Source organism: Quercus suber, unplaced genomic scaffold, assembly GCF_002906115.3.
Source record: "Quercus suber isolate HL8 unplaced genomic scaffold, Cork oak 2.0 scaffold_287, whole genome shotgun sequence".
In the NCBI taxonomy this organism is placed as follows: Eukaryota; Viridiplantae; Streptophyta; class Magnoliopsida; order Fagales; family Fagaceae; genus Quercus; species Quercus suber.
This window is the reverse complement of record NW_027069743.1, coordinates 8540-80628: the sequence shown is the minus strand read 5'-3', so window position 1 is coordinate 80628 and position 72089 is coordinate 8540. Positions and strand designations below refer to the sequence as shown.

At 35.5% G+C, this 72089-nt stretch overlaps 3 protein-coding genes, 1 long non-coding RNA gene and 1 pseudogene across 4 annotated transcripts; 1 reads left to right on the top strand and 4 right to left on the bottom strand.

Annotated features, from left to right (window-relative positions):
• Window positions 1–9302: 9302 nt before the first annotated feature.
• Window positions 9303–10876, bottom strand: LOC111997018 (uncharacterized). The gene is made up of 2 exons (XM_024029055.2): window positions 10701–10876; window positions 9303–10054 (listed from the first exon to the last, which is right to left on the bottom strand). Exons 1-2 carry the CDS (start codon window positions 10789–10791, stop codon window positions 9627–9629), a joined length of 519 nt encoding a protein of 172 aa, XP_023884823.2. The 5' UTR covers window positions 10792–10876; the 3' UTR covers window positions 9303–9626.
• Window positions 10877–22260: 11384 nt separating this feature from the next.
• Window positions 22261–29246, bottom strand: LOC111997009 (ribonuclease 3-like protein 2; annotated as a pseudogene).
• An 8467-nt stretch (window positions 29247–37713) lies between these two features.
• On the bottom strand, window positions 37714–38874 carry LOC136071121 (uncharacterized). Its single transcript, XM_065782029.1, has 2 exons — window positions 38398–38874; window positions 37714–38172 (listed from the first exon to the last, which is right to left on the bottom strand). The coding sequence occupies exons 1-2, from the start codon at window positions 38872–38874 to the stop codon at window positions 37714–37716; spliced, it is 936 nt and encodes a 311-aa protein (XP_065638101.1).
• A 19750-nt stretch (window positions 38875–58624) lies between these two features.
• On the top strand, window positions 58625–60452 carry LOC112022773 (F-box protein PP2-B10). The gene is made up of 3 exons (XM_024055400.2): window positions 58625–59077; window positions 59588–59706; window positions 59814–60452. The coding sequence occupies exons 1-3, from the start codon at window positions 58649–58651 to the stop codon at window positions 60259–60261; spliced, it is 996 nt and encodes a 331-aa protein (XP_023911168.2). The 5' UTR covers window positions 58625–58648; the 3' UTR covers window positions 60262–60452.
• A 2204-nt stretch (window positions 60453–62656) lies between these two features.
• LOC136071125 (uncharacterized) lies at window positions 62657–67138 on the bottom strand. The gene is made up of 3 exons (XR_010632435.1): window positions 66893–67138; window positions 64082–64147; window positions 62657–62871 (listed from the first exon to the last, which is right to left on the bottom strand). It is a non-coding gene; the product is annotated as an uncharacterized LOC136071125 (long non-coding RNA).
• Between the last annotated feature and the right edge of the window lie 4951 nt (window positions 67139–72089).

Genomic DNA, 72089 nt, shown 5'->3' with positions numbered 1-72089 from the left:
TATAAGAAGTGTTTTCAAGATTTGTTGGAATGTCAACTCTTTTTGGAATTTCCATTCAACATTTTTTTTTTCAACTCTTCTTCTTCAAACCAATACTCCTTTACATTTCACTTCTCAAAATTTGATTTGAACCCTTTTTATTTACTTCTTTTTGACACTTTTCCCTTTTTTTTTTTTTTTTACTTACTTCAAGTCATCACTTATCTTTTGACGTGAATGCAGGCATTTGTGATGGATGCACCCAGTTACTCAACAAGTCACAAACTTGAAGTGCTTTTGCATACTTATATTTCAAGTTACGGTTTGACGTAAGAGTAAACATTGGTAATGAATACCCCTAGTTACTAAGCAACTCAAAACATTGGAGTAAATGGAACTTTGTATAATTTTTTTCTTCTTTGAATTCTCGCACAAACTACCACATTGAAACAAACTGATCAAATTCCATCTTGAAACACTGTGGACAAGGGCTTTAAGAAAGAAATGCTAATTAAAAGGCTCAATGGGGTGACTAGCGATAATGTATCCAAAGAAAAAAAAAAAAAAACAAATATATGGCTCAAAGTAGACAAAAATGGCCTAATCTCATCTCTCAAAGACTAGTATAGTTCATTCAACATCAATGACTTCAAAAGGTTCAAGTGTGGCATAATCATTTTTTCTTGGCCAAAAGCAAGAACAATGAGACTACAACAAGGGAAATATGATACGCACTTCCAAATGAACTTTAAGATAAGAAAAAAATAAATAACCCTCCAAAAATAATAATTGGCTCAAAACTCACAAGGGTTATAGTCTCCACATTGTTATAATCAAGATTTTCTAATCATTTTTATCCTTCAACAACAAGTTGTGTCTGAGTGGCTATGTGCCTGTGCAATGAATTGAGCATGAAAGCAATGAAATTCTTTAAGCAAGAGTAGTATAATGAACTTAAAACACAAACCTCAAGCTAGGCAAANAAAAAAAAAAAAAGAAAAAAAAGGAGGAAAACGCGTTTACTGAAATGCAAACGCGGAATCCAAACCCCACCTATATATATATAAACCTATCTAACCCTACCCTAATTCGGTAATCCCTCATTTCTTTTTCTTCAGCGCCTCCCTCCCTCTCTCATTTCAGCCTTCCTCTCTCATTTCACTCTCTCACTTCAGTCCGACGCTAAAACTCATTTCTCTCTTAACTCTCAACTCAGCCACCTCTCTCTAGTCTCACCTCACCCTCACTGACTCTCACTCTCACCCTCACATCTCATTTGCCCCTCACCGCCTCACTGACTCTCACTCACATCTCATCCTCACCCTCACTCTCATTCACTTACCGATCCACCCTCACCTCGTGGAGGAGCACGAATCTCGTGGTGGTCGCCATTTTTCATGGAGGAGCACGGATCTTGTGAGGTCAGGCGAAGATTACTAAAACCACCGCTGATGAAGCTACTGTCTGAGTTCTTCATTTTTTTGTTGGTTCATTTTTTTTTTTGGGTTCATTTCCTCTTAATAGTTTTTGTTTTTGGGTATTTGATGTTTGAGGATTCATGTAAGAAATCGGTCCATAAATGGAGTTTTGTTTACTCTATTTTTATGTTTATTTATTATTTATTGTCTAAAAATCTCATTTCGGTAAGACTGATGCTTCAATGTTGATTGATTTGTATTTGTGTTGCTGTTGCTGTTTGTGTTTGTGCTTGTATTTTTTTTTTTTTAATTTAAATTAGTAAGATTAGTCGGATTGGGCCACGGATTAGGCGGTGTAGGCTCAATGTAGGCAAAAATAAATTTGGGCTTAAATTTTTTTTTTTGGTTAGGCCACGAATTGGGCCCAATCCCTAAATGGGGCTTGCGGGGCTTGTGGAGCCCGGCTGGGGCGGGTCCGGGCCCCGGAAAAAAATCCGGTACCCTAAACGGGCCGGGTCTAGGCCACGGATCTTGCCTCGCAGGTCGGGTCCGGGTATGAAAAAACCCTACCCGAACCTGACCCGTTGCCATTCCTAAAATTATTATTATTGATGATGTTGGTGGTTACTAGTTAGTCCACCTGAGATTCATGAGATCCAATAAAAAATTTATTAATTAAACTACTGTAAAAATTTTTGAATATGTAGCGTAATGTAACTGTTGCTCAAGAAAGAATATCACCATAAAGAGAGATAATGATTAGAGATACAAGTTCGTGGATTGGTTACCGATTAGGTAGGTATTGCACCATATGCAAAAGCTTTTAATGACCAAATTTCAATCTCAATCATTGAATAAAAAAAATTTAAAATGTTAAAAATGAATTGCGAAGTAAAAATTTTTGTGATAGAAATGGAAGTAATTGCACGTGGTTGAATACCACCCGAACTTAATCCCAAATTCATTGCTGTTTACAGACAATATGGTCCTGTAAGGCTATAAGCCCGTGTTGATATTGGTTTAAAGTCAAACTTTTGGGACAGTTTTCTATCATTTTGTGACACAATGACGCAAGGAGGGATGTATGCATTGCATGAAGATTAAGTACTGATAAGGATAATCCGAAAAGGATGGTAAACTCATTCATGTAAGATGAAGCCGATGGTCCTAATGAACTCGTCAGCCTTACTTGTACATTCAGAGACATAGATGACACCACCTCAAGGCTGACGACTCCACCTTAAGATCATGACACTTGTATGAGACGACCAGAAAGCCTAGACGGGATAGGAAGCTAACAGAAGGAAGCTGTCAAAGATAAAGAAACCTTTGACGGGTCTGACAAGGCCTTGCTTGGCTTCCACACATGAGTATATAAAGAAACATCTTGCACCCTATGGTTAAGCCTAATCTAGAGGATTCCTACAATGAAAGGATCCTGCAAGATGCACGCATTAATGAGGATATACCCTACAGGGAAAGGCCCTCTTCGCCAAGGAATGGGTGTCAACTCTACGCTACTATAAAAATCCCAAAGCCTTCACAAATCAAGGTACACATAATTTACCCCAGTTTTGGCACTCTAGAGTTGTGAAAGTTTTCTGACTTAACCTTTAGAGGGTATTTGGCCGGTACCACACCGGTACTCTCTGTAAGGTATTCTTCTTCTTTGTTTCTATTTTGCATGTGTTGTCTAGAGCACGTATGGACTGTGCGATTTACTGACAATTTTTGGCATCATCAAGAACCAATTGACCTTGTTTTTTTAAGAGAAAATTAGAAATACAAATTGGCCTAAATATATTATGAGAATTATTAAACTTTGATTCGATTTTGGAAGAAACGAAGAGAAAAAGAAAGGAATTGAAAATCGAAAGGGTCTAGTTTTTAAAAAGATCTTCCTTTAAAATAGTCTCTCTTTCTCCAATGTTGAAAAACCGATGTAACCTACAGATAGCAAAGTAGGAAAAATAGAAGATGATCAACATTTGATGTGACTTTAAAAAAAAAAAAAAAGGCAGAAAATTTTATGTGACTTGAAGTCTTGAAGTAGACATTTGTAGTGGGCATTTTGTTATATTGGGCTGGACTGCCTCTTGCGATACTAGACCTAAGTGTTTTGAGTAAGGGAGTTGAGACCGGCCCAACTGCAACTCAATTTGGTCCGGCTTATGCGCAAACTATACCTCGTTTGCCAAGAGCATGCTTACAGCGGGCAGAGCTGTTTTAGATGAATCGTGGCAGGCATATATGATAATAATAAGACAAAAGAAAGTACTTTGACTTTTTAATCAAAGTGAATAGATAATCCCAAATTAAGAAAAATAACCACAGTTTAATAGCAATTACTTTTTATAAAGAAAGCAAGGGGAATAAGTGAGTAGTATATGGGTTAATTGAAAGAAAGAAATTAGATCAAGTCTGATGCACAGGATCAAAACTAGAGAGAGAAGAACGTTTCTTCTTAACATGAATAATTTCTTGGGGAAATCCTGCTGTGGAAATTAATCAATTTGAGGGAAATAGACCTGAATGGTTGGTGCCAAAGTGAACTTCTTACTTCCGGCAAAGAGCAGGATTTTGAGAGGGAGAGAGAGAATCAACCTATTAGTGCATGCCTGCCGAGCTAACTCTTTGTTTATTTCTTTCTTCCTTTCTTTTTTAATTTTCCTCTTATCTTTCCTTTCTTTTTGCCACACCTGTTTTCTATTTCCTGGTTTTTCCCTAGAGGTTCTTATTACCGTGATTCTGTGTTGTTTTTTGTGCACAGTAAGGGCCTTTTATGATGTTTGCCGTGACCGAATTTTACTATTTTAGCCCTTAACCACCTTTGTCTGGTCTGAGTGTACTTGTTGACCACCACTAGTCCGTCTGTGTGCTACTCTCTATTACCAGACAAGGAAAACTATTTTGTTTGTTAGTTTGCCATGGCACCCTTTCCTGCCTTGGTGTGGGTGCTCTCTCTCCCTATCTCTTATGGCATGCACCTAGTGGTTCTAACTCAGCCTTACTTATTTTGGGTGGTATATCATCTCAGCAGGACGTATCCCCCATAAGAGCTTGAGCAAGAACCTCAGAATAGGTTTTTCCTTCTCCCCATTGCTAAACCATGCTCTCTTACCTCTGACCCATGACCTTACCATGTCTCATATTGGTTGGGTACAGGCTAGTGATGTCTGGCCCTTGCGCGTGCCTCTCTTTCATGTACGACCAAAATCTGTTTACTGCTCATGCGTTCGCCACGGTCTGGAGGCTTGCATGCACAGTCTACGATCTGTCTTTGACCTTTTATGTGAGTTGTTTTTTGATTTCCTGCTCCTTTTAGGAGCTAGGCTTTGTTTGATGTTAGGCTTTGCCTTCTTTTAGTCTACTCCTTGATTGTTATCATTTTCTACCATATCACTCTGTTATTCTTGCTGTGACATTTATTTGACCCAATCCTACTGGACCTCTTTAGGCTTGTCGTTTATTGTTTCTCCAGTGGCTCAGTATGGCCATTGGTTTTTCATTACATTACTTGTGGGCTCCTGTGTCCCATTTGTTTTTTCTTGGGCATCCCTGGCCCATTTGCTTTCTCTTGGGCTTCCTTGGCCTTCTCTCTAACTCTGTATTCCCATGAGGTTTTACTAACTTCATTAGGCTTTCCCGGCCCAATTATCTTATTCTCATCCTTGGGGTTTATGAGCTTGCCATCAACCTCTTACTTTCTTTACTTACATTACTTCGGGCCTGCCGTGGCCCATTCTCATTTTTCTACATCATATACTGCCCATGGGTTTGCTATTTCTCTCTTTACGGGCTCCCTTAAGCCCATTTGCTTCCTCAAGTCCCATTTGTTTATTTCATGGACCTATGATCCATCATTCCTGCCACTTGAGCTTAATAGTTTTTTCCTATCTGTTTACCAACTCCTTTATGCCCGTGTTGCTAGGCTCCTTCTTTCTTTTTGACTTCCAAAATGACCATCAACAACATTTGAGTAATTATTGAGGATCGTTGGGGTTTATACAATTATGGCATTTGTTTATAGCTTTCCTATACATTTGCATGAAATATAAAGTTATATTTCTTACCTATATGAGAAACATTTTTCTTGATTTATAAGATACCAAATTTTTTTTTTACGTGGATACGATGAGTGCAATCACTTCATTCTCTACAAAATGTATACGTAAAAGAATTCTGGTAAATAGTTATCTTTTGAATACCCACTTAAAATCTAAGAAGCATGGATACTATATTTAGGGTGTTGTATCTGTGTTGTACTGATGTTATACTGGTGTCATATTAACAATTTTATGTTATAATTTTTCAGAAATTGCTCTTGTCACTATATCGTACTCATATCCGTGCCTGTACTTGTACCCAAGGAAGTTAATTTCGTACCGTACCAGCCGGTAACGTTGGAATTTGCCGTACCAGTGCTTAGGCCGGTACAAAAATGCTCTTGTTTCGTTTCGGTTTAAATACTGGCTATACCGGAGCCGTTTTAGGCATACCGGGATAAATACCGGGTTTTGGCTGGAAAATAGATATCGGACGAAACGAAAAAAAAATTCAGAAAACCCCCAAATTTCAAGATCCACCTCATCACTCTTACCTCGGTTTTTCCTCCTCTTCTTCGTATTTGTCTCTGCTACACATTTCTTCTTCTTTTCCTTTGTTTCGCCGGCCTCTATTTGTACAGCCCCTTCATCTTCTTCATTTATTTCTCAACGTGTGTCTATCTCTATTTTTAGTTTTGGAACACTCACCTGAAAGTAGAAACAAGAATGAAAAAAAGCAAGTGACAAGACTTCAAAGCAAAACGTGTGGAGGTGAAAAAGAATGAAAAAAAAAAAAAAAAAAACTTATAATGAAAGACTAATGGGCTACAACTGTTAGCAATATGTGTGGAGGTGAAAAAAACGAATGAAAAAAAAAAAAAAAAATCCTAATGAGTTAGGACTTCCAGTAGTTAACTCTATGGGTGTAGGACTTGAAAACTCTAGGCATTTCGAATAATAAAAAAAATTATCGGTTAACGTAAATCATTTCAATTTTTTTAAAGGTTCAAATTTTTTATTTTAGTTATGGCTCTGCTATTGTAACATATATTTTTGTATTTTTGTGTAGTTAAAATAGTTATATAGCTCTTTAGTTTCATTGTAGCTAATGCTCTAACTCCACCAAAAAATACAAAAAGCTGCCAAAGTGATATATTGAGTTATTAGAAATATAACTTTGTATATTGTATAAAATAGTAAAAAAATAGCGGTAAACCCGAAACGGTACACCGATATTGATCGGTATTTGAAATATACTGTACCACTGGCCAAACCGGTACAGCCTCCGGTACAGTATTGACTTCCTTGCTTGTACCCATGTCCGTATCCGTAGTTCTTACCTTAAAGTTCACCTCAAATATGTTAAAAAATTCTATAAAGAAACATGATTCAATGGGTGATAAATTCTAAAACAAAAGAGAAGATTTTATGGGTTATGGATTTAATTATTTATCCCAGAAGGAAGATAAAATTTAATAAAGACATTGTGCATCTAAAACAAAAGAAAAGTAATATGGTTCGATCTATTCTAAATTTATATTTGTCTCACATGGGGAGATTTGCAAATCTTTTTCATTCGAGATTGGATAAAGAGATTTGTTACTGTTCAGCTCATATTTACTACTATTCGTGAGCCTCACTGCACTTTTTGATACTATTCATAGGTTTCACTGTACTATTTTAGATAACATTTACCTTTATTTACAGTACTTTTAGTAAAAAATTTTCAATTTCAACAAAATAAGCAGATCTTAAATAAACTCTAAAATATATTTTTCTCAGGTGGGGGAGATTTGCAAGTCTTTTTCATATATACGAAATCGGATAAAGAGATTTGTTACGTTAAATCGATGTTTGTTTTTCTTTTTTGGCTAATTAAAGCCACGTGAGATAACGCAAAGTTCAGTAAAGATATTGGTCCCTGCCCCTACTTCTTTGCGGCAATGTCTTTTCACATTTGCTTTGCAATATGAAATAAAAACGAGGAGTTAGAACATAGCAACAAAGCACAACTTGTTACTTGATCAATCGTCATTGGTTTTTGTTTAAGCAAATTCTTGAGAGTTGAGACACGCACAAATATTGGGGTCCTAAACCACTTAGCACATTCCCACGCCAACAATTCTGGCTCCTCCACGTGGCTTGCCGTTTGTGGGCAATAAAACTTTGCCACTGGCCTTAGATGCCCCCATATTCCAAACAGAGTAGTAAGAACATTAGGTGGTAATTCAGACCCCAAAAGAAAATGAATTAGGTGGTATACAATTATTTATAATTTTTGTCAACAAATAGGTCAGTAACGGTGGAGTACAAATCTTAGGACAATATTATATAGATTGAAGATAGGTTTTCAATATCATAGTTGATTATAAATATATAAAAAAAAAAAAAAGACTGTTTCTCATGTGGTTGTAGTCATATTTTCTTATTTCAAAGATTGTAAGAATATAATAAACAAGTTGCAATTTAAATTCCCAATACTAGAAATTGATTCACCTAGTCCGGTCCCAACTTATAAGAGTTTATAAACTAAGCCTCAAATCCTTGAATATATAAGATGCAAATGTAGTTGAATTAAGCTGATCAAAATGACCCATTTAGGCCATTATAATGGATTAAAAGCAATTTACTTTACACAAACTAAAGGCTAAAGGTGTGAGCACATAGGATAGGAAGGCTTTTCATAATGAGTCGACATGCATTACTATCATAGTCCATCGATTTGAACCTAACTATTTGCAACGTCCTTCCATGAATATCCATCTTGTGATGCTTAGAGCCTATTTGGTTAGCTGAAAAAAACACAATTTTTTGTTTTCATTTTCAGATTTTAGTGGGTCCTACCACTAAATAAACTGATTTGATTTTAGTATTTGTATTTGGTTTTCATTTTCAATATTCTAAAAATTGGATTCGAATACAAAAAATGAAAGCAATTTTTCTACATTTTCGCTTTTCTATGAATACGAATATGGTGGCATATTCGTAAATATTGTGAAGACATAAAGTTACTTTTATTTTAGTGATGTGATGTGTCTGAGCGAGAAAAGTTACTTTTAAAAAACAAAACAAAACAAAACAAAATTTTGACTAAACCTGGGTATGATATATTCTATACTCAAATTATGTATTAAAACAACTTAGCAAACATTATTAAATGTGAAAATAAGTGCTTTTTTCTATATTCAAATTCAGGATTTGAATATAGAATAAAGAAAATGAAAAGTAGATATTCAAATTCAGGATTTGAATATATAATAAAGAAAATGAAAAGTAGNGTGAGATATATAAAAATAAAGTAGAAAATGGATATTACATTGGCTGGCTTCTCTCAATCAAAACAACAAGGCAATAAAAAAATATGGTAATTGTTGAATTCAAGCGGTCATCGATCACAACCAACCTATGAAAAAACTCGAGTACAAGAATAGCTGGTTCTCCAAATGTCAATTTCTAAAAACCGTATTACATTAATTGTCCATAATTTATGAGATCGTGACTATTAGTATTAAATCTTATCTTGTCGCTAGTTGTTACTTACAAAGTTACAACTACCCCGGCACTGACAATGATATTTCCTTTTCTAATTGTCATCACAGATTGGTGGAGTCTAAAGAATGTATATTATGAGATCTCTTTTTCACTACGTGTGAATTCCCACACATATAAGAGAAATGTCTTATAAATAAAACGGTTTTATAAAATAATTTTTCTATTCATTTAATACATTTGTCTCTATGGACCTCACATGCTACGAGGAAGCAGTTGTAGTTGCATACAACTGCCCCCACAAAATAATTATCCATATCAAAGGAATTACCGAGATTTAGGTAATAATTTTTTTACCTACTTAAGTTCATTTTGAAACAGTCAATGCGTAATGCAATTGAAGTTATAGGTAGGGGTATAAGCAAAAGAAATTATAGGTAGACAAATTGCAAGACATCCTGAATTTCACAAGTCCAAGCATGTTTTTTATTACATAAAAAGCAGTTCAAAAAAAAAAATACATAAAAAGCAGGACATACATGACAAAAAAAAAAAAAAAAACAAAGATAAAGCTTTTACACCTCTACTGTGGTCGAGAGTTTATTTTATTTTGGGTAGAAACTATGGTTGAAAGTTAAACCTTATTGGCATACAAGCTTAAGACAAGTAACACATATTGATAAGACACGCCCATTCAGAAACCGTCTCCATGGTGATCATGGTGATCACCGTCTCCATGGTGATCATCGTCTCCATGGTGATCATCGTCTCCATGGTGATCATGGTGATCACCGTCTCCATGGTCGGTCTCTTCAAGTTTCTTTCCAGCAGCACCATGATCATGGTGATCACCGTCTCTATGGTTATCATGGTGATCACCGTCTCCATGGTGATCATGGTGATCGCCGTCTTCATGGTGATCACCGTCTCCATGGTCGGTCTCTTCAAGTTTCTTTCCAGCATCACCATGATCATGGTGATCACCGTCCCCATGGTGATCATGGTGATCACCGTCACCATGGTGATCACCGTCCCCATGGTGATAATGGTGATCACCGTCACCATGGTGATCATCGTCTCCATGGTGATCATGGTGATCACCGTCAGTTTGCTCAGTCTCCTCTACAAAAAGAAATGAAAAACGTTTACAACATGGCTAAAATATAATGTCAAGGTGTACTAAAAAAATATATAATAAAAAAATAATGGATTACAAAACATTAGAGCTTAAAAGTATATACTTCCCACATGGAACTCATGAAAATGATGCTCCATTATTTTGTAAAACGAAAAGATGCAATGCTTCTTTCTTTTACCTTTTTCCTTAATCAATATGGATTAATAAAACTATGCTCTATAGCTTTTTTTTTTCCTTTGTTTATTTTATTATCATTTCTTGTCAGAGTGAATGCATATATTATCATTATAAATGAACAGTCATTTTACACTTTGATGGACTCAGAGATATTATAACCAAGTGACCAAATTCATGGTAACCTTATGTACTTGTAAAAAAAACTAGCTCCAACCGATCGAATAGGTTTATTGGCGGTATATTTGCTACAAAGAGGGTCACTTGCAAATTATGCAATTTTGGTAAATTTCACATGACAAGTTGGTATTTGAAGGCATTTGATGCATGCATGTTGGTGAACCTCTGTCTTTGACATAAACCAAAAACACCAATTCTAGAACAAAAAAAAAAAAAAAGACATTTGGGCTTAAAAAAATAGTAAAGGCATATATTTAGCTCAAGAAAGTAGCTTACGAGCTAGCACACGAGCTGAGACCTCGGAGGAGACGAGAAGAACCACAGCAAAGACAAGACCAAGAAGAAGGAAAGTCTTTGAGTAAGCCATTTTCCTTAGCAACACAAGAGGATTGAAGACAAATGTACTAAGCAAACTCTCTCTAATAAGATTCTCGGTAGTAGTGGATGAGTAAGAGCAGTGTGGTTCTCCCAATTTATAGAGTTTTCAAGAGAGAGAGAGAGAGAGAGAGATATGGGATCCCAAAGTTTTGTTTGGTTTTGATGATACGTGTCAAGTGTGATGGTCAAGTGTGAATTAAACATTGGAGTATTAGGACTTACGAGTATAAAATTAATTATGTTGGGAGGTGAGAATGGGACAACAAAAGTTTATTTTTTTTATTTTTTTAGCCAAAGAAAATGATCATTATCCAAAAAATATATGATCCAATTGGCAAGTAGCTTTCGTGTAGATTGATTGAGTCCAACTTCATCTAGAGTCATTAAGGGTGTGTTTGTTTAGAGGTGAAAGAGAGTGGATGGAAAGTTTTGGAGAGAAAATAGAATGGGAAACTTTTTTAGATTGTATTTGGTTGGGTGGGAATGAAGGAAAATAAATGGTGTAGCCCAGATTTTTTTCCCCAATCTAACAAAAAGTTTTTTCTCCAAAATGAAGAGACAACTAGGAAGGGAAAACTCATGAAGTGAGCTTCCAAAAATACCCTTGGAATTCATCTCCAAGTCTCCAATGTGTTGGCTAATTCTTCTTTACTTTTCTTTTCTTTTCTTTCTTTTTTTTAAAAAATTTTTTTCCCTTTGATTTTTTCTTTCTATTGCTAACGTGTGTTGGCTTCCTCTTTTTTTTTTTTAGCCAAAGAAAATGATCATTATCCAAAAAATATATGATCGAATTGGCACATAGCTTTGGTGTAGATTGATTGAGTCCAACTTCGTCTAGAGTCTTTAAGGGTGTGTTTGTTTAGAGGTGAAAGAGAGTGGATAGAAAGTTTTGAAGAGAAAATGAAAGGAAAACTTTTTTAGATTGTGTTTGATTGGATAGAAATGAAGGAAAATAAATGGAGGGGCCCATGTTTTTTTTCCCGGATCTACCAAAAAGTTTTCTCCCAAAATAAAGAGAAAACTAGGAAGGGAAAACTCATGAAGTGAGCTTCCAAAAATACCCTTGGAATTCACCTCCAAGTCTCCAATGCGTTGACTTCTTCTTCTTTTCTTTTCTTTTTTTTTTTTTAATTTTTTCCCTTTGATTTTTTCTTTCTATTACTAACGTGTGTTGGCTTCCTTCTTCTTCTTTTTTTAGCCAAAGAAAGTGACCATTATCAAAAAATATATGATCGAATTGGCATGTAGCTTTGGTGTAGATTGATTGAGTCGGATGTCTTGCAATTTGTCTACCTATAATTTCTTTTGCTTATACCCCTACCTATAACTTCAATTGCATTACGCATTGACTGTTTCAAAATGAACTTAAGTAGGTAAAAAAATTATTACCTAAATCTCGGTAATTCCTTTGATATGGATAATTATTTTGTGGGGGCAGTTGTATGCAACTACAACTGCTTCCTCGTAGCATGTGAGGTCCATAGAGACAAATGTATTAAATGAATAGAAAAATTATTTTATAAAACCGTTTTATTTATAAGACATTTCTCTTATATGTGTGGGAATTCACACGTAGTGAAAAAGAGATCTCATAATATACATTCTTTAGACTCCACCAATCTGTGATGACAATTAGAAAAGGAAATATCATTGTCAGTGCCGGGGTAGTTGTAACTTTGTAAGTAACAACTAGCGACAAGATAAGATTTAATACTAATAGTCACGATCTCATAAATTATGGACAATTAATGTAATACAGTTTTTAGAAATTGACATTTGGAGAACCAGCTATTCTTGTACTCGAGTTTTTTCATAGGTTGGTTGTGATCGATGACCGCTTGAATTCAACAATTACCATATTTTTTTATTGCCTTGTTGTTTTGATTGAGAGAAGCCAGCCAATGTAATATCCATTTTCTACTTTATTTTTATATATCTCACCAAAGAGAAATGCTAACGAGTGCCCTTAGGACACTGGTTAATAATCCATTTAAAAAAAAATTTTATGAGAAATGAAAAAAAAAAATTAATATTTTGACAGCTTTTTTCATTTCCCATAAAAGTGATATCAAAATTTTTCAAAAATAAATTATTAATGAGTGCTCTAAAAGCACTCGTTATAGCACTGCTTAGAAGCTTCTCTTTCGGTCTCTTTCCCAAGCTTCTAACCAACAACTGTTTTGTGACTCCCTTTTGTGTTTATTCCGTTGGATGCTAAGGCTTGCTATGTATTAAATAATTAGAAGGCTGTGTTTGTCTATCTTGGACATCTCTTGACTCTTGTGCGAATCATTTGTTAGGATATATTGCATTTGCCACTTGCGGAGCACTTTATCATCTGCTTAATTTAATTATTTTTGTTGAATATATATAAGAGTTAAAGAGTGCATGTGTTTCAGTTTGTATAAATTTTAGGCGAAAACATTATTTTAGTTCTTATATTTAGGGGTAACAGTCAATTTGGTTCATATATTTTGGTAACAGTCAATTTGGTTTTTGTTATTTTCAACCTGCAATTAATTTGGTCTTTACAGTTAAGTTACTAATAGAAAATGCTTACATGGCAAATAGTGTGCATTGTTGGCACACTTGAAACTGACATGGCTACTAAAATAATAAAAAAAAAATTTATTGACATTACACCTCAGCATCTATAAAAAAAAAAAAGAAAAAAAGAATTCAGATTTAAGAAGTTGGAAAACACAGATCGATCTGAAATTCCTTCAAGAAATCACTAAATTTTGTTCAAATCCTCTCCTTCGCACATTAACCTCTGAATCTCTAACTTCTTTTCAACTAACCCACCCAAAAAATATATATATATATATATATATCAGCTTTTTTACATTACTTGGTGTGCTTTTGCCCGGCTTCATCTTCTCCACCGCCACCACCACCATTAAACTTAGTTGTTGGGGACAAGATGACAAGCTCATTGTGACGAACCTGAGCCATGGCCATGGCACAAACACACATAAAGCGGAAGTGGGAGAGAAAAAGGGAGATTGAGAGATGAGCAAATCTGGGTCTTGACAGTGGCTATGGATTATGACAGAGATCTAGGTGCGATGGAGGTATAAGGTAGAGAATAAGATAGGGAGAGGAAGAGAGAAACGCAAAGCTAGGGTAGAGATGGGTCTTAATAGTAGAGTATATATATATATATATATATATCAGCTTTTTTACATTACTTGGTGTGCTTTTGCCCGGCTTCATCTTCTCCACCGCCACCACCACCATTAAACTTAGTTGTTGGGGACAAGATGACAAGCTCATTGTGACGAACCTGAGCCATGGCCATGGCACAAACACACATAAAGCGGAAGTGGGAGAGAAAAAGGGAGATTGAGAGATGAGCAAATCTGGGTCTTGACAGTGGCTATGGATTATGACAGAGATCTAGGTGCGATGGAGGTATAAGGTAGAGAATAAGATAGGGAGAGGAAGAGAGAAACGCAAAGCTAGGGTAGAGATGGGTCTTAATAGTAGAGAGAAGAAGAGGAACTATTTTGTGCTTGGTTTTCTTTGATTTTAATTATTTGATATTATCCCTTTGTATTTGTGTATGATATTGGAGCTTCAGAGGTTGGATGTAACTTGTGAGCTTCGTAGTTATTTTGTTTTGTGAATGTATTGATTTTGATCTGACTTGTTTTGTAACTTTTGTCATAAATAAAAATTTTGGATTGAACCTGTAAAGAAATTTTTGTTCAAATTTGTATGTACTAGGCTTGTGTTCTTCCCATTTGAAAATAAATTTAATTATATATTTTTTTGGGCTTATGTTCTTTAAGTTCATGTTCAATCTGTGTTCCCACTTCTAAAATCTAAATTCATGTTACTTTTTGTTTTTAATATTTTTTTTTGTTTTTTTTTTTTTAATTTCTCTAATATCGATAAATCTGAGGTGGCATTTTTCTTATGTCAATAAAAAAAAAATTATCATTATTTTAGTTGCCATATCAGCTTCAAGTGTGCCAAGAAAGCACACAATTTGCTATGTAAGCATTTTTCGTTAAAAACCTAACGATAAGAACCAAATTGATTGCAAGTTGAAAATAACAGGGACTAAATTGACTGTTACTAAAATGTAAGGACCAAATTAACTGTGACCCAAAAATGTAGGGACCAAAATGGTGTTTTCGTCTAAATTTTATACAAAATGAGTACTTATAGTAAGAGCCTAGCACTTCATATTAGTTTGAAATAAACACTATCCATTTTTCTTTAGCTGAATGGTATAATTACATCCTTTGTTTTTGTCTTGCCAAAGTATCATAAGTCCATATTGGAAATATTCTTTGCATTCTACATGAACTCATATGTTCTACTTCCTTATCACTTTTCCATATCTTCCGCTTACCTCTGGCCTCTTTATTATTTTTTAGAGTTAGTAAGACTGATGTACAAAGAAAAAGAAAAAAAATTTATCAAAAATTTTAAATGCCAAATATTATAACTACGCGCCCTACAAATAATTATATATCCAAATTTTTTATTAAAAAAAAAAATTAACACTACAAACCGAGAAATTAAAGTAGATACTTGTCCTCTACCAAGATGGACTTTAAAAAATGATTTATTTTGGAAAATGCAACTTCAAATAGTCATTCATGTCTACCTATATCATAGATGAGCATTTGTATATATAGCTAGGATTAGTAGCGGAGGATGGGGCACTGAAAGTTTTAGGATTGAAGTTAGTATTTATGTAAACGAAACCAAAAATAAACAAAACAAAACAAAATGTGATATTTACATACCATTTCTTTTGGGAATCAGTGAGCTTAATTAGTTGATGATGAAGAGGAGCCTCATGAGAAATGAAATAAGTAGCTTTTAGTGGTTGTTGAAGAAGCGTTGAACTCCAAAGTTCCAAACTTGGGTTGGGTCTGAGTAGACATGGCAAAATGGGTCAGAATTTTCCGACCCGACCCGACCCGAAAATACCTGACCTGAACCCATTTTTTTTGATCCGAAGCAAAAACGGGTTGACCCGTGACCCGACTCGTGTTTTTACGGGTCAACCCGATCTGACCCGACCCACGAACTGACCTGAACCAGAACCATTTTTTTAAAACTTTTTTTTTTTTGGTAAAAAAAAAAAATAGTAAAATTAAGACAATTTTGGTTTAATTGTTTATTGTGAGCTTTAAGGAAACAATTGATACATTTACATAACTGCATGCAAATTAATTGAAAATTAAATGGTCGAGCATTCTGTAATGAGTGAAGATTTTTAAATATCAAATAATAAAGTACATACCAAGATAATCTGGTTTCAGTAGAGTTAAAAACGTAGATTTAAAATTGTAGGCATGTGTGAGAAATATTCACAAGTTTGAAGATAGTGAAGCCAAAGTATCAAATTAGCATAAATTATGAATGCTTAGACTTATTTTTTTTTAACAATTTATGTCCAAAATAAACGATTTTTCAAAATAAATTATGATATTTCCTAGAGTGTGTGTTGCTTAACAATGATATGATATTCATAAAAGAGACCATGTATAAATAAGTAAGCAATCAAACTTTAATGTATATCTCAATTGAAATAGAGTGCGAACCACAATTAATAATAGATTATAAAATTAATTTTCAAGACTGTAAATTTCTTATATGTTTTTATTCTTTATCAAATGAGTTATCTAATAAGTTATTTGTAATTTTGTTTTATATTTTGGAATGTTGATACTGTGTAGAAATAAAACTTGTGTATTTGTTTTATTTATCTTTGTATTATTTTGTTTTAGATAACAATGTTAGGATTTATATAATTTTAAAATTATTGAATAAGTATTAATAAGTTTAACTGAGTTTATTCTTAATATAAGTGGTGAATTCAAAGTAATGCATTTTGCATCAAGTAATTTGTTGCATAACTTTCCAAATGATAAATACATGTTGTTTTCTTTATAAAAAAAAATAATAAAAAAATTCATGTGAAAAATACGGGTCAACCCGACCCAACCCGTAACCCGATTGACCCAAACCCGTTTTTAACTCGCAACCTGATTGACCCGACCTGACCCGACCCGCCCGTTTTGCCATGTCTAGGTCTGAGACGTAGAGTCCCTTTCTCATTAGTAGTTCTCTCAACATCAAGCTCTGTAATAGCTCCTTTAATTTTTTGCTTTTTAGTTTAGTTTAGTTTTTTTTTTTTGGGATTTTGGTTGGACCTATTGGCAGCTCTTTCTGAACGCTGTAACAGGCTCTATGTTCGAAAACCTTTAAAAATGCCGCTATAAACTTCCCATACTTTTAGGATTTTAAGTGGTATTTGTTAAAAACAAAGTTACAAAGCAACCTTTTTGAAAAATGGTGCCACAAAAATGCTGCCATAGACCCTTTTTTTTTTTTTTGGTAGTGAAGGATGTACTCGATGTAAATTGTAGCATAGCTAGGTTAGCACACAAAGGTAGTTGTTTGTTTTTAGACCCCTTAAAACACAACCGGATTAACCTAGTTAATTAGTCAAATTATTACTTATCCAAATTTTACAAATCTAGGTTAACACAATCATATAATCATATCAATGCAAAGTGCAGAATATAAAGAGCACAAAGATATAATCACCCAGGAAAACCAAACCGGTAAAAAACTTGGGGAGGATTTAACCTAGTTATCCTCAAGGAAAACCTAAATCCACTAATGAAAGAATCGAAGTTTTACAATAGCAACTTAGACTACTAACATCCTATTGCTACCCACCAGTAGAAAACTTACTGACACGACCACGTGCAAGCTCCGAGACCATGGACTCCTTCTTTCTTGGATTCTCTAGCAAGTACAAGCATTCCCGCTTGTGTATCTTTAAGCTCTTTAGTGCAGCAACTGAATGATCATCAAGCTATCAATGAAATCGCCTTCTTGATAATCTTAAGCATGTGTGAAGGTAACCACCTCTCAGATATTACAAGAGATTCACACACACAGCAAATAGAGCAACCTTTAAAACGTGGTTAGGGTTTGCCTTTTATACCTCGGGTAAAACATCAAACCCTACACGTCATATGGGCTTAGGGCTGAGTTGGAAATTCTGCAGAAAAAACATTTTGCCCAACTTTTGATCAATCAAGTCTAATTCTCAATCGATTGAGCCAGTTAGAATTGCACACTCAATTCTACAGTTAACTCGATTCCAACTTTATATAAAAGACATACTTTGAGCAAGTCTAAAACAAGACTAACAACCTGTCTTGATTATGGTTTGCCAACAATACAAATTAGAGTTCTAATACATTAGTTCCTAAGTACTTAGAACCTAACAATATTGATATTGAAATTGTTGGTTGTGGTAGAGGGTATGGGCTATATTTTTGGTCATGATTCTGTTTAGATAATAATACGACCACGAAAAAGTCAGCAACTTTTGCTGCAACTCACCATGCAACGAGTTATGACTGGTGAAAGTGTAGACCTTCCCCTTTACCTTCATGTACCAATTATAACTCGCTACATGACAAAAGTTATGAACTTTTTTGTGATCCTAGCATTTTTCTTCCATTTATTAATAACCATCGGTAATTAAACAATTCCATAATCTTATAAGAGAGAGAATTGGAACTCATCTATAATGAAGGTGGTCAATTTTGGGAGTGACATGAACACCCATAGAGAAGTCATCCATTGAGGTAAATTTGTGTTTTATCACAAATGAGAGTTGAAATGAGAGCGAATATTGAAGCCATGGTATCATGTTGACTATAACAAATCACATGAGAATTATATATGGTGTGGTCAAATGGAATATGTAAATATACTGAGAATGATGATTACAACATAAATATGATGCATCTTTATGTACTAAATTGTACCCATGAAAGGATGATTTGATTCACACACAATTATATAGTTTGGCGAAGAGATATGACCCTTGAGGGACACACAACCCTTTCTAGGGCTATGACTCATGAGGCGGTGTAAATACTAAATATTTCTATAAATAGAAAGGTCTTTTGAACATTTAGGCCATTCTAATCCTTCTACAATTTTCCTCCATATAATCACCGCCTTCACGAGAACTCCATATATTCTTCTTTGCGGGACATTCTAGGCTTTTGCCCTTAATTTTTTTTTTTTTTTTTTTTTTAGCAATTTGCCCCTATTTCAAAAATATATAGAGATATGCCCCTGTTTCGATACTCGATTACCATAAAATCGAGTTTCAATGAAATACTCGATTCATAGAATCAAGTATGCCCGATCAAACTTAAAAAAAAAAAAAAAAAAATGCATGGAAATCGATTTTACAAAAATCGAGTTTTAAAATGCCACAATAGGGCTTAAAAACGTCACTATAGGGCTCAAAAACGCCACTATAGGGCTCCCTAAATATGGCATATAGGGCAATCAAACTTATAATTTTTTTTTTTTTTTTTTTTTTTTTTTGCAGAAACACCCGCTATAGGGCTTAAAAACGTCATTATATGGTTTAAAAACACCACTATAGGTCTCCCTAAACCTGGTATATGGAGCAATCAAACTTATAAAAAAATTTTGCAGAAAAATGCCGCTATAAGACTTAAAAACGTCACTATATGGCTTAAAAACGCCACTATAAGTCTTCCTAAACCTGATATTTGGAGCAATCAAACTTATAAAAAAAAAATTTGCAAAAAAACGCCAATATAGGGTTTAAAAACGTCACTATATGCTTCAAAACGCCACTATAGGTCTCCCTGAATATGGAGCGATCACACTTATAAATTTTTTTTGCATGGAACTCGATTTCCATAAACTCGAGTTCCATGCAATTTTTTTTTTTTTTTTTTTTTTTTTTTTTTTTTTTTTTTTTTTTTTTCGGGTATAAATCGATTTTCTACGAATCGAGTATTTCATTGAAACTCGATTTTAAGGTAATCGAGTATCGAAACAAGGGCATATCTCTATATAGTTTTGAAATAAGGGCAAATTGCTAAAAAAAAAAAAAAAAAAAAATTAAGGGCAAAAGCCCAAAATGTCCCTTCTTTGCGACCAACATTTTCAAACCCGTATGTTTCTTTCTTTGCTTGGCTAAGTATGTGCCTTTGCTATTTTATGTATAATTAGCTCAAATGTCTATCAACTTCTGCAATTGGTGTATTAGTTTTACATTAGGTGCACCCACCTAATTAATGCCTTTAAATACCAAACGATGTTAAATTACGTGGCCAACTTATTGCGGAAAATATATGCACCAAATTTTGGATATATAGTTGCATATGTGAGTGTGAGGCGGCTCTGCACATAACAAATATATTGCCAAAAATCCTTGCAACCATGGTCAATATTTACGTTTCCACTCCACTAACAATGGGACAAAGAAAACCATTGAAAAAAAAATTCCAAGAAAGAGACTACTTCATTTTCCTAATCCTTAGAGATTAATCATGCAAAATGAAAATGCACTTTTATATTTGTTTAAAAAATAAGGGATTTTCATGTGAAGTATTTCAAGCGCTTTTATAAAATCAAAATTTTTAAATGCATTGTAACACTGTAGTTACCCATTTAATTTTAATTCATTTTTGTTAAGAATAGAGTTCAAACTATGACGAGTGGAGTTGAGGAGGCCAACTCTACTCACCTTCCATGATGAAGAGGCCTAGCCATGTAGGGGAAATGAGGATAGATATTGAAGGCAAGTGCCAAGTGCCATATAAGAGCATTAGCATTAGTAGGTGCAAAAGTTTCATTCTATTTTACAATAAAAACCTACTTTTTTCTATTTTACACAATCAATTTACAAAAACATCCCCAATCTAAAATACACACTCTTTTCATTGTGAGTTATAACATTAGAATAAAACTTAAGATTTATTTTAGGAAATATCTTCCTCATAAAATTATATCTCCTTAAAAATTATTGTTTTTTAAATTTAAGAGAGATATATGTTATTTTTTATTTTTATAATGGTTAGATGTATACGGAAAGTTTGTTTATTTGGAAATGTATTAAATTTTGAAATTATTGTACTTACTAAGGAATAGTTAATACAACATTTTTAAAGATGAATAGTTATTCCTCATTTTGAAGAATAACAATTCATAAAGAATGACTATTTCTTGTAATTAAAATATAACAAAACTAAAGAATAGTTAAACCATAAAAATAATTATTACATAGCAGTGCATATTACAGTCTACTAAACATCCCCTTATATGTTACAATTTCTTAAGTAGGTAGTGCAAGCCAATTGTAGACACTCGTGAAATGACATCATTTTGTACTAAAATACATGAAACAACATCGTTTTGAACACTGAATTAGCACAAAACATGTAAATATAATAGGAGGCAAATGGACATTTTTAACACCAAAAAAAGAAAAGTTAAAAGCCACGGAATCTTCATACATGCAAAAAATTAATGTAGCATTTTAAGGAGTTAATAATGGAAATTTAAGCACATATTAAAATTTAGGAATATATAAATTAATATCCTTTTATTGTTGACACCTGATAGACATGTATTAGATAAAATTGACATGGACAAATTATTATGCTCCATGTGGCTTTGTTTGTCCAAATCATCTTAATATATACAACATGTATCAATCTTTATAAGCTTGACAATCATGGCACATGACAGAAGATTAGGTGAGACTTCTACTTTAATATATATATATATATATAATATTATATTATACTATATTATATTATATTAGAGCCTAATAAGACAAAAGAGATGAGTTCAAGTTATACTGGTAAAGAGTTACATATTTTTTTAAAAAAAAGTGTAACTCTATACCCTCATTATTACAAATATTCTTATTAGGATCTCATTAATTACCATAATTTATTTCATTCTAAACTTATTTCTAAACCAAAAAATGTTTGACTTATGACTCTCTCTCTCTCTCTCTCTCTCTCTCTCTCTCTCTCTCTCTAATACTTATGTATAACTTGATTAGGTTTCCGAGTTGTGACTTACCGTGAATATAGGATTGGTAAGGATTAGAGATTCATCTAATATTAGGGAAAAAGATGCTATCTGAATGGTCAAGAAATTGAAGATATACAATGCGGTAGTGTCAAAATAATGGCTTCCATTGTTCATAGTTTTAGTTAATTTTATATATTTTCTAGCCACTATAGCAAATGCTAATTTTGTTGTTTTGCAGAGTCTTACAATTGCAATGGTTAGCTACATGGGAAATTTGAGGGTTGCCATTGGCTTAGAGAAAGGGTTCTTAGATCCCCACAAGTTCAAGTCGTGTGTGATCAACGCCTTTGAGATGACACTCAAGCGGCACATGAAATTCCCACATGAACATATATAATTTGAAGTATCAAATTACATTATTATTAGAGCTAATAAAGTTGAATTTGGTTTTGGATTCTGTACGTAAGTTTGTTGTAAAAAATTTCATAAGAAAGTACAAATATGTGGAGGAGATAGAGAGAGAGAAACGTAGAGAGAGAAAGTTAGACGTCAAACGTTTTTAGGTTTAGAACATAATAAATGAGGGCAATTAATGAGATTCTAATAAGAATATTTGTAATAATAAATGTATTTTTTTAACCGTTGGATCTACTTAAATCCAACGGTTTAAAAAATGTGTAACTTTAAAAAGTTACATCGCGTATAACTTGAACCCATCTCAAGGCAAAAATAAGACATAAAGCTACAGAGTTTTCTGCTTCCTTTACTCTTGACTTTTCTTCTCCCTCTATATACAAACAAAGATCTACTATTTGAACCAAGCATACATATTTCTTGTTGTGTGATGGACCCTCTTCCTCCTCAATGCTGCAAGTAATAGCAAATGTACATTTCGATTTAATGTCTTACAAGATAGAAAGAAAGTGAGAATATGAAAAATGGTGGCGTTTATTATACACATTTAAACTACACAAAAATAATGACTTAAAGTCACTATTTCCACTTGAAAATTGTGACTTTAAGTGCAATTTAAGTGTAATAGTGTGTGACCTAGTTTTACCCTTTTAAAAAATAGTGAATATGTCTTCTAATAGAAAAATACTATTTATTTTAAAAAAATAGTAAATAAATAAGAAGAAAGGCATGAATATTACATATACAACATAGGTGGTTTAATAGAACACACATAAAGGAAATTTGAAAAAGCACTCGCATTGTAAGATTAATAACTACAAAGAAGGTGTGAATGCCCACAAGTCAATAGAACAAACCATGTAACCCTAGCTAGTTCACCTTCCCCCTTCCTCCCTCCATCCAAACTTGCCAATAAAGATATATATATATATATATATATTCACGCATGCTTCCAGTCATTGTAAAGCTAGTATTCTAGCTTCTCATAACATTATATCCCATCCTGATAAAGTTCTGAATCATGTACAATGAGAGAGAGAGAGAGAGAGAGAGAGAGAGAGAGAGAGAGAGAGAGAGTACAAAAGGCTTAATTTTAATTCAACTCACGAAAGGAAATGAAGCCTTAGTTTAAAATGTGTGTGTATCAGCATCAGCATCTAGGGATGGGAATCGGTTGTTATTTTACCATCTAAAAACCTATTTTATTATTATACCAACTTACCTTTTTTTTTTTGGTTATTCAGGTACTTGTATAAACAACAAAAGGCAATTACAAAATGGCCACAGAGGCCAAAGTATTGGCTACACGCCTATAGTAATACAACCCATTCCTATCAGCTTCAAGCAAAACATTTAAATCATTAGAGGGAGAGATATCAAACACAACAACATTCTCCATCAAGGAGCAACCCCTCTTAGCCAAAAAGTTAGCACATTTATTCGCCTCTCTAAACACATGCTCCACACGAATCTGCCTGAACATGGCCATGAGACACCTTAATAGAAGCATGAATCTCCTGCTCAGTGGTTGAAAGGGGAGAAACATCCACATCCTCCATTTTCCAGAGTATCCACAGTCCCCTGGCGTACCCGATTGTATCTGTGTTAATGTATCCGTCAAATGGCAAGCCTTCAATTATTTTTTCGGCTCTGCCTCCACTGACCCTCGTCTTTGTCACAACCAAAATAGAAGGGCGATGATTAATGGTCATTTCAAAAAATTTTCTTTTGAAATCAGCATTAAGAGCTCCTCTACAATTCCATAATAATATATTCATTTTGACAAAATGGCTTAGAGGTACCTTGATTTCAGGTGGATTAGCAGTCATTATCGTTGATTCCACCATGCTCCATCCCATCCTCCTTAAAAGATTTTTGGAAGCTGTCCACTTTGGCTTCCAGATGATCATGTACTTTAGAATACCCATAATCTCCTCCTTGCAGCAAAGTAGTATGTCGCACCTCTGCATTGGAGCCACGAGTTGGATCAATTTCAACGTTGGGTGGTTCCTCATATGAGCCATAGCCATCCCCCGAAAATCCACCGGTTTCCTTTCTTGAATTATCCGCCCAGATTTGTCCCAATGGGGCACGACTAATGGCCGTTGCTGCCTGTTCAACTCCTCTGCCGCCTCCCAAGAAATCTTCGGAATGTCCGTGAGGAATTTTTACCACGGGTTCGGCGTGAGATTCCATGCCCTGTGATCCAAAGGAAGATCGCTGGTTCGGATGCTTGCTGGAGTTATGGGAAAGAGATGCTTCCATGCTAGTCCCAACTCCTCCTCTAAACATCCCAGTGTTTCTGTTGGTGCCGCTCGGATATGAGCTATTACCTCATCTGGAACCCTCACTGCTCTGCCCCTGTACCAAATGGCCTGGCTTATTTGTGACCATGGGATCAGCTCGCTCAATAACCCCCTCCATTTTTAGCTTGATTTTCACCTCTCTGAGTTTCTGGATTTTTTTGAAGATCACTTTTGTTCCCAAAGCTAAACAAAGGACGTTTTTGAGGCTTAGACCCCTTCAAACTTTTTGAATTTTTGACCCCGAACCTGTTGCTGCCTTTAGTTTTGAACTTGGGCAGATTTTTACTTTTATGCCCTTCACTCTATCGCATCTCCTATAGCATCACACTGTCCAAAGCTTCTAAACCATCTTCCACCATACACTCAGTACCCATCTTAAGATCTTTGTGCGGAAATTGGGTTGCCACAATACGTGTGGTTTTAGCAATAAGGTCTGCCGAATCAGTAGGATGTGATATCCCAATATCTTTACCTGCTCCCACTCCCTTATCACAATGCTTTTGGGAAAAGTCAGAAATACCCTTAGTTCTGATTTGATTCATCTGATTTGGTTTTGATTGCCCATTTGGACAATGGTGTTGCACACTTCTTTTCCTCGTGACAACTATCCATGGACCATAGTTTGATTCAGACTGAACCCTTTCATTGGTATCGTTGGATCTTGACGCAACCACCCCGTCATTGACCCTCTGCTCTTCTTGTCCATTATTCTCCTTAACAATTTGCTTCAGTTGAAAACTACGGTTTTCCTTCTTATGGCCAAGACGACCACATTTGAAACAAAGTGAAGATACACCTTCATACATTACACATTGCACCAGCCTACCCACTCGGATAGAAGTGATAAGAGGTTTCTCCAAATTTATCTGAACACATAATCTCGCATAGCCACCTCTAGTTTCTGAAGCTGTATAGGAGTCTATGTGAAGTACTGGTCTGATCACGCTACCTATCTCTTTTAAAACTGAGGCATCATAAAATTCTATTAGCAGCTCAGGAATTCTTACCCAAACAGCAACTGAAGAAAGCTTTGCTTTAGAAGCTTTGAAGTATGGTTCCCACGGCATAATAGCTAGGAAATGCTCTCCAATGAACCATGGACCCTCATGGAGCACATGATCATAATCCTCATTACTACTGAATTTGATTAGGAAGAAATCACGACCCAAATTCACACAATCCATCTTCGCCTTCGGTTTCCATAACGCATTGATTTTGAAAGTGAGAGAGTTGAAGCCGACTGATCTACCGTACACTTTCACTATCAATACCTTAGACCATGGCACCTTAATATGAGCCTTTGTTTCCTTGAATAATTTCACCTCAGCCATACCTTCTAGCAAAGGCTTAAGTTCAGTATCTGACTTATACTCTTCCTCCCAATCCTTGTCAAATTTGAAAGCTTGTTCATAAGCCCTAGGGATGTCTCCCATAAGGCTATCCTTGTAACTAACAAGTTTCCTTGGCTGTGTGAAGCTTCTAGCTCCATTGCTTTCTTTAAACTTCTTTACATTGCGGTGTAGTTCATCCTCTTCTTCGCTGCTACGTTGGGTTGGCATAGAGAATTCAACGTCCATCACTATACCAACTTACTTTACAATACACCTTACAGCACAATTTTTATTTTCATAAAAAAAATTGAGATCTCTTTTCCTATCTCTCACATCCACCCACTACCATTGTAGAGCATCCCAATAGCACCACCCACTACCACCACTGGTCAATTCAAACCCAAACCCAATATCTAACTCACTAAACATCTTAACTAAAAATCACCAAACACCCAACAAAACCCAAAACCAAAATCCAAAGGAACCACCTCCACCACCATGAATGTACCTAACCACCATTGAAACCCAGCCACCAAAACAACCATCACTGAAACCCACCACCAAACAGACCTAGCAAGCACCAAAACCCACCACCAAACAGATCCATTAAACAACGAAACGACCCACCACCAAACCTGGTCACTAATTCAACTCCACAACTGAAATGCCACCAATAAAACCCAGCAACACCAATTTGATCCAACCAAAATTTAGTCAAATGGACCAAGATAGATGATTGAGAAACATGCTATGAATAGAGAGAGAAGAGTGGGAAATAGAGGTGAGAAATAGAGAGAGAAGAGGGAGAGATGGAGAAGTGAGACTGAGAAGAGAGGAGACAAAGAGATCAAGAAGGGGAAAAAATAAAGAGAGAATAGGGAGAATCAGAGGCGAGAGAGGAGTGGGAGATAATAAAAAAATAGATTTTAATGATACAACATGTGAATAGTAAAGTTGCATTAATGCAACCTTAGTATAGTGGGCGAGGGGAAAAATTTTGGGTTCACAGACACGGATGTGGTGCAATCTTAAGGTTTAGATGCTAAAATAACAACCCCGGGGGGGGGGGGGGGGGGGGGGTCCAAAACTAATAGGCTTATCATCAAATAATTCAGAGTACACATTATATATATATATATATATTCTTCACTGCTCGTGATAAAGAAGCTCATACCTGTAGCTAGGCTTAGCCCACCTTTTCTTCTGACAAACCTCGTGTAACTTTTGCTTCGCTAATTCGATCTCAAATTACTTTTTAAGCCCAAAAGAAAAATCTGACCTCATAATGTTAGTGGGCATAGATTTCGATTACTTGAGCAATGCTTGCTTTGTTGCTTTAAGCTTTGCAATGTCCATTATCTGATTAGAAGAGCTTGAGGCAACAAACACACCATCGACATATATAATAGCAATATTCTTTGCCCTATCCCTCCAAGGCTTCTGCTTTTGACATGGTTGATACAATGACATAATAGGATGGGGTTGTTGCAAGACTTCAGGTGTTATAATAGGTTCCAAGAGACCCCTAAAGATCTTCAAATATAAAACAACCAATGATGAATTTATATGAATAGAGAACGACTAAAAGTCCAAAACAAGAAAAAGAAAAAAGACAAATCATTTTTGCCAAATAAGAAAAAAGAAGTTAAATACACACCACCCATAATTTTTGCAAGTCGAAATTGAGATCAAGATATATAGCTGCTGCCAAAGACTACAATGTCAGCAAGAATCTATGGGGCTTTAATTGATCCATATATAACTATATCATCTTCCTCATTGATTGCATCAACAAACTCTTGAACCTATAGAAGTAACACAAAACCATTTGAATAGATCTTTGTTCAAATTCTAAACAAAATTTTATCCAAAGATAAATCCAAAATATACGGATCCACACTACACCAGAACAGTTAATTATAAGGGAAAATCCTGTAAAATACAGTGTGTGTAAGACACGTTGTAGAGTTACGTTTTCAAATTTTTAGAGACAATGTCTTCCTTATAGTAATAGTGATAAAAATTTTATACCAGAAGAATTAGAGACAATGTCTTCCTTATAATAATAGTGATAAAAAGGAAAAGAAAAATTCACTAAAGACTAGAGATAATGTGCCACAAATTCTAGTGATAATAAATTCCTTACAAGTCTAGAGAAAATATGCGACCATAATTTTTATTTTTTAAAGCCTTACTTAAAACTCACTATTCAAATGAAAAAACCTGTTGCACACGTGTGTGGATCCACACATTGCTCAATTTGCACTAAACTTGTGGCTTTAAGTCATGATTTCAAACTTAATCGTGACTAAAAGTCACTAGTTCAATGCAATTGGCCAGTGTGTGGATCCACATACTATATGGAATAAACATTGCCCTTATTCAAAACATAAAAATTCCTAGTAATAAAAAAGATCAATAAGTTTTCATATAGGTTGCAGTACACTCTTCTCATGCCCCACCTTATAAGAGCATTAGCATCATGCTCTTCAAAACCATATTTAGGATATGTTTGAATACTGCTTATTTGTTGAAAATTAAAAACTTATTGCTAAAAAAAACTTTAACAAAATAATTTTTAAAGGTGTGAATAGTGCCGTAAAATCCAAAAATGCATTGGTATGAATGTTTTTGCGTTTTTGGCTAGGTCATGAATAGTGCCATGAGACCTAAACAAAAACGCAAATGTTGAATTGCACGCTGAAAATGTGCATTCCAAATGCACACTTAGTCAAAGTTTTAACTAAACTTCACCCAAAAGCCTCGAGCATCAGGCTTAATAAATTGTCAAAAAGCTTTAACAATGAACAACGGGGTCAATACACTTATTGTGCATTGTTAACTCAATACATTTTTAAAAAAGTTTTTTTTATTCATTTTTTTTCATATCTCGTTTTGTGTTTGAAATAGAATGGTGATAAAGTATTAATGTTAATGTAGTTGCCTATGAATAGTAAATTGTCTATAAAAAAAAAGATTTTTTTTGACTAAATTTGATTGTGTACTTCCACATTTTCTTATAAAATTATTCTACAATGCCTCATTCTTTCAATGTGCCATGAATAGATAGGGGAGATTGGTACCTTATAAATTTTTTATGGACAAAAATTACAACTTTTTAAACCAATCTAGCTCATGTTTCCCTTCCTTCTCCCACACAAAATGGGTGGAGTGTTTGGCTTGTTTTTCAATAAAATACAAAGAATAAATCTTGAGACACAAAATTATTCACAATTGTTAATGTAGTCTGTTGTGATTGGTGAATAATAAAATGATATCAGTGGTGAATCCATGTGAAAGTAATATTGGTCTAATCACACCTTACCACCTTAATAAATTTTGAAAAAAATTGTAAAAAAATTTGTCTTGAATATTGTTCTAAAAAAATTACAACCTAATTAAGAGACTTGAACTTGGACCAAATCTCTCTTTCTCTGTCTCTTTCTCTAAGTAAAAACTTTAACATGAAATGCTAACCAATAAATTCAAACTTGTTGTAGCTTAACCATACCCAGTGTCAGCACCATTGTTATGAATACCGTTTCGGCACCCGTTTCGGTTTGTTCATTGGAATGGAATATTTCGGTACCGGTCAATTTCGGGTACCGTTTCGGAAACTGTTTCGGAATTACTGCTAAAATATATATTTATATATTATTATTACTATTATATAAAATAATAAATTGAATATAGTTTTCTATTAAAAGAAGTGGGATTATTATTTTAAAAAAAGATTTATTTATGATTTTTTTAAAAATAAAACTCATATTTTGTGTAATTAAATATAGGTGAGCTTCCAAGAAGCTTCCTGTGAACTACTTTTTCAATTTCTCCCATTTCCCAACCCACCCACGTGACTAGTGTTGCTTCTTACTGACTATTTTTTCAGTCTTCCCCATTTCCCAACCCACCCATGTGACTAGTGACAACACTATCAGCTGCTCAAATGCTACATCTTTCATTATTGTTACTTTTCCTTCGCCATTTCACCTTCTGAGCTTATTTTCTCCTCTTCTCATCTTCTTCTTCTCCCTTTTTGTTTCGCAAGTCACACTTTTTTTTGCTTCATCTTGCTCTTCAATTTTCTTTTCAACTTCTCTGTCATGGTTGAGAGGGTCAAATAGTGAGAGATGATAGAGAGACAAGGAGCTACAAGTGTGAAAATGAGATATAGATGAGAGAATGAGAAGGATTTTTGGTGATCNAAAAGAAAAATTCACTAAAGACTAGAGATAATGTGCCACAAATTCTAGTGATAATAAATTCCTTACAAGTCTAGAGAAAATATGCGACCATAATTTTTATTTTTTAAAGCCTTACTTAAAACTCACTATTCAAATGAAAAAACCTGTTGCACACGTGTGTGGATCCACACATTGCTCAATTTGCACTAAACTTGTGGCTTTAAGTCATGATTTCAAACTTAATCGTGACTAAAAGTCACTAGTTCAATGCAATTGGCCAGTGTGTGGATCCACATACTATATGGAATAAACATTGCCCTTATTCAAAACATAAAAATTCCTAGTAATAAAAAAGATCAATAAGTTTTCATATAGGTTGCAGTACACTCTTCTCATGCCCCACCTTATAAGAGCATTAGCATCATGCTCTTCAAAACCATATTTAGGATATGTTTGAATACTGCTTATTTGTTGAAAATTAAAAACTTATTGCTAAAAAAAACTTTAACAAAATAATTTTTAAAGGTGTGAATAGTGCCGTAAAATCCAAAAATGCATTGGTATGAATGTTTTTGCGTTTTTGGCTAGGTCATGAATAGTGCCATGAGACCTAAACAAAAACGCAAATGTTGAATTGCACGCTGAAAATGTGCATTCCAAATGCACACTTAGTCAAAGTTTTAACTAAACTTCACCCAAAAGCCTCGAGCATCAGGCTTAATAAATTGTCAAAAAGCTTTAACAATGAACAACGGGGTCAATACACTTATTGTGCATTGTTAACTCAATACATTTTTAAAAAAGTTTTTTTTATTCATTTTTTTTCATATCTCGTTTTGTGTTTGAAATAGAATGGTGATAAAGTATTAATGTTAATGTAGTTGCCTATGAATAGTAAATTGTCTATAAAAAAAAAGATTTTTTTTGACTAAATTTGATTGTGTACTTCCACATTTTCTTATAAAATTATTCTACAATGCCTCATTCTTTCAATGTGCCATGAATAGATAGGGGAGATTGGTACCTTATAAATTTTTTATGGACAAAAATTACAACTTTTTAAACCAATCTAGCTCATGTTTCCCTTCCTTCTCCCACACAAAATGGGTGGAGTGTTTGGCTTGTTTTTCAATAAAATACAAAGAATAAATCTTGAGACACAAAATTATTCACAATTGTTAATGTAGTCTGTTGTGATTGGTGAATAATAAAATGATATCAGTGGTGAATCCATGTGAAAGTAATATTGGTCTAATCACACCTTACCACCTTAATAAATTTTGAAAAAAATTGTAAAAAAATTTGTCTTGAATATTGTTCTAAAAAAATTACAACCTAATTAAGAGACTTGAACTTGGACCAAATCTCTCTTTCTCTGTCTCTTTCTCTAAGTAAAAACTTTAACATGAAATGCTAACCAATAAATTCAAACTTGTTGTAGCTTAACCATACCCAGTGTCAGCACAAGGCCTAGGCCTTAAGCACCTACTTATCTCAATTTTTTTGAAAGGGTCTATGGCCCCATTAAATATACAAAAGTTTCCATAATTGTAACAAAAAAAATTCCCAAAATCGTAGAATGATAACAATTTTTTAAAAAGAGAAAAAATATATGATTTTTGCAATATTCTTTCCCCAAATTCAAGAATGCCCCCAAAATGTTGATTCAATAGAAATCCAATACAATTGAAATCCTAAATTGTTTTCCAATATATATATATATATATATTATGAGTTTGTTATGAATTTGCCAAATAGTAATTTGAAGATCAATTTTTCTAATTTTTAAAAACATATTAATAAAACCGAAAAGCAAAAACTATATTGGTAATTTTGTATTTCAAAAAACAAGAAAACGGGTTTTATTTATACAAAAAAAAAAGATTGAATAAATAATATTAAAATAAACAAAAAAAAATAATATGCCAAATTATCAAAGAAAAAGAAGAACATTATAACATTAAAATAAATCTCAAAGATAATTAAAATGAAAATTAATAATAAAAAATCCATTAATCAATTAAATGAAATCGCCTACAACAATTGAGAATAGCTTACTTAAAATAAAATAAAATAAAAACTACTCTAAAATTTACAAACAATATGGCAAATGGCAATATATATATAGAATGAAAAGTGAGAAGATTCGTATAAAAAAAAAAAAAAAAAAAGTGAGAAGATTTTGTTAGACCTTATCAACAAGAGAGGTGACACAGTGGAGACCACGGCGGACGACAACGCGCGCGAGTTTCTCGTTGCTGGTGTTGGCTGCGAGTAGGGATGAGAGCCGTTCTGGGTCGAGGCTAGGGTATGTTGAGTACAGGTGTTTGCTTACGGTGAGTCTAATCACCGTGTCGCCTAGGACCACAAGCCGCCGGTACGACGTAAATGACTTGCCGTTGTTGTTGTTGTTGTTGTTGTAGGAGTGTGTCAGTGCGTCTTATAGAAGCTTCTTGTCCTTAAACTTGTAGGAGAGTATTTTTTTCTACGGCTGTTATGTTGTTTTTTTCTTCTCTGTGAAGTTTTTTTTTTTTTTGGAAATACAAGACTTCGTTAAAAAGCAAAAGCATTTTATTTTAGAAATACAAGACTTCATTAAAAAAGCAAATGCCTAAAACAAAGAACTTTGTTCAAAAAAGCAAAGCCTAAAGCAAAGGATAAAAAACCGAAGTAGAAGAAGAAATAGAAACAGCAATAAAGCACCAGAATTATAGGAGGAGAAAATTCCTGCTCCTCCAATTTAGAAATACAATACTTTATTAAAAAAGCATGGCCTGAATAGAAACAGAAACGGGGACCAAGCTTCAGAATCGTAGGAGCAGGCTCCTCCTCCACTGGACAAATCAAAGAATCCATATACAGAATTCCTAAATGACCAACTTGCTAATTCATGGAAGTGAATGAGAAGGTTTTGATGCTTTTATTATATATTGTCTTGGCATGTGAAAAAAGGGATTGTAGTACATCAGGGATTCCCAGCTAAAGAAAGAATATGATTTAAGTGGGCGTGGATTCGACGCAAACAGACTCAACAAGTGCAATTTCTATTGATGTTATTTGTTATGAAATGGAGTAAAAAGAAAGTAATGGCAACAACGAATAAAACTAAGCCTTTGATTGAGAGTTTATAAGGGTAATGAAATGGAATAAAATGATTAAATCATAAAGGAACAGGAAAGAACAGACTGAAAAAAAAAAAGAAAAAAAAAAAGAATGTATTTGAGTAATAAAAAAAATGAAAAAGAAATGAATGAAATAGAGTATAGATTAAATGAATGAAAAAGGCATACTAGTCTCATTACATGTGCTCCGCATGTATGATGAGATTCTTTTTTTTTTTTTTTTAGTTTAATGTAATTTTACAATTTGAATTTATCTATTGTTAGTGAGGTTACATATGAATGAATTTAAGAAACTAAAATTCAGGTTTTGAAATGGAGAAAAATTGTTGAGTTTCGTGTGTACTTGTTTTTAGGAAAAATGTATTAAACGCACGTGAAATATATTTAAATAGAGGTTGTGTTAATTTTTAGGGAAAAAATATTTTCTAGTATTTTTTAATTTTGTTTAATTACAATTTTAATCCTATTTTTATTTTTAAAATAAAGAGTATCTAGTTAGATTAGAGATACTTTTAATGTTATTTAAAATCATAACTAATTTTTTAAATCCTCCAAATATATAAAGGTAATTGTGGGGTTAGGATTTGTGGCCCAAGCCCAAAATAATAAATTTGTAGAGCGTGGGTGATAGAGCTAGGTTGATTATGGAATTAACAATGGTTGATTACAACCTCCAAGTATAAACCAGCATAGAGATATACGTGAAGACGAAATGAATTAAAGTCCGAAGAGGCTTATGATAAATTGAATAGTGATTACAGTTCTTAGAGTTACAGTAAAGTCTTTTTTTTTTTTTCTCTCGTCTTTTCTGCCCCCTTTTTATCAGGAACCATTCTTCTTTATATAGCATCCTTCCCCATCATCTTCATCGTCCACTTGTTCTTCATCTGTATACCTACTTGAGTGTATGTCATGTCATGTATCTTCTTTAGCTTTTTGTGAGTGGCGGTAGCTGAGGTTACATTGTTCAGGAGTCTTCTCCATATAAATGCGGCTAGAAAAGTTGCTGCAGTGCATTTAATACGGTGGTAGCAGCTTTTCCTTTAGATATTTCTTCGTTTTTATTGTCTCCAACCATACCAGAGCTTATCTTTATCATTGGGGTTGCTAGGAAGATCATTCGGACCTTTCACACGTTTAATTGATCGAGACTATTCATATTCGAGGAGTAAGACCTCTTCGGACCACTGGTGACCTCTTCGGATTGTACTCCTCCTTCATTTTCAGGTACCTTTCTTCAGATGGACTCCATCTTAGCTAGTTCCTTCTCTTCGAACACACAATAATCTTCAAATAGGACCCTAGGCCCACTACGTAAGGTTGGGCTTTTTCCCGCCACAATAGCCCCTTAAAATTTTAATTTGTCCCTCGCATCCGATGAGAAAAAATTGGATTTTGACCTGTCACGCAGTAAACAGCTTAAAAAAACACACAAGTATCTAATCTTGCACATGTGTAGGCATAGATGCAAGTGCTTCATCATTGCCGCTGTTGTTTCCGTATTCCCAAAGTGCTGTATTAATTACTCCAGGCGGCGTTTTGTCTTTTGCATCCATCGGTGGGCTATTGATCTAACGGACGTGGTTCTTCCTCAGGATTTGGGCGAGATGAATTATACCCTTTCACCTGTCCCTGTATATAAACCCTCAGAAGAGGTTATTTCTTCTTTACCTTACAAATCCTTATACCATCCAGCGAACTCAAGCACTCAAATCCTCCAATCTCCTCCAATCATCTGTCTTAGTATTTCCCAGAGTCCGCAAAAAGTCCTTTTGCGAATTCGGAGATCATCCTCCAATTTAGTCTGTGTAAGTTTCGACATCTTTAAATTCATCACTCTCTTCTAGGCAATGTTCTCTGCCTTCAAACCCTTATCTCCCAGTTATTGCTTTGAGTCTTTCTTAAAAATGGGTAGATTTCAATACTTCGTCGATAATCCTGCCTTGATAGAAGAATTTAAGTAGACCTATGGTATATCGCAGGGGGTAAATCTGAGGTATTGTCCTCTAGAACGGATATTAACTGACCGAAGAGAGGGGAAGTCATAATCCCCATGATAGCCTTCATTGAAGGGGGAATGACTCTTTCAATGGGTTCTATCACCATGAACTACCTTCGCAATCATAGACTTTCCCCAAGCAGTGCGTGCCCAATACCTTTAGGATCCTAGGAGCCATTGATGCCCTAAACCTTCATCTAGGACTAGGACTGACCTGGCGTGACGTGGTACATATGTACGAGTGTCATAGCCAGAAGGGAATAGGATATTACCTTAAATCTCGGTCCGACACCGTTAGACTCCTCTCCTGCCTTCCCAAGTCAAATAAAGGGATGAAAGACAACTATTTGATCGTCTCGGGTGCGTGGCATGATGGTCTTCACTGCTCGACCCAGCCAGGAGAGCTAGGTGTGACTTCCTAGACTTAGGATCTCTAACAGTAGATTTAAGATCTTCATTCTTTATAATCTGTCTTCTCTTTTATATCATTATTTTCCAGTTTTCTGATGAAGTTTTTTTTTTTTTTTTGGGTGATGTTAACAGATAAGGATCACGTTTCTCCTCGGCTTAGCCTTACCAACACAGCCGTGCTTAATTATTTATTATGCTCGGAGATTTTTGTGAGTGAAGACGGACAGCTTCGGTCCGTTCCTCTCATCCTTGGTTACACGCCAAAATCAACCAATATTCAGTCGGTCGGCAATGCCATTACAAAAGGTGACTATCGGCTCTAGTGAATAGACATCACTCGGCATGGTTTCTTAGCGTCGTACGACCTTGAACTATCTAAGCCCCATTGAGCAAATGGTCATGGACTAGATAGTGGATTGAGGACTCCACCTGGTTGGTGTATGTTCGGCGCAAATCGTTAACATTGATCACACTTCTTAACTTATTCATGGGCTTCTTTTTGCATGTTCGACCACCAATAACCTTGAGTAACGGCTCGGTGAGCTAAAGACCTACCTCCAGTGTGGCTCCCACAGATTCCTTCATGCAATTCCTCTAGTAGCAACTCAGCCGCTTCAAGATGCATGCATAACAGGTACAGTCCTGAATAGGAGCGTTTGTATAGTTTCTGGTCCTCGGATAGCCAGAATTTGGTCGCCTTCCTCCGAATTTTGTCAGCTTCCCCCTTTTCTTCAGGCAAAATATCTTTTTTCAAGAATTTAATTATAGAATCCATCCAGCAAAACCCGGTCCTAACTTGGTGAACTTAGACTACATCTCTTCTTGCCTCGATAGGCCCATGCAAGTCCTCGACGAAGATAACTCTCAGTAAATTTTGCGCCGAAGAGGTAGCGAGTGTGGCCAGAGAGTTAGCATGTGCATTACCACTTTTGGGGATGTGCAGCAAACTAAAACATTCGAACTCTGATTGCAGACATTTAACTGGGCTCAAGTATCCCTGCATTCTTTCATCCTTCGCCTCAAACTCACCTTGTACTTGACCCACGACTAACCTTGAGTCTAAGAACAACTCTACTGCCTTTCCTCCCATTCTTTGGACCATAGCCATTCCCATCAGTAGGGCTTCGTACTCTGCCTCGTTATTTGTTGCTGAGAAATCTAGCCTTAATGACTTTTCAATGATGATTCTTTCGGGGGATATCAGCATTAGCCCCACTCTAGAACCTTTCTGGTTTGCTGCGCCATCCACGTACACTTCCCAATGGGTGGGGCCTTGTTGAGAAATCATACCAACCGATTTTTCATCCATGTCCTTTTCTGCCATTACTTCTTTTAAACTAGGTTCTGTGAACTTGGCCATTAGATCTGCAAGGATCTAACCCTTAACTGAAGTGCGAGGCATGTATTTGATATCGAAAGCCCCCAGGATAGTGCCCCACTTGGCTATTCTTCCCGTGTAGTCAACACTGCGAAGTATGGTTTTAAGTGGGAGTTGTGTAAGCACGTCAACCGTATGTGCTTGGAAGTAATGAGGCAACTTTCATGTACCAAGTACTACTGCCAAGATGGCTTTCTCCAGTGGCAAGTACCTAATCTCGGCCTCATGTAACGACTTACTCACAAAGTAAACTGGCCTTTGCATGCCTTAGTTCACTCGTATTAGTACTAAACTTATGGCATAGGGAACCACAGCAATGTAGGCAAACAGGACCTCATCTGGTTCAGGACTGGACATAATTGGTGGCTGAGCCAAGTAGTCTTTGAGTTGTTGAAAGGCCGAAGCACATTCTTCAGTCTATTCAAACCATTTCCACTTGTTGATTAATGAGAAGAAAGGTCTACACCTATTTGCCGATCGAGAGATGAATTGGTTCGGGGTAGCTGTCATTCCTGTCAATTTCTAAACCTCTTTCAGATTTCGAGGAGACTGTAGATTTTGGATAGCCTTTATCTGATCGGGGTTAACCTTAATTCCCCTATGTGTCACCATGTACCCCAAGAACTTGCCAGACCCTACACCGAATGAGCATTTGGAAGTGTTCAAACGTAGCTTGTGCCTTCTTAGGACTTCAAAAGTGTTGTCAAGGTCCTTCACATGCTCGGAAATGACTTTGCTTTTCACCACCATGTCATCTATATAAACTTCGATACTTTTGCCCAACTGTGCCTCAAACATCCTCGTCATCATTCTTTGGTAAGTAGAGCCTACATTTTTTAGACCAAATGGCATCACTTTATAATGGTAGTTACCAATAGGGGTAACGAAAGCAGTCTTCTTCTAGTCATCCGGGGCTAACGGTATTTGGTGGTAGCATTGGAAAGCATCCAAGAAACTCATTCGAGGATGGCCGATAGTGGCATCTACTAGCTGATCAATTTTTGGCATAGGAAATGGGTCATTAGGACAAGCCTTATTTAAGTCAGTGAAATCTATACAGACTAGCCACTTCTCGCTCCTCTTCTTCACCACCACAGTATTTGCTAACCACTCGGGGTAAAAAACTTCTTTAATAGCTTCAGTTTGTTTGAGCTTCATTACCTCTTCTTTCAATGCATCTGCATGTTCCTTAGATGGGCGCCGAGGAGGCTGCTTCTTGGGGACAATCAGTAGGTTGACTTTCAGATGGTGGCAAATGAATTTTGGATCCATTCCTGGGGTTTCGTAAGCATTCCAGGCAAATACGTCAAGATTTCTCTTAAGGAACTCTATTAGCTTTTCCTTTTCTGGTAGAGGTATCTGAGATCCGACTTAAAAGAACCTTTCGGGATTGTCTCAAATTAGAACTTTTATTAAATCCTCACATCCAACGCCTTCATCTAGATCTTCAATGGGCGATACCCGACTTTTTAACTGCTATAAATTTCTCTCGGCCCTGGCCGAGGACTCAATTTCGGGCTTGTGCTGGATGGCAGCCACCAAGCATTGCCTGGCCGAGGATTGATCTCCCCAGATTTCACAAACTTGCCCTTCGGATGGATATTTAACTTTTTGATGCAAAGTAGAGGAAACAGCTTCTAGCGTATGTAGCCAAGGTCTGGCTACAATTGCCGTATAAGGGGAATACACATCTACAACAATGAAGTCCACCTTTACTACTTCCGAGCCAATCTGTACAGGCAACCGTATCTGGCCCTTCGAGGTGATGATTCTTCCCTCGAAGCTAACCAGGGGAGAACTGTATGGTGTTAAGTCATCAAGTTTTAGGTTCAGCCCCCTGTAGAGGTTAGGGTACATTATCTCCACCGCGCTACCCTGGTCCACCATTACCCTCTTCACATCATATCCTCCAATTCTGAGGGTGACTACCAGAGCGTCATCATGGGGTTGGATGGTTCCAATCTTGTCTTCGTCCGAAAAGCCTAAGACCGGTTGGATATCTGGTCTAACTCTCTTCAGATCTTGGCCAAAGTCCCCTGCCGGTAACCGAACTACTGACATAACCTTGGATGGCTAGGATCTTGTTCTTCCCGGTGCTGCAAAGATGACGTTGATAGTTCCTAATGAAGGTTTCAAAGAATCATTCCTCTAGGGCTCAGAATTCATTTGACCACCTCGGCCGCTAGAGTGATGCAAAAGGTGTCTCAATTTGCCTTCGCAGACCAGTTGGTCTAAATGATCCCACAGACTTCTGCAATCTTCTGTGGTATGCCCATGATCTTAGTGGTATTAGTAATAGAGATTGTGGTTACACCTTTCAGGGTTCCCAACCATCTTGTTTGGCCACTTGAAGAATGGTTCATTCTTAACTTTTTCCAAAACCTGGTGCACTGGTTCTCTGAATACAGTGTTAACTGCTTGAAGATTTGTTGATCCTAACTGCCCAGCGAAATCTCTCTGTGGTTTATTGTAATTGTAACGGTCCGACTTGAAATTCCTCATCTCTGGGGGATAACCTTGTCCTTACCCTTCCTTGGTTATTAATCTTCTTCAACTCTTTTATATTTTTTAATACGATCTATGAGCTGACGCATGTTAGTAACGGGTTTACCAGACAAGGATGTCCTTAAACCATGGTCAGTAAGGAGGCTGAGTTTGAACGTGTCGAGTGCCATTGCATCAAAGTTGCCCTTTATATCATTAAACATCTCCCAGTACCTATCTGAATACGCCTTTAGGGTCTCACCCTTCTGCGTGCTCAAGGATAGCAGAGAAGACAAGGGCTTGGCCACTCTTCGGCATGTGACAAAACGTGAACCAAATTCTTAAGTGAGCTCTTTGAAGGAATTGATGGAGTCTGCTTTCAGGTTGTCGAACCACCTCGTTGCAACCGGTCCAAGACTAGAGGGGAAGACCTTACACATCAGAGCTTCATCTCTGGAGTAGACAGCCATCCTTTGATTAAAGTGGCTCACATGCTCCACAGGATCTATCTTACCATTATAAATGGTGAAGGTTGGCTAGTTAAAACGGTGAGGAAGTCTCGCTCCTTCGATCCTGTGCGTGAAGGGTGACCTAGAGATTTGATTCAAGGCTTTACTCATAGCGTCGTTCCCTACACCTCCTCATGATGGGCTTCGAGGTTGCCTTTTGCGATGGTGCTCCTCTTCGTAGGAAAAGAATTCACTGATTGGTGTCTGAGATCTATGCTCGTAAGTGACATCTTGCTCGTCACCCCAATCCTCATCAGAATGCGAAGAAATCCGTTTTCTCTTTGCATGGCACAACTCCCTCTTTAGCCTTTCAATTTTCAGTTGCATGTTATTGTTCTTCTTTGCATGAGACACGTGATTTCCTCCATGTGTTGACTTCACTCAGGGTGCGTAGTATGCACGCTGCCTTCACGATCTTGTCTCTACTCCAAATTGAGAAAAGGGTCTATGTGTTGGGACACCCCAGATTCTGCTGGTTGTTGCCCTGGTTCAGCCATTATCAACTGCTGCTTCAACTTTTACTCAAGCTCTTCCTACAGACGGCGCCAATTGTGGGGTTAGGATTTGTGGCCCAAGCCCAAAATAATAAATTTGTAGAGCGGGGTGATTACGGAATTAACAATGATTGATTACAACCTCCTAGTATAAACCAGCATAAAGACATACGTGAAGACGAAATGAATTGAAGTCCAAAGAGGCTTATTATAAATTAAATAGTGATTACAGTTCTTAGAGCTACAGTAAAGCTTTTTTTTTTTTTTTTTTCTCTCGTCTTTTCTGCCCCCTTTTTATTAGGAGCCCTTCTTCTTTATATAGCATCCTTTCCTATCATCCCCATTGTCCACTTGTTCTTCATCTGTGTACCTACTTGAGTGTATGTCATGTCATGTATCTTCTTTAGTTTTTTTGTGAGTAGCGGTAGCTGAGGTTACACTGTTCAGGGGTCTTTTCCACATAAATGCTGCCAGAAAAGTTGCTGCAGTGCATTTAATACGGTGGTAGAAGCTTTTCCTTTAGATATTTCTTCGCTCTTATCGTCTCCAACCATACCCAGATCTTATCTTTATCATTGGGGTTGCTAGGAAGATCATTCGGACCTTCCACACATTTGGTTGATCAAGACTATTCGTATTTAAGGAGTAAGACCTCTTCAGACCACTGGTGACCTCTTCAGATTGTACTCCTCCTTCATTTCCAAGTACCTTTCTTCCAGATGGACTCCATCTCAGTCGGTTCCTTCTCTTCGGACACACAGTAATCTTCAAATAGGGCTCTAGGCCCACTACGTAAGGTTGGGCTTTTTCCTCCTACAGTAATCTATTCCAAATTCACATCTAATATACTCCTTATTTTTACAAATTGACAGCACTATGGGCTGAACTTAAGTCCGAAGAAAATGCCCTTAAGATGACAGCTTAATAAATGCTGAAAAGCAATCTTGGTGTGTGTACACAGAATTTCCGTTCCCCTAAAGTGGCTGAACAATGCTTAATGAAGCATATTCGGTTGGTTGTGAAAATGACCCCACCACAATGGGCAGGGCTGTCCCAATCATATCCTCATGGTCATAGACCCAAGGTTGTCAAAATCGCGATCCGGATCGTAAAATCGCACGATTTTACGATCCCACCTCACCAAAAAGATTAAAATCGTAGCAAGATCGTAAAAATGTTAGGATCGTAGGTAGGATCGTGTAGGATCGTATAGGATCGTAGGATCGTATGGGATCCTACCGATCCTACCATTTGGCTTTTTTATTTTTTATTTTTTATTTTTTTTATGTGGGATTCATTTGGGTCATTTGGGTAAGTCCAGTAAGATAATCCACGGTCCACCTAAAGGTCCTAAACCCACAAGCCCAATGGGTTATCAGAACCCAATAATAAATTGAAGTCCCAAATTTACCCCTATCTCAACATAAAATCTCAAAAAAACCTTTAGTATTAAGTTAAATGTTTTCAAAGACAAAACCTAAATATTTTAGAAACACTAAGCTCCAGCAAACCAGCACCTCTATGCCGCGCCTCCACAGTCCTCTGTCGAAAACCCAGCCCCTCTCAGCCTTCTCAATGATGTTGCCGTGAGCCATCCCATCGCTGCCTTTAAGCTTCATGGTAATTTGCTTTGGTAGTTAGTAGTTTATCATTTATTTGTACTTTGATAGCTTGATTCCAGATTGTTGTGTTGTGTATATGATTTTGACAAAGCTTTTAAAGTTTTTATTTTTCTATTTTGTTAACTAAATTAAGTAAAATTTGAAAAATTATGAAACAGGATCTTCAGTATTTGATTCTTTGAGAAATATTAGTAAACACAATTAGTAGTTTAGAATTGCACACAATTAGCTAGTTTACCTTAGATTGAGAAATCTCTTTTGCATTACATATTGTAAATTTGTAGTTAGTTATTTTGTTGTTAGCTAGTTTTTATATGCTAACTAGCCTAACTTATTTTGGATTTGGAACTTAGAATTTGGAAAATATTTTCCATATGTGTAGATAATATTTTGGTACTAAGTTGCTAATTAAATATGTACTAAACTTTTTAGATACATTATGTCAAAAGTTAAATATATTTTGTTTCGATAGAATGACATAAGAACGATGTAGTATATGCAAATTACATTTTATTATGCAATTTTTTTTTAATGGATGGATTCATATTTTAAGTGATTATATAACATACAAAGTCATTATCAATAGGTTTTTTGCTTAAAATCTGAAAATAGGTAGGATCTTACGATTCACGATCCGATCCTACGATCCACGATCCTACCTACCTCCCACGATCCTACGTAGGATCCCGATTTTGACAACCTTGCATAGACCCATATAGTGGGAAAACCGGAAAATGGCAGAGTCTACCGTTCATTGATATTTAAATAAATATTAATGGCTAATATATTATTTAGCATATATTTCAAGTTATTAACAATGTACTAAAATTTGAAATACTCATTTAATTTAATATAATAAATAATAAATGGATAGGTTTTAATAACTACAAAATGATTTACTCTAATGTAATTATTATTATTATTATTTTTTTTTTTGGCAACTACTCTAATGTAATTATTGGTTGTACTTTTATCACTTATAATAATTTAGCTATACTTTCTTTTATGTAATATTTGAATTTAAAAATGCTTGATTATAAGAATTTATTGTGGGATTTACTTTAACCAAGTGATATTGAGCTCTCTCTCTCTCCTAGATTCAAAAGTTATTTATTTATTTATTTATTTTGATAAGTAGCTTCAAAAGATTGTTATAACAAGTTTCGCTTTTTTATTTTTTATTTTTAACTTTGCTGCTATGATGATATATCATGTCACTTTGTTGGAATTTGCTATGTAAGCACTGCTATAATGATATATCATGTCACTTTGTTGGAATTTGCTATGTAAGCAAATTTTACTAATGTGAAATGACTAATTTGATACATTAATAATGTTTTGAGGATTAAGAATAAAATTTTCTACATCATTGATTTTTAGTAACTCTAAAATTAGTTACTCTATTTTTTTTCTTCAATCAATTCGTGTATTTCTTCTTCAAAAAAGATAAGCAGAGAACAGCAACTTAGGGTTCGTTTGGATATCGCTGAAAACTGAAAACAGTATAACAAAATAATTTTTAAATGTGTGAATAGTGCCGTAGAACCCATTTTTAATGAAAAAAAATTGCTGAATAAAGTACTTGTATGTCTCGTGAACAGTGCAAGGAACCCACCAGAAAAGCATAATCTGCTCTTTTCAAAAAAAAAAAAAAAAAAAGGAAGGTGAATTTTTTTTTTTTTTTTTTTTTTTTTTTTTTTTTTTTTTTTTTCTCTCGTCTTTTCTGCCCCCTTTTTATTAGGAGCCCTTCTTCTTTATATAGCATTCTTCCCTATCATCCCCATTGTCCAATTGTTCTTCATCTGTGTACCTACTTGAGTGTATGTCATGTCATGTATCTTCTTTAGTTTTTTTGTGAGTAGCGGTAGCTAAGGTTACACTGTTCAGGGGTCTTTTCCACATAAATGCTGCCAGAAAAGTTGCTGCAGTGCATTTAATACGGTGGTAGAAGCTTTTCCTTTAGATATTTCTTCGCTCTTATCGTCTCCAACCATACCCAGATCTTATCTTTATCATTGGGGTTGCTAGGAAGATCATTCAGACCTTCCACACGTTTGGTTGATCAAGACTATTCGTATTCGAGGAGTAAGACCTCTTCAGACCACTGGTGACCTCTTCGGATTGTACTCCTCCTTCATTTCCAAGTACCTTTCTTCCAGATGGACTCCATCTCAGCCGGTTCCTTCTCTTCGGACACACAGTAATCTTCAAATAGGGCTCTAGGCCCACTCCGTAAGGTTGGGCTTTTTCCTCCTACAGTAATCTATTCCAAATTCACATCTAATATACTCCTTATTTTTACAAATTGACAGCACTATGGGCCGAACTTAAGTCCGAAGAAAATGCCCTTAAGATGACAGCTTAATAAATGCTGAAAAGCAATCTTGGTGTGTGTACATAGAATTTCCGTTCCCCTAAAGTGGCTGAACAATGCTTAATGAAGCATAATCGGTTGGTTGTGAAAATGACCCCACCACAATGAGCAGGGCTGTCCCAATCATATCCTCATGGTCATAGACCCATATAGTGGGAAAACCGGAAAAATGGCAGAGTCTACCGTTCATTGATATTTAAATAAATATTAATGGCTAATATATTATTTAGCATATATTTCAAGTTATTAACAATGTACTAAAATTTGAAATACTCATTTAATTTAATGTAATAAATAATAAATGGATAGGTTTTAATAACTGCAAAATGATTTACTCTAATGTAATTATTATTATTATTATTTTTGGCAACTACTCTAATGTAATTATTGGTTGTACTTTTATCACTTATAATAATTTAGCTATACTTTCTTTTATGTAATATTTGAATTTAAAAATGCTTGATTATAAGAATTTATTGTGGGATTTACTTTAACCAAGTGATATTGAGCTCTCTCTCTCCTAGATTCAAAAGTTATTTATTTATTTATTTATTTTGATAAGTAGCTTCAAAAGATTGTTATAACAAGTTTCGCTTTTTTATTTTTTATTTTTAACTTTGCTGCTATGATGATATATCATGTCACTTTGTTGGAATTTGCTATGTAAGCACTGCTATAATGATATATCATGTCACTTTGTTGGAATTTGCTATGTAAGCAAATTTTACTAATGTGAAATGACTAATTTGATACATTAATAATGTTTTGAGGATTAAGAATAAAATTTTCTACATCATTGATTTTTAGTAACTCTAAAATTAGTTACTCTATTTTTTTTCTTCAATCAATTCGTGTATTTCTTCTTCAAAAAAGATAAGCAGAGAACAGCAACTTAGGGTTCGTTTGGATATCGCTGAAAACTGAAAACAGTATAACAAAATAATTTTTAAATGTGTGAATAGTGCCGTAGAACCCATTTTTAATGAAAAAAAATTGCTGAATAAAGTACTTGTATGTCTCGTGAACAGTGCAAGGAACCCACCAGAAAAGCATAATCTGCTCTTTTCAAAAAAAAAAAAAAAAAAGGAAGGTGAAACGCAGATGCTAAATGCAAACTTAGTATCCAAACGGGTACTTAATGTGCGTTTGCCAACAGTTGAAATTATATTTCAGCTACGTCTGGCTTTTTTTAGGTCCTACCGCACTGTTCATGGAACCACTAAACTCAGCAAAACACGCATATTGATGCATTTTTGGGTCCCATAGTACTGTTCACACCTTTAAAAATTATTTTCGATGAAGCGTAAGTTCATCAGTCAGATCGGGTGAATGGAACTAATCCCCAGCCTATAGATCCTCAAAAATGGTCACCGGTGTGGTCCTTGCCACAACGTCTCCGATGCCAAAGTCAATACCAAGAAATCTATTTGTAAGTATAAAACAAAGTTGCAATATAGTAGTGAGATTGTCTGAGTATATTTTTTTGTACCTTGTGTTGATATTGTGAAGGCCTTATATATGCTTTTGCAGCTCCTAGCCATTGGAGTAGTTATGGTGGCCTTAATTCTCTCCTTAGTAACGTTTCATGCCCTGTTATGTGGCTTCAATGTACCCCAACGGCTCATACAGTTGGTTCTGTAACCGCTCTAGGTATAATTGGCCATATTGAATGGCATAGCTGTTCTCGTCAATGACGAGAATATTCCTTTGGCTTGTCAGACGATGTCCTTGTTCTGATTGATGAGATCGTCGTTGGGAGACGGATTCGTTGGTCCCGTCAGCTGCCCCCTGATTCTGTGGTCGTCATGATGTGTCATGACGACCATAGAATATGAAAGGTTTATGAGCAGTAAGCGATCCTCTGGTTATAATGCCAGGGGAATGAAGCAGCCTCACAACGATCCTCTGGTTATAATGCTGACTATAGAGGGATTCAACACCAAAAGAATACTCGTGGACAATGGCAGTTCTGTAGATATAATCTACCTTCCTGCTTTCTAGCAACTGAAGTTAGATCCAAAAAGGCTACGCTCGTTTGACTCCCCCCTCGTCAATTTCAGTGGAGACAGGGTCTACCCCAAAGGAATAGTGATATTGATAGTAACGATGGGGACCTACCCGACGCAATTGACTCGTCAGTTAGATTTCTTGGTAGTAGATTGCCCCTCGTCATACAATGTAATTATTAGAAAGCCTACACTCAACGCCTTGAGGGCAGCCACGTCCACTTATTGCCTGAAGGTAAAGTTCCCAACAGATAACGATGTAGGCGAGGTAAAAGGAGATCAAGTCTTAGCCCAGGAATGCTACCAGGCTGTCTTGGCTACAAAGGAGAATCATACATGAATGATTGAAGGCAAGTAGGAAGATAAAATGGAAACCCTGGAAATAGTGGAGCTGGCCGAAGGCGACGTAACCATGACAACAAAAATAGGGACGACGCTAAGCCCTGCAATGAAAACAAAGCTCGTCCAGTTCCTAAAAGAGAACATAGATGTCTTCACATGGAGCCACGAGGACATGCCAGGTATATCCCCAAGAGTTATTCAACATAAGTTAAACGTAGATCTGAAGAGAAAACCAGTTCAGCAAAAACAACGAGTCTTCGCTCCAGAACAAGATCAGGTAGTTACAGACCATGTTAAAAAGCTTTTGATAGCAGGCTTCATCTAAGAAGTATACTACCTTGACTGGCTCGTAAATGTCATCCTGGTGAAAAAAGCAAATGGGAAATGGAGAATGTGTATAGACTTCACTGACCTGAACAAGGCATGCCCAAAGGACAGTTTCCATCTTCCAAGGATAGACCAGCTTGTAGACTCTACAGCTGGGCATAAGCTACTGACGTTCATGGATGCTTTCTCAGGATACAATCAAATAAAAATGGCTGAGGAAGATCAGGAGAAAACGGCCTTCATCACAAGCCAAGGGCTCTATTGCTATAAGGTAATGCCTTTTGGCTTAAAAAATGCAGGGGCTACTTATCAGAGGTTAATGAACAAGATTTTCAGCAAGCAGATCGGCAGGAATATGGAGGTTTATATGGATGACATGTTCGTTAAGAGTAAGGAAGAACTTGCCCATCTGGACGACCTGAAGGAAACATTTATCACCCCCAAACAATACCAGATGAAGTTGAATCCTAGTAAGTGTGTTTTTAGTGTAGCTTCAAGGAAGTTATTAGGATTCATGGTGTCCCAGAGAGGAATAGAAGCAAACCCGAAGAAAGTACAAGTCATAATCAACATGGCATCTCCCAAGACCGTAAAGGAAGTCCAGAAGCTCACTGGAAGGATCGTAGCCCTTAATAGGTTTGTCTCTAGAGCAACAGACAAACGCCTTCCCTTCTTCAAAGTTTTGAAACAGGCTTTCGCTTGGACCGATGAATGCGAAGTAGCATTCCAGGAACTCAAACGTTACCTGAGTAATCCACCTCTCTTAAGTCCATCCAAAGAAGGAGAAAACCTATTCTTGTACCTGGCAGTATCAGGTACAGTCGTGAGTGTAGCCCTGATTCGAGAAGAAGTCAAGAAACAACTTCCAGTTTACTACGTCAGCCAGGCTTTCCAGGGTGCAGAATCCAAGCATCCAAAGATTAAGAAGATTGTGTTTGCATTAATAGTAGCCTTACGTAAACTAGGACAATATTTTCAAGCAAACCTAATCCTGGTAATGACGGACCAACCTATTAAAAAGTCCATGAACAAACCAAAGGCAGCTGGGAGAATGGTCCAATGGGCAATCAAGCTCAGCCAATTTGACATCGAGTACCATTCGAGGACAGCCATTAAGGCGCAAGCTCTGGCAGACTTCATCGCTGAGTTTACCTTCTTAGATGAGGACAGTTTCACTAATGAGGCCAAATTATGGATGATCCAGACCAATGGTTCGTCAGCCCAAAATAAGGGAGGAGCAGAGGTCGTCATAATCACCCCAGATGGAGAAATGCTCAAGTACGAAGTTCAACTGAAATTTCCGGCCACCAACAACGAGGCTGAGTACGAAGGAATACTGACAGGATTATGGCTCGAGAAGGCAGTTGGAGCTAAGAACCTGTTAGTCCAAAATGATTCAAAGCTGGTGATTGGGCAAATTAAGGGAGAATACGAAGCAAAGGAGGAGAGAATGTAGAAGTACCTTAGGCTGACGAAACACCTGACTCAGGAATTTGATAAAGTGGAATTTCTACAGATCCTTAAAAGCCAGAATATGATGACAGACAAAGTCTTGAAGATGGCATTGTTAGAAGATGAGGCAACGAACATGAACTTGGTGATGGAAACTCAAAAGCACCCCAGCATTGAAGAAATTCCAACATTCGCGATCCAGAGCACAAATAGCTGGATGACACCAATCATATCTTTCCTCCAAGATGGGAAACTCCCTCAGAATGTAGAAGAAGCCAGGAAGATCAAGAAGAGGGCGGCTAGGTTCACAATCCTTAATGACACTTTATATAAAAGAGGCTTTTCCATGCCCTCTTTGAAATGTGTTGATGAAGAGGAAGCCAAATACATCCTGGAAGAAATTCATGAAGGAATTTGTGGGGACCATGCTAGCCCTAGATCCCTGGTAAGTAAGGTCATTCGAACAGGTTATTTTTGGCCTACTCTGCAGGTGGACGCAGTGGAGTTTGTCAAAAAATGTGACAAGTGCCAACGGTTCGAGAATGTTCAACGGCTCCCAGCAGAAAAGCTAACGACGCTAGCATCCCCGTGGCCATTTGTGCAATGGGGAATTGACATCACCGGTCCACTGCCCCTAGGTAAAGGTCAGGTAAAATTCTTATTAATTGCTATTAATTACTTTACAAAGTGGGTTAAAGCAGAGGCACTTGCAACCATCACGGAAGCAAGGATCCGGGGCTTTGTATGGAAGAATATAATTTGCAGGTTCAGGATACTAAGGACGATCATATCAGATAATGGGCGACAATTCTACAGCCAAGGTTTCAAAGACTTTTATTTAGGCCTAGGTATCAAGAACTAGTTCTCATCTCCAGGGCATCCTCAGGCAAATGGACAGACGGAGGTGACGAATCAAATGCTACTCAAGATCATTAAGACCAAATTGGATGACGCGAAAAGTGCTTGGCCTAAAGAACTACCTAATGTCCTGTGGGCCTACAGGACCACAGCAAGAACCCTAATAGGGGAAACCCCCTTCAAACTCACCTATGGCATTGAAGCAATGATCCTAGTTGAGGTAGGAGTAACCAATATCAAGCGAGAAGTGTTCAACGAAGAAGACAATGACAACCGTCTGCAAAACAACCTGGACTGTCTGGACAAAGTAAGAGAGAAAGCTTCTAGCAGAATGGCAAAGTACCAGCAAAAGATGGCCAAATACTACAACAAGAGGGTAAGGCTCAAACAGCTTGATATAGGTGACCTCGTCCTACGCAAAGTCACCACAACAACTAGAGACTCTACCCAAGGAAAACTTGGCCCCACATGGGAAGGACCCTATCGAGTCGTCCACTACTCTAGGCAAGGCAGCTATCACCTGGAGACCCTAGACAGACAGAAACTCCTAAGGCCATGGAACATTGAACACTTGAAAAAGTACCACCAGTAGACGTAATAAACAAATGTATTCATTCCTGAAATTAATAAACGAATTATTTAGCTGATGTCTCTGTGTAAGCAGGTCTATTCAACCATGGGTCACCAAAAGCCTAAAAGGCTAAGTAACAAGATTCCACCTTGACGGATGTAAGTTATTGACGAATACAAAGAATGACAACATCCTTAAGAAGGATGCAAGTCACAAAAGCCTAAAAGGCTAAGTAACAAGATTCCACCTTGACAGATGTAAGTTACTGATGAATAAAGAGAATGACAACATCCTTAAAGAAGGAGGCAAGTCACAAAAGCCTAAAAGGCTAAGTAACAAGATTCCGCCCTGACGGATGTAAGTTACTGACGATGCTACAGAATCAAAACAATTATTTATTTATTTTTTTACTAAGTACAAGACACTGACGAATGCCAGATAGCACAAGCAAGTCATGAAAGAATAAATCCACAATCATAATGGCAAGTAAGTATGCAACCACAAGTTTTAAGTTAAAGCCAATTACCATTGTCTTTACATCTAAAAGCCCATAAATGCTGGGCTAAAAATACTGTTCCCAGAGTAGATTCAAAGGAAATTGTTTTGAAATTAGATTTACAAAAAGTCCAAAACGGGCCGAAAAAAAAATGGAGAAGAAAATTCTAGCAAATAATAGATTCAGGCATCAACGATTGTGGGGGGGTCATCAGCAGGGGCACCATCAACAGGAGCGTTCTCAGGGACGTCGCCTTCGGGAATAGAGGATTGTGCAGCCTCGTCAATTGCCATTTCCTTGTCCACCTCCTCCAGGTCCAAGCTCTACATATCAACTCCCGTGGGGTGTTTGGCTAGATACCTCCTGAGAAGCTCAAACCCTTTAAAGTACCAACTAAAGAGCACCGTGTTGTATTTGTCAGTGGTTTGGAAGGCTTCAACAGATCTGGTAGCAATCATTTTGAGCGACTCCTTGAAATTTAGAAGTTGCTCGTCCTTTTCCAAAGTTAGTTGACGTTCAACTCTAAGGTCGTCATTTAGAGTCTTGACTTTCTCCTTCAAAGTGGTGGCCTCGTCCATAGAATCAATAAGATTTTTCTTCAGTTTAGAATTCTCCTTCTCCAAAGCCTCCATTCTAGACGAGACTGACACTAACTTGGCCCCTTGGGTTATATACTCAGAGGTAATGTGGAGACTTTCCCCCAATACCTGAAAAGGGATTGAAAACCGTTAACAAAACTAAGAAAGGAACAGAGACTAAAAGCTGCACAAACAAGTTACCTGAACAATTTTATGGACATGGTGAGCAGCAATGTCACTGACGGGCATGCCTGAGAAAACCTTTAAGTCCTCCGCAGTGACGACCCCATGAGCCCTTTCCATAGCCAATCTTTCATCACCCTAAATGGTGGACGAGCTCAAATCAATCTTCTCTTTTTCTTTATCAAACATGCGATACCTTTTTGAGGAGAGGCCGTCCTCGTCATCCTAATTCCAGAGACAATAGGAGTAACAGAATCAGCCGGAGTGACAGAAGGACCCTTCCCAGTAACACGCACCGTCCTTTTCCCTATATTTGACAAAGGCTCATCTTTTTTTGCCCTCATCTTAGCATACATATCCTTGTTGAATTTGGTCGTCATTTCTGCAAATAAAAAATAAATTCAATAATCAGTACTGATGAAACAAAAACTTACTTTTCTTTCCCTCGATATTGATGTTGCGCAAGACAAAGGAGGATTGGTCAGAACCTAGATTGTAGAAGGCAAAGGTACGCAGGTCTACAAGGTCGTCCCAACTTTCAATCATCTTGGCATATTTTATCGCCTGCTCAATACGCTCCCTATGCCTGCTTTTGAGCTTAGGCCTCCTCTTAACTGCAAGAAACAAAAGGAGTCAATAAACGATAACATCACAATACGACTGAATTAAAGTGACGAAGAAGGAATACTGTCGCACCTAAAGTCGGGGTTCCCCATCGACGAAGCAACCTTGGGACATCACCCCAGTCCCTGCCAGAGGGAGTCTCAAAATCATCCCCGAACACAAAGAAAAATCTTGATTTCCATAAAAAAAAAAAAAAAAAAAAAAGGTGTACACATTAAAAATCAGTATTGACGAACCAAACACTTACTCTTCTTTCCTTCGATATTGATGTTGCGCAAGACAAAGGAGGACGGGTCAGGACCGAGATTATAGAAAGCAAGGGTAGTGGGTCTATAAGATCGTCCCAACTTTCAGTGGTCTTGGAGTATTCTATCACCTGCTCAACACGCTCCTTATGCCTGCTTTTGAGCTTAGACCTTCTCTTAACTATGAAAAAAAAAAGGATTCAAGAACGGTAATGTCACGATGCAACAAAATTAAAGTGATGGGAAGAAATACTGACGCACCTAAAGTCGGGGTTCCCCATCAACGAAGCAACCTCGGGATATCACCCCAATCCCTGCCAGAGGGAGTCTCAAAATCATCCCCAGACACAAAGAAAAATCTTAATTTCTAGTACCTGAAGGACGAAGATAAACCCCTGACTATCCTAGTTCTCCTCTCCCAGGGCACCAACTCATAATATCCGTATTCCTTAGATTCTTTCAAACGATATAAATAGACGAGTTCACCAACCTTAATCATGTCCGCATTGGTGGCCAACCATATCTCCATACAATTGACCAATATCCTCCAAGAATTGGGCATAAAGCAATGCCAAAGTAATCTAAAAGCTCCATCAGGAATGGATGGACGGGGAACCTAAGCCCACAAGTGAAAGCAGCCTTATAGAAGTATACTTCACCAGGGAAGAAATGGCAAGCCCTATCCTCGTCATTAGGCCGACGAACACGGACCCTCTCTGAAAATTGAAACCTATCCTTAAACCTACCCACGGTGTCAGCGTCCAGCCCACACGTCTCCTCGAGGGTGTAAAAAGCCCTAACCATTTGAGGAGTAGAGACGGCTGTATCTCTTTCCGCTAGGCCACCGTTAGACGATAACCCAGTCTCGAGTTCACTTAACCTAACTTCAGACATCGCCTCTCTCTCACTCACCAAACCTTCGAACCAATCAATTGATTGCCGCAATAGTGGCAACAACTCAGCTAATGCCACACCTAGACTATTTCCCTCAAAAACAAAATCCTCTAGATTTTGGAAAAACACCCAAAAACCCTCCTAAACGCGTGAAAATAAAGGAAATTAAGGGGCAAGCTATCCTAACCTTAGAGCTACTAAACATGGAAATCCAGAAAAAACACAAAGGGAAACAATACGAGCTACATCCCCAGAAAATCAAAAAACAAACAAAAGAAAAGATAAGGGGGAAGAAGAAAGGAAATCAGAAGCTGTATCGCAACAAAAAAGGGAAAGGCAAAGCAGGAAAAAGAGGAGAAAAGTACCTTAAAAATGGCAGACAAAGAAAAAAAACCACCACACAGCGCACCGATTCGAAGAAGAGTTGCAGAGGGAGATTAGCGAAGAAAATGCTCAAAACGATGATTGGGAGTTTTTGAGAAAAGTGAAAATGAAAAAATGGGAAGGAGAAAAGTTTAAAACCAAGGCTCGGAAAACTGAGAATCAGCGGGAAACCCAATAGTCCCACAAATTAGAGCATTAGCCCCACCAATCAGAATATGCCACGTAAGCCACAAACTGTGAAGCGCCGCCACTATGCATTTAAAGCGGAGCGAAACCCTAAGAGTCACTTACAGCTCATAAACCTTTCATATTTTATGGTCGTCTTGACACATCACGACGACCACAAAATCGTGGGGCAACTGACGAGACCAACGAATCTGCCTCCTAACGACGATATCATCAATACAGATGAGGATATCATCTGACGAGCCAAATGAATACCCACGTTATTGACGAGAACAACTCTACCATTCAATATGGCCAATTATACCTAGAGTAGTTACAGAACCAGCTGTATGAGCCGTTGGAGTACATTGAAGCCACATAACAAAGCATAAAACGTTACTAAGAGGAACATTAAGGCCACCATAACTACTCCAACGGTCAGGAGCTGCAAAAACATATATAAGGCCCTCACAATATCAACACAAGGTACGAAAATACTGAGACAATTTTACTACCATTCTGCAACTCTGTTTTAACCTACAAAAAGATTTCTTTGTATTGACTTTGGCATCAGAGACGTTGTGGCAGGCACCACACCAGTGACCATCTCTGAGGATACACCTACATAAGCTGGAGATTGACTCCATCTGCCCACTTTGACTAACGAACTTACGCTTCATCAATCTCAATTCATAGATTCAAAGAAAAAAAACCCTCAAGCTTCTTCTTTTTTTGAGGAACAAGCCTCAAGCTATTAGTAATGAGCAATATTAGCACAAAATTAGCAATACCTAGAACCCTTAAACTTCAATTCCAAAACCCAAAATCCCAAACACAACTATATTAAACCTAAATTCAAACCAACAAACCCAAATTGATATATTACTCATTGAAATGAAAATGAAGTGAGAAGTGAGAAGTGAGAAGGTACCTTCATCTTGGGGACAGCCATAAGCTCCATAGATCCACCAAAAGAGAAACTTGGGAACTCAAATCCAAATCCCACGTTGCCTTTTGGAACATCTATAGATGTTGAAGGAACTTGCTTTCCAAATGAGTTTGAAACCAAAATACAAAAGAAAAAAAAACCATAAACAATTCATGAGGCTCCAAAAAAACCCATAAACCCAGAAAACCCCATCAATAATTCGAAATCCAAATTGGGGAAAAGGGAAAATCATGAAAAACAAACTTTTGGATCGTGACTCACGGCATCTCCAGTATGTTTCCAAGCTCCACGCATAGCTCTAGTGAACTCTGTGGCGGTGAGCTTCGTTGTGTGGTGTGGTGGAGGTTTGGGCAAGCAAAGATGGAAGAGGGAGGAAGCAGAAGTCTGAGGGTTGTGGGTTTTCTTAATTCATTCTATGTTTGGAGAGGGATTTAAGTGATAAGTTAAAAGAAGATGACGTGGCAGGATTCTATTAGCTGGTGTAAAACCAGTGTTTTACGTCACAGCCTGACCGAATGTATTCTCATTAGTAAATGCTTTAAATATATTTATTTTTGCAAATTATTAGAGAGATTAGTAAGCGGCGGATAATTAAGCTAAAACCGCATAGCTCCACACCCCAAAGTGTACTTACCCAACACATAGTTCAAACATAATTTTTATATTTACATTTAAATTTATTTACCACTTCACTAGGATAAACTTTTCACTTTACATTATATTTACATTTGAATTTTAAAGGTACTTCTATAGTCTATGCAACGTAAGGAAAGGACTACATACTTTTTCTTAGTATCATGCATCTTGGAAATGTTTATTTTGTTAGTGAAAAAATGGGCTTAGATGAGTAGTTGGGTAGTTTCAAGGTAAAGTTTAATATGACATATCAAGTCTTATGTCATTATGGAATCATTAGTCCTTCACCGTTGCATAAACCAAAGATTTTGTCATCCACTATCATGCACATTAAATTAAGCAAGTTTTGTTTAGATTGGGAGATGATGGGATATTCTTAAGGTTGGTTTGTATTTTTATAATTAAAATTGTCTTATCAAATTGTGCTAAATTTGATGTCTAAATCTCTTTGTTTTTTTTTCCTGTTTAAAATTAGGTTCATGGGTTCAATTTCTTTAGCTGAAGAAGTACTAAGACGAAGAATGTGAAACGGCCAACAATCTTGCTTCTCCACCAATTTACTTCCAAGGAAGGATGATTGCACCATTATCATTAGCTGGATTTTTTTTTTCAATTGCTAGAAATATTTCTCTCCATCATAGCAGATGTTACAATTTTAGTTGTTTAGAATAGACTTAAAAGAAAATCTATTTGTAAGACAACACATATTTTTATGGATAGCATACTAAGTGTTATATACATTTTAAATTTGAAATTCATACCAAGTGTTATTTTTCAAAATTTATAAATTCAATTACATTAGTTACATACTTATTTAATTAAATTTTTTCAAGTAAGACTTTTGAAACAAAATGTTTCTCCAAATATTTACCTAAAATTATTTGAACATATTTGCTTTCTCAGATTCTAATTATTTTTATGTACAAAAATTTATTTGTGGACTTACAAAATTTTCATTATTTTTATTTTTATTTTGTTGAAAATAGATGTACTTTTTTTTTCCTTCCAAGAACCCGAAAATACATGTACTTATATAATTCTCATGCATTTGCACGGGTTTAAAAGCTAGTTTTATTAACAACTAAAGTTGTTTTTTTTTTTTTTTTAACAAACCAAGGCACATAATAGGGGCGAAGGGATTCACACCCTAAATACTTTCATTGAAAATGTTAGTAAATGTCAATTGAGTTACAAAGTTTTTGATATAGATGTTACAACTTGAAGAATAATTTTTTAGAAGAAAAAAAATGTGTGAAGGTGATCCGTCTTGGATATTTAATATCTTACTTAAACATAATGGTAAATAACTTTATTCTTATTGAAGAAGTTTTTTTTTTTTTTTTTTAGAGTTTCAATAATTCTATTCTTCTTTACTTCTTATTAAAGAAGTAATAGTAGGGTTTTCTTTTTTTCTTTTCATTTTGCGGTGGAGAAACAAGTAATATTAGTTGAAAGGTTTAAATGGAAGCTTGCGGGATTTAACTTTTATTTTTACAGGGTGATAGTTATTAGTTTTTTTTTTTTTTTTTTTTTTTTTTTGAAGAGGGTGATAGTTATTATTTACCACCCATAAGACAAAGTCTAAAATGTAGACCGAGAAAGCGCGTATTGACTTGACAAGATTGGGCCGAAGGAAGATGACTCGTAATTACTTAGTAAAAAACGAAGCAGGAGAGGGACGTTTGACTTAGTTCGATTGAACCAAAGACACCATTTAATCAATTTCTATTTCTCTTTGGAAACATTTGGCTGATAGGCGTGAAGAACACGAACCATTGAATTAGTCTTTGCCGTCTTTCGAGAACTATAAAGGCCTAATTCCAAAACAGCCCTCACCTTGAGGGTCAATATTATCAAATTTTGGAAAATATATATAATTTAATATCTTGACTTTTTTTTTTCTTTTTTTTTTAGGCTTAAAAATATGGTAGCTATTTGTTAGTAATGGAGAGAAACTGCCCAAAATAAAAATAGCCTAGTTGAAGCCTTTTAAGGCACACTCATGAGTCATGACTCATCTAATTTAAGGACTTTTATTGTTCAATAATTAGATTTATAATTTTTTTTATACAACATATATATAAAAATTCTACTCTAGCATCACATCAAGGATATGCAACGGTGATTTTATAATTATTAAATGCAAGTAATATAGACAAATGTTGTTTGTAACATTGTATTATTATTTTAAGAGTATTATTAGTGAAATGCTGATATAGCAAAATCTAAATCCTTAAATTATAAAGGAATTGTTAGAATTCAAATAAATCTATTGGTAGAGTACCTTAGGAAGTTTAGAGGATCTAAAGAATCCATATATATATATATATATTGGGTATACAAATTACATCAGTTAAAGCCAAGGTCGAAACTCAAGGTTTATAAGGAGGAGCTATTTAATGAAACAGTCTCATAAAATAATTTTTTATCCATTAAGAACAACTGCACCAGCCTCACCCGAAAAAATCAACTCCTACTTACGTTTGAATTATAATCCCCCAAAATCTTATACTTTGATTTTTATTTTATTTTTGTCAATATCTTTTAACGCTTAAACTGTATAAAAAGAAAACAATAGCAAGAAAAGAAATAAAAAAATAATAATTTTAAATAAAGAGAACAAATACAAAAAAAAAATTTGATAATAGAAATTCAAATCTATATGAATATTATAATCATATCTTCAAAAGAATTACAACATGAGCAAAAATTTGGTAGTAATTATCTAAAAAGCATTAGAATTCTTTTTCAATTAAACTCTAAATTTGGTATAGAGTGTTCAAATCGACTAACATTTGAGTGGTGGTTTTCCTTTTCTAGAAAGGTAACATTTGTTCATCATGTCAAGCAAAGTGGAAATACTGTTGCTTACCCTCATGAGGTTTTACTTTTTGTAATTTGTGATGCTTCTTAGCTTTATTTTAATAAAAAAACTCCATCTTGATTCTAAATAAAATTTATTAAAAAAAAAAAAAGACTCCAACCAACCCACCATTTCTTTTCGTTGTTCATCCTTGTATGCCTTGACACCATTTTTCACAATTCAAATCTTTCCAAATCCAACAAAGATCTAAATTTGACGATATCTTCACTGAATTGTTGAGATCTTCATCGAATCTAGTGAAATTTCTACCAAATTTGTCAATATTTCTGTGACGTGCCACCATCGACGAGGAGGACGGTAATGTGGACTCATTTTACCATTGAAATATGAAGGCTTGCTGGTCGACAACTTGTATCCCACCAATCAATAACATGTTTGGGTTTATAAGACTTAATAGAGTTGGACTAGTTGAGTCAAGTGACAAATTGGTGGGCAATATGACCAAACCCTACCCATGAACATCTTTATATTGAAATAAGAAAAATGCTATAGATACAAAATTTGTAATAATTTTTTTTTTTTTTTTTACAAACTGTTGATATAATAAATGATTATTAGTAATTGCAAAAGTAATATTTGTGATAAACCCAAATGAGAGCTAGTCAAAGTTGATCACAACAAAAATTTGTAAAATAGTTTGTGGGTATAGTATTACACTTGAAATAAATTTTAGAACATTCCTTAATAAATTCGAAGGGCCTTGAACATTTAAAATCAAACCTACCTGTTTCAAAAAAAAAAAAAAAAGAAACCTACCTATGACCACTGAGAGGACAAAAACTTACCCATTAAGCAATAAGCAATTAAAGCCAAAAAAAAATGTGGATTGCATGTGGGAAAGAGCGAGACAGAGAAACAGAGGAGAAAAGAAAATGATGGAAGAAGAGAAAGAGGGAGAAAGGAGTGGTCCTCCCTGCGCCTGCGGTGTAGACATTTCAGTGTTACCAGAGGGATGCATATCGGACACAATAGCATTGACCACTCCTAAGGATGCCTGCAGAGCTTGTGCGGTTTCTTCTATATTCCGTGCGGCTGCTGAATCCAACGCTGTCTGGGAGAGCTTCTTGCCGTCCGATTATCAAGCCATCATTGCTCGATCATCGTCGGATTCCTTGAGTTTCTCTTCTAAGAAACAGCTCTACCTCAGTCTCTCCGATAACCCCATCCTAATCGATGACGCTAAAAAGGTTGTATTAGCCAAGCAAACAATCCCATAATTATCCTGAGTTAAATAACTTTTTAAATGTTTGATTTGCTTCAGCAAGTTATATACGTAGGGTCAATTCCAGTTTCAAACATTTTAAAAGGGACAGTTTTCCAATTCTAGAACTCTGAACTCTGAACTCTGTTTCTGAATTCGTTGAATGAAAATAAGCGTAGTAAGAAATAAGGGGTCAGTTCTTGAATGTTGGTCCTTATTGTATGCTATAACTATTTAAACATTTTCTTTTTCTTCAATTTTAAGCCCCGGGAAACTCAATAGTTAAATCTTCATATGGCTAACAGCTTCGAAAATTAATGACCTGGTAAGTCTGATCTACATGGAAGCAACAAGAGTCCATGATGAAACCAGGATTCTCGAAATTCTGTATGGATTAAATTTGTTATGTGATCACTGATCACGCATGAATTAAGTTATACCACCGTCAGCGAATATAACCATATCTGCACTCATCTTCTTTCTTTCTTTCTAGCAGAGGTTTTTCTTGGACAAATTGAGTGGTAACAAATGTTACCTTCTTTCTGCAAGGGAGCTAACGATTGCATGGGGTGACGATTCTCGGTATTGGAGATGGGTTTCTCTACCTGAATCCAGGTCTCTACATAATTCCAGATTTGTTCCTGCTCTATTTTAGAACTCCTTTTTTTAATTTTATGCTTTTCATTTAGTTTTTAATTCTGTACATTGTAAAAACCAAACAGGTTCTCAGAGGTAGCTGAACTTAGTTTTGTGTGTTGGTTTGACATCAATGGCAAGATGAGTACTTCCATGCTGTCTCCAAAAACAAACTATGCTGCTTACCTTGTGTACAAGTTGAGGAGCAGAGCCCATGGATTTAAACACCATCTTCCAACGGCTTCAATTGGAACAACTGGAGGAGGTGAAGTTTATGAACAGACTGTTGGTTTGGGCCTGCCTGCCGTGGAGCCAGGGCAGCAAGACCAGGTTGTACTGCCGCAGCTGCAGCAGCAGCACACTTCACGTCCCAAGCAGAGAAATGATGGATGGTTAGAGATTGAGTTGGGTCAGTTTTTCAATGAGGAAGGAGAAGCTGATGAACTGCGGTTTGGACTTAAGGAGGTAAAATGTCTTTCAGTGAAGTCTGGCCTTATTGTTGAAGGGATCGAGATCAGGCCAACAAGGGGTTAATAAAAATTTGTGCTTCATCATCACTATGTAGCATTAATAAAATTTTTGTTACCATCACTATATTGTGTCAGTATCGTGGCATTGATGTACTGTCAAACTTATATCGTGTTAATATTCTGCTTTATGGACAAAATTTTGAAGATCTAAACTACAAGCTTATTACCAGTAAAACCAATCTTTTTCATTGTTCTTGATTTTGATCTTTGGAGCTATAATTGAGCCACAAAACCCTTGGCCAAACTGTAAATTAGATATTAGTGCTCTTCTGTGTTGTTGTTGTTGTTGGTTTTTTTTTTTTTTCCCCAAATCAGCAGAGAAGGGATTTAATTCAAAGTTCAATTCTGTGGGTGAAATCAGGAATGCCCATGAGCTACAAGCTACACAGTTCTTGACAAGCTGTTATGTTGATTGTTGAAACCATTAGTCCAATTTTCTACAAATCTAGCAGTACTATATAGTACAATAGTAAATAGGAGAGTGGATCAACAATCATATAATGGTACAACCGCATATGCTCCCTCAAATATTCTAACTTGTTCATAAAATAAGTTGTTTGTTAAAGATATTGGACTAGATAATTATGCTCTTCTGTTAATTGCTAGAACCATCCATTAGTCCCAAATCTAGCAGTACAGTGGTAAAAACAATGCATTAGACTAGTAACAATGCATTACGAAATATTTCTCAATTGTCTAAGTAACAAGTTGTGAATAGTAGATGACAAAGTGATATTAGTATGTTTTTACCTTAGCAAGACAATCGTAATTTATGAGAAGTTTGATGCAAAGGATTGTGGCCAACCCACATTTACTTCCTCAAAGTTTCTAGATTGTGCATTGGATGAGTTGTTGATTAACTCATTGGAATCTAACTGTAAATGAACCAAGCTACTTATGAACAGCTTGACTTCGACCCAAGACAAAGCTTAACAATATTTATTATTACATTAATGTACTAAAAATATACTTATATAGACTTAAGATTTGATTTTGTTCGTTTGTAAATAGGTCCATATGATATTAGGTCCGTTTGGATAGCGCTTATTTTGCTGAAACTAAAAATTGAAAACTGAAAACACTGTAGTAAAATAATTTTAAATGTGTAAATAGTACCGTGGGACCCATTTTTAATGAAAAAGTTAATAAAAAGTGGAGTTTGTGAGACTCGTGAACAGTGCACAAGTGCACTGTTCACAGAAGACCGAGTCAACAGTTGCGGCTTAAAAAAAAAAAAAAAAAAAAAAGAAGAAGAAGAGAAAACGCGTTAAAACGCAAACGCAGCACGTTTAAGTGCTATCCAAATGCCCTCATTATATTATTATTTGTAGTGTTGATAATGTAAACAATCCATTTATAGTAAAAATTCATAAATTTATGAAGGACAAAGTTTATGAATGACAAAGTTTAAATTTGGGATTTTTCGTCTCTCTCTCTATATAAACATGTGTGTGTGTGTGTGTGTGCACGCACACACGTGTGATCATGATGATTCTAACCAAAGGAAGTAAGGGATGTTCTAGAAAAATTCAATCAAAGCATATAGTTTCTTCTTTAATCTCTCTCTTCCTAAAATTTGTAAGTTTTGCTTTGTATTTAAAGCCATGGAAGGTATTCTCTTTATAAATTTTCTATCTTGCTTCCAGTTTTTAAATGTATAATAATAAAATTTGATCAAAATTTGATAATTTTAAATACAAAGAAATTGAGGTTGATTTGGATTTGGATTTGAGATCTTTCATTTATTTATATGTTCTATATATATTATGTGATTGAGCATGATGATTCTGAACAAAAGAAGATGATAGGTGAAAAGAGCCAACTTTCTTTGCTTGTAGCATAGTGTTGTACTAAACAAACCCAACTATTATGGAACCAATAATGATCAAAATTATAAATCCATAGCATAAGAAAAAATAAAAGTAAATTTTATTATACTACTAATTATATATCTAATTTAAAAAACAGAAATAAGTCCAATGCTCAAATGAGGAAAAAATTGACAATAATAAATTAATTAGATATTTATCTAAAAAACAAAATGACATACCAACAACATACATGAATACCAAATTATTTCCTTCTGTAGCAAAACTATAATAACCTCCAGTATAGTATTGACTATTTTGTATTATATTAAAAAGACTACTTAGCATTGCTACCATGCTCCTCAAGTACACTTAGTACTTGTCAAGCCCCAAACCCGATACTCGGATTTGTGACCATGATCGGCATGCTAATATCAAGCTTAAACCTGATATTAACAAGAAACAACTTAACTTTTACAAAACTTTCACAAAAGCTTTTGCAAAAGCTTCCCTCTTTATTTAAATCCTTGTTTCTTTACTTAAAAGATATAACTTTTTCACTTGACATTCAGAGCATCTACACTGTACTCAAAAAATAACATAATCCACCAATTACTCAAATTCTAAATTCCACGTAATACATCTCTTAAAGCTTTGAGGTACATAATTTTCATTAGATCCTAAAATACACAACACCACTAAACTAAACATCAAATACTAATTTAGGATCTATACATATAAAACTAACACCAGCTCCTTCCAAAACTCAACTAAGGCTCCCTTTGCTCCAAAATAAAACCTATTGACTGAAAGAGTGGAAGGGGTGAGCTAAACAGCTCAGTAAAGATAAGATATATGAGAATTTAATAAGGATGCATGTAAATCAATTCATTTCACTTTATCAACGTTCAGATAGGAGAATATCATTTCATGCATAGTATTTTATACTATTTATAATAATAGCTTATACGCTCTTCGTAGGAAAATAGTTGTTCTCCCTTTCCTTATTAGAATAATTTTATCAAAACCTTCCAGATTGAATTTCTTTCATTTCTTACAAAGTCACCACATATATTTTCATTACAAAATAATCATTTTAACTTAAATCAGATAATCGGTAACTTTGTCTTAAACTGGAAGCATCTTAAAGAATAATAAAACTTTCCTTCATAAACTTCTTATTGTAAAATATTATAACTTTCATAATAACTTAACGTTTCATAAAGAAAAACAGATATCTGATAACTTCTTAACATAAACTTGTACTTTCATCAAAAGCTTCATCTTTATAGCACAATAGAACTTCAAAAACTTTTATCTTTAAAGAACAGTTTCTTTTCATCAGAAACTTCTTCTTTTCATGAGAACTTTTACTTTTCACAATGCATTTATACAAAATAATTCTCTCATAATTAATAATTTAATATAGTTGTTCATAAATACTTATTGGTTAGTCCATAGCTGATAAGTCTGTACTTATTTGGGAGGCTTCTAGCACCACGGTGCTAGGCATCCGACATTCCCCACAATGCCAGGTATTCCCGGGATCACATCATAGTATATATCTTTCAACCATGGGGGTCGGTTGACTTCCTCCACAAGTTGGCCGTAACCAATAAGGGCGGGTACAGCAGAGCCAGTCCCACTTAATGGCCAATCATATAACATTTTCCATGGAAAGCTAGTAATTAACCCCTACTGACAGAGTTCAGATCATCAGAGGACATAACCCGAAAACATTTCATACTTATTCATCATACTGAAATTCATAGTTTGCATTACATTTTACAATAATAGCATTTCTATTTTTTTTTTTTTCTTTAATCATCATGTTCGTGAAATTAGTAATAGCATTAATATGCTTACATCATATACATAAGGTTTCGAAAGCTTACGAACATATCTTTGTCTGAAACATGCTTGCATGTCATATCTCTAATCAAAAACCTTTTAATGCATAATATACTTTAAAATAACCTCATGACTTGCCAAATGCCCATATAACTTATCCCTTACCTGAAAGCAGAGGAACTGAGAGCCTAAAGTCGAAGGAGCTTAATTAGACCTGGCGGCTGGTAACACCTAATCCAAAATCAAAGCTTATTACTATCCAATATTTCCTTAATATAAACTTACACATTCATCTCAAAGTCTATCTCTTAGAACCAAGGAAATCCTAATCCCACCTCAAAGAGGTTCTCACAAACATATTATGTACACATCAACAAATGATGTACCAACCTAAAGAAATACCATCCTTCTCATATTTAAATCATATCTCCAGAGGTGCCAATTTCATTTCAAAATGGGCTTGAGATTAAGGCAATAATGCATGCATAAACATAAACTCTTTTAAGCATGGTCATATAATCGTGTACACTCATAAGGCAACATACAGCATGCTGAATAAAACAGCTTCATAAATACAACCGTCGAATGGTTTAGAACCCCTCCTTTGAGTACTAAACCTTGAACCAAGGTATAAAAATTTAGCTATGATCCAGACATACCAAATGATGAGCATAATAAATTATAGCTCAAATCATTTACCCTAACTTTAGAATTAAATCCTCAAAGCTAGGCATGTTGCTTACTGTTCACTGTTTTATTCCAGCAGCATATGCCTCATTTGTAAAATACAAATGGGCTATCAAAACACATCCAATCTTCATGTAATTTTACAGAGAAACTCATCTAGATGTCCAGTATATACCATAAAAAGTTTGTTGTCAAAGCATAAAACCATGATTTATTAAAAATCATACAAGGCAGCATGCTCTAATCTGTCCTGACAGAATTTCTTACAACTTAGAAATTAAACTATGACTTTTATACTCATCCAAATACTGTGAGACCCTTCCATAACAACCATGTGTGTCTTAGAATTCATAAAAACTACTCCTAGCATCCTAATTCACAAAATATGATTTAATACATATTTTTCTTGTTGTAAACATCAAATCTGTCACAGAGACAGCTTCAGTACATATTCTTACAAAATTATCAACAAATAGCAATAGGCCTTAATTTCATTTGGGTATTTTTATACCCATACTATACATATTAAAATATGTTAATAAGCATTCAATTGATCACAATATCATCAAACTTTCAAATCACTGAAACAGAATCATAGTTCAGCCTCTAAAATCAGAATATAGGATAAAGAAGTAAAAATTAACAAATGAAGTTTTGATTATCCACAAACTTTGAAGTTGAAATTTTAGTGTTAACCTTTTAATTTCTTCTTTAGAGAGGGATATATTGTTTTGGTGAGAGAGGGAGGGCTGCCATGTAAGAGCAAAGGAAGAAGAAGGAACAAGAACAAGGAAAAGAGTAGAGAAAGAGGGGCTGGACTTTCTGATCTGGTGCAGCCAAGAAAATAAGATAAGTGATAGGCCAAAAAACGAATTGACCTCTTGTGATAAATTAACCAATTAATTTAGCCAAGTGAATTAATTAAGTTAATTAGCATACAAACGCGTGGTAGCACAAACAAATCACTAAATAACTAAATATGCAGCGGAAATTAAATGACATGGTGATTTGTTTACGAATGGGGAAAACCTGACGGCAAAAACCCCACCGGGTGATTTTCAGGTCACCACTCCCGAAACTCCATTATTATCACAACAAGCGGTTACAAGTAAAAGAATCCCAAGTACCTTACCAACCTACAGTTAAACCCTTACCCCAATACCCAATTGGACTTGTTCTATAGTGACAGTTCCCCCTTTTTATGCACGGCTCCCAAGTACGTGACTAACCAATACGCGGATCCCAGTACGCGACTTACTCCTTTGCATGAATCCCAATACGTGACTAACTCCACAGCAACCCTTTGATTGTTGTAGTTGATTTACAGCAGCTTCACAAAGAAACACCAATAAGATCTTCAATGTTGGTGCAAGAGACTTTGCTTGGTTACAGAACCCAAAGGTGTACAAGAAACGCAGCAAGAACCCTTTCTTCTGTAGGAGGAGGCTAGAGTTTCAAAAAGAAAACCTTATGAAACTCTCTAGGGTTAGGTTTTTCTTTTCCTCCTCCTTTAAATAGGAGCTTTAATGGACTCTCCTATTCTAAATAGGTTTACACAAACCTTGGGCTTTCCTAATCTAATAAGGATTATACAAACTCATAAACAAATAGCCTTTTAGAATAAAAACGTTGTGGCTATAATTTGAAAACCCGTAAACTCGATCGATCGAGACATCTATCGAGCTTTAATGAATCTCGACAGATCGAGCTTCTGTCGAAGAGGTATCGAGACTTGTAGATTGCACTTTTCTTGAACAGTTCTTGAGTAATCTTCATGTCTTCAATTTAACTACTTGTGATGATTATCTTGAACCTACTTAGATTTACCCAAATACAAGTAAAGTGCGTTTTGTCAAAGAATATGCCAATTACATAAAAATATGTCCCCAACAATAAGGGAGAAGACTTTTGGGACAGCAAAAGGAGATAAGGAGAGTGGACATGGGGTGGATACGTGTGATACTAAGGAAGAAAAATCACAGCCCACCTTTTTTTTTTTCAACTTTTTGGCATTCACACTTACATTTTTCTACAAAGAATAATATCACTTTACACACACACACATATAATATATATATATATATATCCTTACCTTTATAAAGTTATATCCAACACATTAAAAAAGCATATATATGTTCTATAATATCACAATATCAAAGCATCTTAAAGCACTACAAATATATAGATTTACAAGTTCATGATTTTCTAATTTCACAAATCACAAATACCATTACTAAAATTCCTTGAAGAAATCATGGATTCTAAGGTGAGAGTAGCTAGAATCCTTACCAAATTTATGGTTCTTGAGGGGAAATAGAAATAAATCATTCTTGCATGAAATGATTTCCCTTTCCTAGTGGCTGGACCCAAAAGTATGAGAGGTAGAGAGCTTGAGGGAGTTTTCTTTCTCTTTGGTGTTGGACCCGTGGGTTTGACAAAGGGGACTTAAGAGAGTTCCTAGCTCTTTCCTTAAGAGAAAAGAGAGCAAAGTGGATTAGAAATTCTGATTTGTGTACCCGTGGGAAATGGAGAGGTAAGGAGCTTCTTGGATGCTCTAGTTGCTTGAGAAAGTCAAAGAAGAGGTGAGGTGGAGCTTGTTCATTGCATGGCCAAGTCTTGGTCTTTGGGGCTTATCAACATGCATGGTTCTTTGGCTTTACATGTGTTGGATTTCAATTGGTTGCATGTGGGTGAAATTTTCACTATAACATTTCATGCATCATATGCCTAATTAAAACATCAGCTATGTATCTAATAACTTAAGTCATTTAATATAGTTTTGTACATACTTAGTGTGTGTATATATATATATATATTCATAATACATCTAGCCATTCAATTATTTAAAATCTTTACAATTCTTACTCAATGGCATTATAAAATAATATATTTATTAAATACTCTTATATTAATTTAGAAAGTAAGTGATTAAAATAATAATTAACCACTTGAACACATAGGTTAACTATAAAGTTGGGTCGGGGTGTTACAATACTCATATGGATAGTGTTGAAAAGCACTGTGTCTGCAACTAGGTTTTTTTTTTTTTTTTTTTTTGGAAAAACGCATTTTTTGTGGCTTTTATGCTTTTTCAGTGGGTCCTGTACGCTGTTTACGAGACTTACAAACCTCTTTTTCAGCAAAATTTTATTAAAAATGGGTCCTACGGCACTATTCACACGTTTAAAAATTATTTTGTTACAATGTTTTCAATTTTTAATTTTCAGTAATAAACAATATCCAAACATACCCTTAATAATCTTTTACATTTTGACATATACAAGTTATATTAACAAGGGTAAAATAATCAGGAATTATTTGAAATCAGGATAAATACAGGACCTCTATATAAGAATTAATTTTTTTTTTTTTATAACGTGTGTGCTTTTTACAATGATTAATATTATTTTTTACAAAATTTATTTCAAAAAATATTATTTTGTGAAATAACGTGTGTGCTTTCCAAAAAAATATTATTTTTTTAAAATGATTAATATTATTTTATAACGTGTGTGCTTTTTACAAAATTTATATAAATAAAAACTGTGGGAAGCACGGGTCAACGACTAGTACCTGACAAAAAATGAACAAAACCTTAACCATATAAGCAATTATTAAAGCCAAAGAAAGAAAAGAAAGTGGGAGTTTGAGAGAGAGAGAGAGAGAGAGAGAAGAAAATGATGGAAAAAGAGAGAGGAAAAAGAAATGGTCCACCCTTGGTTGCAGAGCTATCAGATTTAGCAGAGGGGTGCATATCGTACATAGTTTCACTTTCATTGACGAGTCCTAAGGATGCTTGCAGAGTGTGTGCGGTTTCTCATATATTCCGTGCGGCCGCAGAGTCCAACGCTGTCTGGGAGAGGTTCTTGTCGTCCGATTATCAAGCCATCATTGCTCGATCATCATCATCATCATCATCATCGGATATCTTGAATTTGTCTTCTAAGAAACAGATCTACCTCAGTCTCTCCGATAACCCCATCCTAATTGACGACTCTAAAAAGGTGCTACTATCGATCCCTTCATAATTAAGTACTATGTTATAAACTGTCATGAGAATAGACACAACCNTTTTCAAAGCTGCATACTTCACTACCCTCCTCATCATTTCATTACGGGCAAAAATATGGTATTACAAGTAAACTTCTAATGTTCAAAATTTTGCCAATAAAGCAAAATATTAACACAATATAAGCATGATAGTACATCAATGCCACTTAATGCTGATAAAACACAAATTTCATTAATGCTACTTAGTGTGCATTATTTTATTATTCAATTTATTTTTACTACTATTTATAGGCTTTACTGTACTTTTTAATACTATTTATAATCATACTGTATTATTTTAATTAATTTTTACTTTTATTTATAGTACTTTCAATAATAAATTTTCAGTTTTAACAAGGTATCCAAAATAGACTTTCAGCAATGATAATACACAAATTATATTAACCTTTTGTTGGCCTGATCTCGATCCCTTCAACAATGAGGCCCCTCTTCCACTGACGAGATTCTCCCTCCAAAAGTCTAATCTGCAGTTCATAATCTGTTCCTTCCTCATTGAAATACTCACCCAACTTAATCTCTAACCATCCATCTTTTCTCTGACTTGGATGCGAAGTGTGTTGCTGCTGCTGTGGCGGTACAATCTGGTCTTGCTGGTTTGGCTCCACGGCAGGCTGACGAAGGGACGGAACCAGGATTTATATCTGAGGGGGCCAAAGCTTAAAACAAAAAAAAAAAAAATTATGAAAATAAAAACTAATATCTATTTTATCTTCAACAAAATATTACATACAAAATAAGTATTTCTTAAACATTTCATATTATAAAGCATATCAACAAAGTATAACATACAAAAATAATTGTTTCTTATTTTGTGCGCGATTTTTGTTTAATCCATATTTTTTTTTTTTTTTTGAAGTTAAAGGGGCATGGATTTTATTTATTTTCTTGTAGGTTAATATCTAAATATTTTAGAAGAGAGACAAATATATTTATATTATATATATATATATATATATTAAAGGGCAAGTCTTAATTTTTTTTATACTACTTTTTTTTTAATTTGGGGTTGGGGGTGGGGGGCAATGGCCCCCCTCTGCCCCAACGTGGGTCCGTCTGCTGATCCCAAAAAAACAGTTTGCCTACAAAACTAATATTTTGTTGAAGATAAAATAGATATTAGTTTTTATTTTCATAATTTTTTTTTTTTTTGTTTTAAGCTTTGGCCCCCTCAGATATAAATCCTGGTTCCGTCCCTTCGTCAGCCTGCCGTGGAGCCAAACCAGCAAGACCAGATTGTACCGCCACAGCAGCAGCAACACACTTCGCATCCAAGTCAGAGAAAAGATGGATGGTTAGAGATTAAGTTGGGTGAGTATTTCAATGAGGAAGGAACAGATTATGAACTGCAGATTAGACTTTTGGAGGGAGAATCTCGTCAGTGGAAGAGGGGCCTCATTGTTGAAGGGATCGAGATCAGGCCAACAAAAGGTTAATATAATTTGTGTATTATCATTGCTGAAAGTCTATTTTGGATACCTTGTTAAAACTGAAAATTTATTATTGAAAGTACTATAAATAAAAGTAAAAATTAATTAAAATAATACAGTATGATTATAAATAGTATTAAAAAGTACAGTAAAGCCTATAAATAGTAGTAAAAATAAATTGAATAATAAAATAATGCACACTAAGTAGCATTAATGAAATTTGTGTTTTATCAGCATTAAGTGGCATTGATGTACTATCATGCTTATATTGTGTTAATATTTTGCTTTATTGGCAAAATTTTGAACATTAGAAGTTTACTTGTAATACCATATTTTTGCCCGTAATGAAATGATGAGGAGGGTAGTGAAGTATGCAGCTTTGAAAAGCCAAAGAGAGGTCCATTCTGGAGAGAACATCTGAGAACACAGATAAAGCAAAATAAAGTCATGGGACTAGCCGACCTATTATTACCTATTATTATTATTTCAGGAGTAGGCCTGGCAAATTAGATGGTTTGAATGGGTTTGGACCGTTTGGTTTTGACCTGATCGTGTTAGGGTTGGAAATGGATTTTCTGAGGTTAAATTACAAATTACGCCGTCTAATTTTATTCAAAATTAGGTTGGTGTTTGCTAGGAACGAAACTAGAATTCAAACTTACGGGTGGTCGAAGTTCTTTGTTAAAAGATTTTAAAAAAGTGAAATATCAATACTAGATGTTGACAAAAATACATTATTAGCATTAATTTTTTAATTTTTTGTATTTTTTATTTTGAAAAAAAAATCACAAATAACAATTTATAATCAAGAGTTTTGTAAATTGTGATTTACAACTATGTTTTTTGTTGGCTTTAATTCCGTGTCAAATTTAATTGTAATTATGTTGAATCATTTCCCTATATTTTTGTGGAATTTAATGTAAGGGTTGGGTGTGAGAGTTTGGTCAAAATTCTGTGAAAATGAGAATTTCGCCACTAACTCATGAGTACCAACCCGTGAAACAGACCACGCGAGAAGCACATGCTAGAATTTGAAAAGTCTTTGACAGGCTGGATTTCACTAGTCATTCGTGACTCAGGCCAAGTTTTGAGTGAAATATTCAAATATTGTACTTTCATTTCTTTATTAATGAAAATTATGGGGATGTTACTTTGATCAAGAAAGAAGAAAATAGCAATTAGAGGAAAGCTTATCAAGAAGTAAATAGCAAGTATAGAAAAGCAAGTCAATGGAATTGTACCGTACCATGAGCAATAAGACTTATAAGTCTTAATCCAACGTAGCAGTAAGTCAATAACAAATAAAAAGTCTTTTGCTAGGAAACTTGGGAGGCTAGCTATCCACAAAATATTTGGTCGCAATTTGCTATTCACAATCAAATGACACGGAGTTATGACTGAGTGGGAGGCCCATGTGGGATAAAAGCACCATTTTTCTACCAAATATTAAAAGCAGATTATCGAGAACGGAACCAGGATTCAAACTTAGGAGGGGTCGAAGTTCTTGTTCAAAGATTTTAAAAAATTGAAATATCAATATTAGAGGTTGACAACAATGCATTATTAGCATTATTTTTTTAATTATTTGTATTTTTTATTTTGAAAAAAAAAATCACAAATGACAATTTATAATCAAGAGTTTTGTAAGTCAATTGGCACGTCCTAATATTTTCAAGGTCTGACCAAGATTAGTCCGATTCTTTATTCTATCGACATCATAAATTCAAAAAAAAAAAAATTATGGCTATGGGCCCCCTCCCCCCCTAAAAAACCTTTGAAAAAAAATCTTATAGTATATATATTTACACAAAAAAATTACTTTAAGCTCTAAAATTTATATACTTAGCCCCCCTCCCCCAAAAATTGACAAGATGACCCATAAATCTCAAAAGTAGATAACAATAAAAATATGTAAAAATAAACATATATTTGGATAATAAGAAAAATCTTTGGACAAATCATAAATTTGGTCTAAGCAAAAACAAAAA

Coding starts and splice junctions, on each gene's coding strand:
- LOC112022773 (XM_024055400.2), top strand. CDS start 58,649: ATGACCACTGAGAGGACAAAAACTTACCCATTAAGCAATAAGCAATTA. Junction 59,078..59,587: donor TAATCGATGACGCTAAAAAG/GTTGTATTAGCC, acceptor TCTTTCTAGCAG/AGGTTTTTCTTGGACAAATT. Junction 59,707..59,813: donor GTTTCTCTACCTGAATCCAG/GTCTCTACATAA, acceptor AAAACCAAACAG/GTTCTCAGAGGTAGCTGAAC.
- LOC136071121 (XM_065782029.1), bottom strand. CDS start 38,874: ATGTCAGTAGTTCGGTTACCGGCAGGGGACTTTGGCCAAGATCTGAAG. Junction 38,173..38,397: donor AATATCCATCCGAAGGGCAA/GTTTGTGAAATC, acceptor GTCGGATCTCAG/ATACCTCTACCAGAAAAGGA.
- LOC111997018 (XM_024029055.2), bottom strand. CDS start 10,791: ATGGCTTACTCAAAGACTTTCCTTCTTCTTGGTCTTGTCTTTGCTGTG. Junction 10,055..10,700: donor CTCAGCTCGTGTGCTAGCTC/GTAAGCTACTTT, acceptor TTCTTTTTGTAG/AGGAGACTGAGCAAACTGAC.